This window comes from Setaria viridis, chromosome 4 (genome assembly GCF_005286985.2).
Source record: "Setaria viridis chromosome 4, Setaria_viridis_v4.0, whole genome shotgun sequence".
Taxonomy (NCBI): Eukaryota; Viridiplantae; Streptophyta; class Magnoliopsida; order Poales; family Poaceae; genus Setaria; species Setaria viridis.
The window spans coordinates 26,748,917-26,821,005 of NC_048266.2; the positions used below are offsets into that span (position 1 = coordinate 26,748,917).

The window sequence follows — 72,089 nt, forward strand, 5'->3', positions numbered from 1 at the left end:
GCACCACATCATTCTATAGCTTTGATAGCTTGGATGGATCGATTGCCTTCTGCGCAATCGCATTGAGAAACGCGCAAAGCTTTACGTGTGGCAACCGGATATTTTCTGGTAGAACACCCCTCAGTGCAACCGGAAGCAACTGGGTCATTAACATGTGGCAGTCATGAGCCTTAAGATTTGTAAACTTCTTTTGTTTCATATTTATTATTCCCTTTATATTCGAGGAGTACCTAGACGGGACCTTCATACTATTCAAGCATTCAAACATGCTATCCTTCTCTTCCGTGCTGAGAGTGTAACTAGCTGGACGTAAGTAGTGCTGTCCGTTATCTCTCTTTTCCGAATGTAGGTCATCTCATTGCCCCATAGCTTTCAGATCCTATCGTGCTTCCAATGTATCTTTTGAGGTCCCATAAACACCCATGAAGCCTAGCACGTTCACGCAAAGATTCTTCATCAGGTGCATCACGTCTATTGCGTTGTGAACCTCTAGAATTTTCCAATAAGGTAGCTCCTAAAATATTGACTTTTTCTTCCACATGAGTGCACGTCCGTTATCGTCGTTCGAAAAAGGTTGGCTACGATGATCCTTTCCAAAGACTACATTTACATCCTTTATCATCTCGAAGACACGCTTTCCATTACGGTGTGCAGGTTTTTACGATGGTCTAGCGCCCCTTTGAAATGCATCCCGCTCTTTCTCAGCTGGTGGTGAGCAAGGAGAAATCGACGATGACCCATATAGACGGCCTTCTTACAGTACTTCAAATACATGATGTCTATGTCGTCTAAACAGTGGGTGTAGGCCCGATATCCCCTATTTGTCTATCCCAAAAGATTACTCAGTGCAGGCCAATCATTGATGGTTACGAACAACAATGCTCGTAGATTAAAGATCTCTTGTTTATCCTCATCCACACACGTACACCTTCTTCCTTCCAAAGCTGTAAAAGTTCATCAACCAACGGTCTTAGATACACGTCAATGTTGTTGCCGGGTTGTTTTGGGTCTTGGATAAGCGCTGGCATCATAATGAACTTCCGCTTCATGCACAGCCAAGGAGGAAGGTTGAACATACATAGGGTCACAAGACAAGTACTATGGCCAGTACTCAACTCACCGAATGGATTGAATCCATCAGTACTTAAACCAAACCTTATGTTCCTTACTTCACTTTCAAAGTCGGGAATGCTCTATCAATTGATCTCCACTGGGCCCCATCTGCGGGGTGTCTCAGCATCTCATCTTCCATACGTTCTTCTTTGTGCCATCGCATCAACTTAGCATTCGTCTTGTTCCCGAACAAGCGCTTCAAGCATGGTATTATAGGAAAATACCACATCACCTTCGCGGGAACTCTCTTCTTGGGAGACTGCACCTCGACATCACCAGGATCATCTTGCCTAATCTTATACCACAGTGCTTCGCAGACGGGACAAGCATCCATTTTCTCGTATTCGTCACAACGATAGAGGATACAGTCATTAGGGCATACGTGTATCTTCTGAACCTCCAATCCGAGAGGGCAAATAATTTGTTTAGCTTCATATGTTGTGGACGGTAATTCATTATTCTCGGAAAGAATCTTCTTGACAATGTTCAACATCCCATGAAATGCCTTATCGGACACACCATTTTTTACCTTCCATTGCACAAATTCTAGTATCGTACCTAGTTTTTTATGGCTCTGCTGGCAATCTGGGTACAACAATTTTTGGTGATCATCTATCATGCGCTGCAACTTTGCTGCTTCCTTCTCAGTTTCGCAATCTGTGTGTGCATCTCGTAGCACCTGACCAAGGTCATCAGTAGGGCCATTTTCTGCAAACTCATCTTCATCAGCCTCGCCCATTATAATATCTGCAAAAGCTTGGCCTGCAACCTAGTTAGGAATGTTTTCATCATCCTCCTCCACTTCGTCATCTTCCATTACAACCCCTCTTTCACCGTGCTTGGTCCAAACCAAATAGTTAGGCACGAAACCATATCTAAATAAGTGGCTGTGAATAGTCACCCAGGAATCCTTTGAATAGTCCTTCTTGTTATTGCATTGGAATCATAGACAACATAAGAATCCATTCTCTGGCTTGTTTGCTTTGGCTACTTCGAGAAAATAATGCAAGCCATCAATAAACACCTTGCTCCGTCTGTCTGCATTATACATCCATTGCCGGTCCATCTGCATCATATTACGCATGAAAATGGATTACACTTGAAAACGGATTATGCGTGAAAATGGATTACACTGAGAATTGATTACGCATGAAAATGGATTACACTTGAAAATGGATTACGCGTGAAAATGGATTACACTTGAAAATTGATTACACATGAAAATGGATTCATGATTGAAAGCATGTCAAACATTGTAGTGCAAATAATGCTGAAAGTTTAGATATAGATACAAATACATATATTTAAATTAAATATCAACATGATACACTACGTCAAGCCATCCACTGGTTATTATCTAGGAGGACTTTAAGCATCCTTGGACGGTGAAGACGAAGGTTCCGTTGACCCAACCTCATCCTGTGGTTTATTTGTGCCACCTGAAATGGTAGTACCAAGTGAACATGAAACACACGGGACTGACGGTGGAGCATAACGACCAACAAAAGGAGGTTCCTGACCCGCCGCAACAACTTCTTCATGACGTTTCTATAAATAACGAAGCATTGCTTTCTCCAATGTGCTCATTTTCTTCGGCTTATCCTAAGGGCCAACTATGATTTTCCCCTTGCCGGAAGAGGAACGACGATCGCCCCCACCATCGCCACTTCCTCCAGTAGCAGAAGCCATCTATGTACAAAAATTCTTACCTTAGCACTGCAAAACTTGTTGAACTTGAAGATCGTGATCATCTCGGCGAGCATGTTCTCAACTGGGCGGCACCGTACTTCGTCATGGAAGAGCTTCGATTCTACGAGAAAGGGGACACAGTCTTCCACAATGTTGTTGCTGCTCTTTCTCGTAAAATCGAAGCTCCTCCTTGACGTCCGTTGCTGCTCCACGGAGAACATGCTTACCAAGATGAACACGGTATGCCTGCAGAACTTGTTGAACTTGAAGACCATGATCATCTAGCGAGCATGTTCTTAACTGGGCGGCACCGTACTTCGTCATGGAAGACGTTCGATTCTACGAAAAAGGGGACACGGTCTTCCACAATGTCCGTATCCACTCTTTCTCGTAGAATCGGACCTCCTCCTTGACATAAGTTGCTGCTCGGCGGAGAACATTCTCGCCGAGATGAACATAGTATGCAAGTTCAACAAGTATGGATTTGAAAAACCATATTGAATTTGACAAGATAAACCGTCTAGACAAGAGTAGCATCATTCTTAAACCACGGTAAAGATACATACTATATATGACACATCAATCATCACATTCTAGCTCAAAATACCTCTCCATTTTCTACTTCACATTCTAGCAAATAAATTATCCATCTCCAAAGCATAAATCAAAGCGTAACACGAGGATGAAGTAGCAAACCTTCACAACACTTTGGATGAGTGAAATTCCCACGAAAATGAGGGAAAAAATTCGGGCAGCACCTCCCTTGCTTCGGCACCACCGGAGAGTAGGTGAAGCTCAACTCTCTATCTTTGTGGTGGATTGGCTCGGGCTGGAGGAGGAAGAAAGGCATCTGTCTTGGTATATAATGGGGGATGAGTTTTTATCCTGGTTAAAAACTCCAACCGAGACAAAAAGGAACACCTTTTGTCCCAGTTGGAAATTCCAACCGGGACTAAACTTTTTGTCCCCGTTGGTAACACCAACCGGGACAAAAAGGTTGGACCCTCCAACCGGGACAAAAGGGTCACACCACCGACACCCCGGAACTAGCCGTTACAACCGGGACTAAAGGGGGGCCTTTAGTCCCTGTTGAAAATACCAACCGGGAGTAAATCTCCCCTTCATTCTTGCCTACCGTGGCACACCCCCTTTTCTCCCGGGCCTACTTTAAACCGGGACAAAAGGGGGCGCATCGAAAGTCAGTTCTCTACTAGTGAAGTCTAGTATCGGTTTATTTATCAAGGTAGTTTTTTTATTCGTATAAATTCATATAAAAATTTGTATCAAGTTTGTGGTTAAAAGTTAGTGATGTAGAACTCAATTTTACCTAATGTTTGGTGGCAAACATATTTTCAAGGTAGAAGTCTAATTATTTCTGTTTTAAATATTAATATTTGTTAAGATTCTAAAGTTTCATGGCATATGTTTGGGACTCCACAGCTAATCCTAATGGGAGTTTCATTTTGTTACTTCCAAGAGTAATAGTTATTTAGAATGCTTTGAATTGATCAATGAAACAACCTCACTCAATATTGCATAGTGTCATTTCTTTGTTTCATAAGCCTTCCATAACATTTCATGTGCAACGCACTGGAATACCGGAGTTGGGGGATAGTAGGATGAAATGAAACTTTTGCCCCCAATGCTGGGGGAACAATTTTTAAAGTTTTGGAAAGAATGTGGATTCAGTTTATCTAGACAAGACCTCTCATCTCTCTTCATAACTTCAGTGCAGTGTAATTAGATTTTCTTATATAACACATCATTCAATTAAACCACCGACTATGACTTAGAGCGGCAATAGGTTTACTGTCTATATATACTATGACATGTAAACACTTTTAGTGTTCATGGCAAAGCCATCTCTTCACAAATTAGACGGCCTCGAAACAAGATAAGATGGCTAGCATAGTGTATGCATGATGTTTTATTTACAGCACTCCACTAATTGTCTTAGTTGTGTATATGTAATCATAAATTATTAAAGAGCTATTGAGAAACAATTTAATAAAACATCATTGTATGATCTGTCTATATTGTCGGCTAAGTTTGGCATGGCAAAAACGTATAGAAGGTTGGTGTCTAACCGTTATACATGCCCATAGATACCCTTGCAGCCTGGATAGTCGGCATATCTTTCCGACAATTTTATGCGCACCAGCAGGACGGGGACGGCTGCCCATGTTTGTGGAGCCATATGGACCACGAAGCATGTTACTGCCGCACTCGACCAAAATAAAAGTGCCCGTAGGGCAACCATGCAACGGAATTGAACAGGAGCCAAACATTGCCTAATGGTTTGAAATTGACCAGACGGCCGGAACGATGATCTAACTAGCCTTCCAGAGATGGCGACGGTGTAGCCGAAAGATTTGGCCAAATCTTGCGACCGGCACGAGGGGATTAATGTCCCTGCATTGCGAGAGGTGGATCGTCGATGGACGATGGCCCGCGCTGTGCATCCATCCATGATCCATGCATGCATGCGTGCGTGTGGACAGGACGGCCATGGAAAGGATCCGAACCAGCAGGGAAAAGCAAAACCCAAATAAAGCTCTAAGAGAGAGGGGTCGTCGAACGTAGGAAGGGAGATCTAGAGAGAGAGAAACGTAGACGGTGACGTTCATATGCGTTGTCTGCTGCTGCCTTTGTCGACGACTCGACGTCCTGACGCAGTCCTTCGTCTTATCCATTGTACCGGCCGGCCCTCCTGCTTTCCCTGCATGGGGTCGTCATCGTTCGGGCGTGCACATGTCGTCGGGAGTTCTTGCTCCTTTTGGGCCTTTTACTATCGATCTTCCGGTGCACAGGGCTGCAAATCTCGGTGGGGTATACATTATGAAAACGAAATTTTAACCGCTGGATCAAAAGCCTTAAATAGCTCAGCTGCTTAAAGCGTAAAAATAAAAAATCTTTTTAATTTGAGTAGAAACAAGACGCGGCAGCACATATGCGGACAACCGCATTCACACACACAAACTCACACACCGTGAGGCTTGTTTGACAGCTTATTAGCTTATAATAACTAATCTTGCATGTAGATTATTGTTATATTCTGGGATCTGTTTGTTTTAGCTTGCATATTATTTATGACGATTGTTTAACCATATTTACATCTTGCAAGGCCCATTATCTCTACCGACTCCTGCTGCATAAACTCCCTCCATCCCAAATTACTATTCGTTTTGACTTTTCTAGATACACACCTTTCGACATGCACTTACATATAAGTATATATATATATAGTAAAAGTGATGTATCTAGAAAACCTAAAATGAATAGTAATTTTGGACGGAGGTAGTATATACTAGTGGTAATGAGATGAGTCCCATTGATATGTGCATCGTATGCAATTCCATCAGAACTTAACCAACGTACCATTGTTCCGTGATTTTTGTTGAGGATCGAAGCCTCTAGTAGTGTACGTATCTCCCTCTCTACAGTGTCATGTCAAGTAATAATTTCTTTAAAGCAGATGATATAACAAACTCGCCAAATTAAAATAAGTTCTGGATTCTTCTAATAAGGTCCCCCATTTGCTGACGTTGCAATGTAATTAGCAGGGAATATGCCTAGAGCTTTAATTTACAGGACCATGTGCTTCGGGGATACCATCCTGAATATCCGGATGGCTTGTTTTTGTGTTGAGTATCCTTCTCAGATCAACACATATATAGTACTTGTCTTTTGCAGTATACAATGAAGATAACTCATGGATTGATATTGTTCGATTGAAGTTAACCGTCATCTTCTAGTAGTACAACTCACAATGTAAACCATATTGTAGTAATATTCATATCCACACATATTCATAATTGTAATATTTGGCGACACATCATACTAGTATTATCAAACAAACCATATCGTAGCACTAATACTATGAACCTTAAGTTACAGATCAGACTAAATTTGTTTTACATTCTCATTGCAAATCATGATATAGTTCATACGGTCCAACAACTTCCTCGAAACTTGGAGGTCTCGAATTTGATCCCCCCCACACTCATGAGTTATATTAAGTTTAGATTTTAGAGTCGGGAAGGACAATGGGCACTACACATTTGATTAGAAAAATATCTGATGCTTATTGTTCTTTCCACCTCTAAGTTTGGCATGTTTCGCAATAATATTTTATTTTTAGCTTATAAATTCATTTTTAAGTTAAAATTGTATTCTTTACATTGCTAATTATCCCCTAATAATGAAATGTGCACTGACAATCAAATTGTATTGTCTTCAGACTTTCATCACATAGCAAATATAATGGTATCTCAGATGATATAGACCTCCCTACGAAGGCCCCTAAAGACTTAGGTCCTGACTCCTGAGTTCGAAACCCTTGGCACGCAACTGCAGATGCAGCATTTTCCAGTTTTAGCTACATGCTGTAGTTAATTAAGTGGTGTACCATGCAGGTGGTATTGTCTGACTATGGGGTCCCTGGAATACCTAAAATGGTTTTAAATTTTTAGCTAATTTCTGAAGCTTTTCACGTGCGAAGCTATGAAATATCCCTTATCTGTGACAACTCATGGTTGCAAAACTTTGACAAAGTGGTACTTACAAACACTGGGAGATAAATCACCATGTAGTATAGTAGTAGTAAGTGCCTACTCCCTCCATTCTCTTATGATAGTCTTATTTTCAAAAATCAAATTTTCACAAATAATCATCCTATTTGCTATTGATGTGGGCCATGACAATAAATTGCATAAACAACGAGGAGCAGGGTTCATAATTTTGCTAAAATTTTACGAATTTCGGTAATTTCGGTTGTGACTGAAAGAAAATTCTAAAATTCACTATTACACTTATGCATATACTTTATTATAAATATAGTACTCTAGACTCATATTTTCTATTGTTTGTATTGCATATTCTTCAACCCAATAGTTGTATAACCATAAATCATACTAATCATTTGTTTAGATCCAAAAAAGTTCAAAAATCTTACAATTTGGTGAAGACTCTAAAAAAATTCCAGTGATTCCAACGGTAGCAAAAAAAACCCAAGAACGAAATTGTAAACCCTGACAAGGAGTTATCGCAGCAAACACTGGAGGACAAATGAGAAGAACTTTGTTTTCATTAATCAGATGATAAGTAGGGTTGTTTTTCTTAGTCATTGTACTAAGATGAAATAACCCTATCAAAAGAGAATGGAGGGAGTATTTCACAAGATCACTAATACTTGCGCCTTTCTTCCCACGGAACTATAACTTTTTTCCTCTCAAACTGTATCCATCAAGACCCACGTGCCATTTCAAGAGACAGAAACAGAACCTAACTTGCCATTTCAAGTGGATCCACATCATGTAATGAAAGATTATATATGGCTTCCCGAGCCTTCTCCAACAGAAGCAGCCATCCTTATCATCACATATTACATTATCTTCACTCAAAATTTCAATTTAGATGTCAAAAGGCTTTTCAATAAAAGTGATGTCAAATCGCTTGGACAAGGCTTGCAAGCCATGCCATCTATCTATGCTTCAGTGGTAAAAGCAAGGTTGGGAACACGTCCACTCCGAATGGCATGAGATCGAGGGTATAGCCTGCAAAGCTCCTAGGCTGTTTGGATGCAAATATTACAAGGATGTGAATTAAACGGTGGAGAATGGTTTCCATAGGAAAGAAAATGGTCGCCTTGTGATAAAATAGCATTTATACTAATATAGGCCAATTTCCAACCCTGTGTGTGTAATGTCAGCTCAAGCTTTTGACTTGATTAATCTACAGGATGATAGATTTATACAAATAAGATATTGCACATAGGATCTTTCGATCGGCATATTCGAGGTGAGCTCGATCGAGCTGGCAGATCTTATTAGCTCTCTTATATCTTGCTTGGCTTAAGGCTTAAGAGATGTTGCCTTTATGAACCAACCGTACATCTAAATACCCTGCTATCGTGGGCACCTCGTGCACATAGTTGTCCTAAACATTTTAATACGGAAAGAAGCTATGCCCTAAAGAATCTAATCAGCAAAATACCTCCTAATTAAACATCTCTGCTAGCATCTATGAATGATGAATCTTTACGTATTCGCAAGATGCGATGCACATGTCAACTGCACCATGATCATCAGTTGCAAAGCTGAGTCCTTTGTGCCACAAAGCGATCGATTAAATAAGTATCAGAAACAAATCACAGAATTAAACAAGTATACATGTATAGCAAGAACACAAGACAGAAAGGAGGACATGATCATCAGGAACGTGGTCATACACTAACCAGGAGGTGCAGAAGCTTTTAAGTTTAATTTATCACTGTGTTGCAAAAAGGTTTTGGAATAAACTGTTCATAACAACTTATTATGTACGTACTGCTGCATTAGTTGAATTCCATATGCCAAAATCAGGTGTTCTCTTCTCAGGGTTAAGAACCATTGATGCAGCTTGTTGCATTGAGCTGCTGCTCACCCTTGATTATATTAGAGCCGACCAGCAGAAAGCTAAACTTGGTACCACTATCAGTGCAATCTCAATACACAGCAGCTGGTACCTGGCAGGGGTCGGTGGTACTTTTAAAGCTAGCGAACCCCAATTGTCTGATTTAATTTTAATGTAAAGCACATTCTGAAATTCCTCCAGGTTTCGTTTTTTTCATACGTTTCACGAATTTCATTCCTAAGTTCAAAATAATAATCCTCAATTTCATTTGATCTAATTGAATAAGGGTGGTCATATCTGCGAAAGATATTTATTGAAGTTGCTAACCCCATATCTGCTTTTGATAAGTGCACCATTTTGCCCATACTTGTCCCCTAAGTATCTCTGGACCTCTTTCAAACAAATCAGATGCTATCAAGTAAAGATTGAAACATGATGCATCATCTGTTTTCCTTTAGGTGTTAAAAAACCGCACGCAGCAGTCAATTTTAGGTGCCATCCTAGTCAGCTTATCATCTAATGATGATCATGAAATCTACACAGTCCATTAGAGATTCACAAATTAAAGTCGGCAGAGGCACGCAGCTAGCTGGACAGCGATGTAGATGTCTCGGTCGACCTTCTACTCACAGTTGCAGGTAAGGACATGGAGGATGATGCCATTCTTGCTTATACTCACTAATCATAAAAGCGCACTAATACTTGCTTTGGATAGATATCAACTGATCGATCACTTTGTTTTCTATATCTATCAAAAGATCGACAATAGTAGTGCAATCTTGCTCATTTGGCAAAAGAGATGATGCAATTCGGCAGCGAAAGTCCTCGTCTCCTGCCGATGTCACCACCATAATTTTCTTATATATTTTTCAACACTCGTGTTCCTGAAGATCGAGTAAACTAATAATCTTAGTTACTTTTGCAAGATCTTACACATAGTTCTGGACTGTTTGCTCCACTTGTGACGAAATTCCTAGAAATTTCTTCAGTCATCGCCATGCATGAACATAGAACAGTGAGAACACTTTAGAAGCCTATCGATCTTATCTCTTAAAATGAAACAAAAAGCAATAGGTCGTTGAAAAAAATGTGAAACGTTGACAAATGGATCTCTGCAGAAAACTATTGCAAAGTGGAAGCATAAAGTAAAGCGATAGATCGGAGAGGCTTCTACTGCAATTTTGATTAATTAAATGAAAGAAAAGAGCTGAACATAAGAATATTTTACTAACTAAATGTGTCTCGTGTAATTTATCACATATATAATTCCAATAATAATGCATGTTCTAATTAATGCTTGTTATGCCATTTTTATCCATATAGCGTAATTCCAAATACACCCGTGTGCCTCCATCCTCCCTGCCCCTCTTGCCGCACACCCTCCTCTTACATCTATCCACCCTCCCTGGTGACCACATGTCTCTTGTGATACTTGACCGGCAGTCCATGTATACTTCCCTCGATTACAACCTCCAAAATCCACCTCCCACCAACTAGCACAATGAAATAAGAGTTCTCCTAGTTCCCACATGCCATATGCTCCTATCCGAAGGAAGTTTGGGGATATTGACAAAGTATATATAGTAGAATTAGCCAAATTAGAATTCCACCAAGACCAGGATAAGAATCAAAATATCGTATTCTTTTAGACGCGGAAATCCAGATTATAAAAAGGGATATACTACTAAAAAATAATTATCTACCAAGAAAGAATATCCTCCCAAAATCGAGAAAGATTTCCTATATCCCTTTCCGGGTGCCTGCATCTAGGCTAGGGAAGCATGCAACCATGAAACCATGTCGAACAAGAGACCCCCTCCCATGAGGCCATGACTATCAGCGGATCAAGAGTATGTCAAGCATAGAACAAAGTGAGGCAAAAGCGATAGTAGCACATCCCAAGCTCCCACCGAGTAGTTCTAGGCTAGAAACGTCCATATGTTAGTATTTGTGAGATAGTATAATTGAGACAGATCCACACAGATTGAAGGGCTATTTATCTCTAGGGGTCTTACTAACATGTATGAATCCTTAATTTGTCCCGCATACCGCTTATTTACGATAGTCAGTAGTTAGTTATAGGTTATCTTATCTATGTCTTCCCTCTTGCGAGAGTATTGTCAGTTATTAACCAGCGACAGGATTAGATATCCCTGCTTTGCTTTGAGGGCTCAAATTTTGTACAGTACAACATTTTAAAGAAAATTTAACATTTCTATGATTAATCGAAATAAATAATGGTATTAAGTGGTGTATCCTTGTGTAGTGGATGTATTAATTGACCAGATAATATGTATGAATGTAGCATTTGTTACAAAATATAACTATATCATCTTTAGTTATTATAACTATTACATGCTACATGTGCACATCTTTTTTGGTACGGAGCCTTGCAATTTCGACTTATCTAGTACTTTTTTTTCGTCCGAGGGCTATTTAGATTTTATTAGAGAAATTTATAAATTACATAAGCATACCCAATAACCACAACTGGTAGCTACTATTGTATATAACAGCAATAAAACTAAATCTGGCCTTTGCCCAGAGCACCTTGGAAAATTGACCAGACAAAAATGATAAACCAAATTAAAATATTCCAAGAAGCAGTTGTCCCCACAAAAAGGCAGCGTAGTACATTGCACTTGTGTGCAAAGGCAAAGCTAGACTAAAGTGCCCTTTGGGCCTTAGCATATGAATGCCACTCGTTTCCACACATTTTCCCTGTGGCTGAGTGGACAAAACCTTGAATGACGGCAAATTCACAGGGTCATTCAGGAAACTGCTGCTGATGCTGAGCCAGCGGCTACAGATTAGTGCTGAGGAGAAAATTAAAATAAGAATTGAGGAGAAGATAACCCTGATCTACAAATAATGGCTTTTCTGACTACGTGGTCTAGTCCAATTCCAACGACAAAAAGGTGCACAATTGAGCCTTTGGTTAGTACGTAGGTGCTTCCTGTCTTGCTATTAAGTCTAAAAAAGCAGAAGCTAGGATGTGCAGCCGGGTCAAAGTTTTCTTCAGTAATCACATCCTGGAATGCTCCTGGTAATTGAAAACTAACTAACCACCAAGCACCAACATAAGCACGTAAGCTCTGTATATGCACATGTGCCTGCCACTAACCAGGGTGAACGACCCTCTGGTCATAAAAAAAGGAAGGTCCTACTAACCCACCACAATTTTTGTAGCGCCAGCCGCCCGGTCGAAATTCCGACCCAACAATATCACAATGCATAATGGTACAAATGATATTCCCTGCTACGGACATTGAAATAATTTTTATCAGAATCCTTCAAGAATCCAACTGATCTAATGACTCCGACGCAATCGAGTTGTATTTGTACTTTGAGAAGAGTGGGTAAAGAACAATGCATGAATCCTGAATCCATGTGCTTTTGCCAACATAAAGCTCTGATGTTACGAATTTGATGAACCAACTGGTCCATGAATGTGAGCGCGCGTGTGTAGGCAGTTAGGACAAAACAGGGCGTTATTCTAAAGACCGGGAAGGGGCTCAAAGAGTAAAGGGAACCGATAGCATCAGCTGATCAGTGAGCTTAGAGTGTAGCCGCAGATGCGGAGCACATCTGCACCGTGAGTATACAATAATCCAGGCAAAGCAGGCTAAGGAACCGAGCTGCCTGGCTAGGTATAGCAGAGGAACATGTAGCCAGCACACTTTCATGTCGATGTGCTGGTGATGCAAAGGGCTTAGTCGGCGCAACTTTCATGGTTAAAAAGTGGACAAGAAGTTGGGACCAGGGGAAAAATGAAAAAAAGAAAGGAAATTGGAGAACAAACTAGAGTGCTCCCGCAGAGGAGGAATATCAGTTTGGGTGTCGTCATTTTTTTTTTATGGAAACGGCAGGGGAGGCCCCTACCCGTATTATATATATATATATATATATATATATATATATATATGTATATGTATGAAAAGGATATGTACATTTTGTAAGGCTTCAAGCCTCGAAGGAAAAGAGAGGAATTCTATAGTAGACTACTCAACCAATTGTTTATCTTCTCCTTGATCGCTGGCTTTACCCTAAGGGTGACCATCCTAAGATCCTCCATGAAGCTAGTTCTCCATCTAGCAAAAGATAAAACCCCACTATTGAAAATAATACTATTACGATGGCACCAAATCGACCAGGCAGCCACCATCACAATTTCTCTGAAAATGACTAAACCAAAAAGCTCTCTAGTTTGAACCACCATATTCAGAGTTTGAAGATTTAGGTCCCAGTTGATGCCCAAGTAAATCCAGCAAGCTTGACTGAAACGGCATGAGAAGAACAAATGAGGCTATTAGCAAGCTTAGCTTAGTGGAGATTCCTCTGAAATCAAAACGCTTTACATGGTCAAATAAACAACAAGTGCCTCTGTTAGAAAGGTTAGACTGGTTTTTCACATCTAACTCTTGGGTTCTTAACCATCCAAACACTTTGGCCTACCCCTTGGTGATGGAAACTTTAGATCACTCCCCTTGTGTAATTAGTATCGCTTCTACTATTCCGAAGAGCAAGCTCTTTAGATTCGAGAACTATTGGCTTGAACATGATCAGTTCATGAATATAGTTTCACATGGCTGGTCGGTCCCCATACAGGCAACTGATAGAGCAAAAATTATTACTCAGAAGTTCAAGAATCTCAGAAGAGTGCTACGGGCTTGGCAGTCTCAACTCTCAAATCTAAAGTCCCTGCTATCCAATGTGAAGTTGTCACTCTCATTCATGGAACTAATTGAGGAATATAGAGATTTGTCTCTTATGGAGTGGAATTTCAAGGTCCTGTTACAGGAACAGTTGCAAACATTACTCAAGCAGCAAAATATCTATTGGAAACAACGAGGATCAATCAAATGGATCAAGTTTGGTGATGAGTCAACGAAATTCTTTCATGCAAATGCTACCATCAAGCATGGTAAAAGCTATATTCGATCACTAGCAGACTTAACAGGGACACCAAAATATAATCATTTGGAAAAAGAAGCAATTCTCTGGGATGCATACAAGGAACGTTTGGGTACTTCTGAATACAATGCTATGGTCTTTGATCTACAGCTTCTTTTGCACCAAGGGGAAGATCTGTCTTGCCTGGAGGAACCTTTTTCTCATGCAGAGATTGATTCTGTTATCAACCTTATGCCGAATGATAAGGCGCCAGGTCCAGATGGTTTTAATACAAACTTCATAAAGAGGTGCTGGTCGATCATCAAGCAGGATTTCTATGATCTTTGTGATGCTTTCTACTCTGGCACAGTGTCCCTACGGAGTATAAATGGATCTCTGATAACTTTGATACCTAAAGTGGAAGGGGCAGCTCATGTATCGGACTATAGACCTATATACCTTTTGAACACCTCTATGAAGCTTCTGACCAAGTTGTTGGCTAATAGATTGCAATCTGTGATCACATCTAGTGTGCATGTGAACCAGTATGGTTTCATCAGGACTAGAACGATACAAGACTGTCTTGCGTGGGCATTTGAATACCTTCACTTATGCCATAAATCAAGAAAGGAGATAGTCATCCTCAAGCTTGATTTTGAAAAAGCATTTGATAAGATCGAGCACCAGGCCATGTTAGCAATCATGAAGCATAAAGGTTTTGGAGATAGATGGATTCATTGGATGGAACAAATCTTTGCCTCTGGTACTTCATCAGTTCTTTTGAATGGTGTCCCTGGGAAAAGGTTTGAATGCAAAAGAGGAGTCCGGCAAGGAGACCCCCTTTCACCCCTTCTTTTTGTCCTAGGGGCTGACTTACTACAAACTATTGTAAATTGCTCCAAAGATCAAGGCCACCTCACATTACCAATACCTCTGACATACAGCTCGGATTTCCCTATTTTGCAATATGCTGATGATACCCTAATAATCATGGAGGGATGTCCTAATCAACTGTTACATTTGAAGCAGCTACTTCACAATTTTGCTCTGTCCACTGGACTAAAGGTCAACTTCTGTAAATCAATGATGGTACCCATTAATATCACAGATGAAAGATTGCAATTTCTATCACAGACTTTTGGATGTGCTATTGGTACTCTCCCATTTACCTATTTAGGACTTCCACTTGGCCTTACCAAGCCAAAAATTGAGGATTTCTTGCCTATGGTCACAAGATGTGAACGGAGATTGGTATCCACATCAACATTTCTGTCAGACACAGGGAGGCTTCAACTGACAAACTCAATTTTCACAGCCATGCCTATGTTTCATATGTGCACTTTCCAGCTACCCAAGACAGTATATAAACAAGTGGACAAATATAGAAAATGTTGCCTCTGGAGAAAGTCTGATGTAAATAATAGGCAACCTCCAAAGGCTGCCTGGGACCTTGTTTGTCTCCCAAAGAAAGAGGGTGGCCTTGGGGTGTTAAATCTTAGGACCCAGAATGAAGCCCTTCTTCTTAAGTACCTTCACAAGTTCCTGAATAAATCAGATATACCATGGGTACACCTAATTTGGGAGAAATATTATGCTTCTGGCAGGTTACCAGGACAAGTCCGAAAAGGATCATTTTGGTGGAAGGATGTTGTGAAACTCTTGGACAAATTCAAAAAAGCATCTGTAACTGTGCATAGTGGTCAAACCTGTCTTCTCTGGCATGATTTGTGGAATAATAAGATCCCAGCACAAGAGTATCCCCACTTATTCTCATTCACTACAAAGGTTGATATATCTGTTAGGAAAGCTTATCAACTGCCTAACTTGCACCAACTTTTTAATTTGCCTCTATCATCTCAAGCTCTGGATCAGCTTCTTCAATTAGGAACAGATCTGAATGGAATCCAATTTAACGAAGATCATGATTGTTGGACATATATTTGGGGCAATTCTCACTTTTCATCATCAAAAGCATATCATGTTCTGTCTAGCCATCGTCATGTGCATCCGGTTTTTGGATGGCTTTGGAAGTCTCGCTGTCAAAGTAAACATAAGTTCTTCTTCTGGCTCCTTCTTAATGACCGCCTAAGTACCCGAAATGTGCTCCGAAGAAAACACATGGTTCTGCCCTCCTATTCTTGTATCTTGTGTTCACAGGATAGTGAGGAAACCTTGTTCCACCTTTTACTGCAATGTCCCTTTGCTCAAGAGTGCTGGATCAATATCAGTCTTTTTGCTAACCTGGATGAGGAGCCTTACACAATTCTTACAAGCTTCAAAGCTCAGTTACAAGTCCCTTTTTTTATGGAAATCATTGTGCTCATGAGTTGGTGTATTTGGATGGCAAGAAATGATTGGATTTTCAGGAGTATCACTCCCTCCATCCAGGATGCAATGAGGAGGTTTCGGATTGTTTTTACTCAAGTTGTTCTACGAGTAAAAGAGGCTTGGAAACAACCCATGTTTGAATGGCTAGAGCACTCATTGTAATTTTGCTGATTTTCTTTCTCTCCTTCTTTGTTTCCTGATTTGTATATGTACTTTTCTTGCTTTCTTTAATATATATATATCAAGCAGGGGATAATCATCCCCTCCTGTTTCATAAAAAAAAACAGTTATATGAATCCATATGCATGTGCTTCCTCCTGAGGAGAGTTCTTGTGTTGAGCCGATCTCTAAGCAACAACCAGAAGAAGAATTTGTGCTTTGGCAGAGCTCTAGATTTCCACATCCATTTGAAGAGGGGGGAAGCAGGTAAGGTACCAGATAGGTATTTGTATGCTTGTTTCCAAGTGAATAAAGTGGAGTTCCATATATATGTCCACTCATCTTTGGAGATCTCATCTTCCAGAAGAGGGAGGAGAAGACCTTGAAGTTCATCCAATTGATCCATTGCTAGTTGAGATAGAGGCAGTTAGAAATTCTATCCTGCATCATTGTTGCAGAATTTTAACACTGAAATATTTTTCTTCTTGGTATAAGAAAATAACTATGGAAATCTCCATTTGAGTACCCCGTGATCCCACAGATCGCTCCAAAATAGGATAGTGTCACCCTTAATAGCCTTGCAGCTTGCAATCATAAAGAAATCCTGTGATAATGACATAATATCTCTCCACCAGAAAGAACCAACATGTTTCCTAGCATTAGGAGGTGTACCATTTCTATAAAGGCACTACCAGGTGAGATGCACCCATGGTAAGTCAGCCTTATTGTAGAATTTATGCAGAAATTTCAGCAATAGAGCTGAATTTTGGGTTCTAAGATTGATTATACCAAGGCTCCCCTCTTCCTTGCTTCTACAGGCATACTTCCAGGAAACTAGGCATCCTCCTTTTTTTTTGTCAAATATCCACCATTCCAGAGACAATGTTTCCTATATTTGTCAATTTGATCAAGAATCTCAATTGCAATCTTGAGTGAGCAGAGGTAGAAAGTTGGCATTAAGGAATAAACTGAGTTTACATGAACAAGTCTACCAGCATAAGAAAACATTTTGGATATCCCCATAAGGTGTTTCTCCATTCCTGAGGATGGGCATGAACTCAGACACTGATGGTCTTGTGAGACCAAGAGGCAAGCCTAGATTAGGTGAAGGGCATACTGCCCACCTGATAGTCAAAAGTGTTTGCAAGATCAATTATTTTACTATCATCAACATTAATTGGCAGATTTGTCATAATTGACTATGAGTCTAGTCAAAGAAGCAAAATATCAAGAATTGCTTTCAGCTCTGTCAATTGATTGCCATCGGCTAGCAGAATTAGTAATGTATCATCAGCATATTGTACCACAAGGTAATCACCACCAAAATCAGGCCCAAGACGGTGATCAAGAATATGTCTCTGAGCTGCATCATTGATGACTGACTGAAGGAGATCAGCTGCCAAAACAAAATTTAAAGGTGAAAGGGGATCACCTTTTCTAACACCACGCTTGCATTTAAATGGTTTTCTAGGTACTCCATTGAGTAGTACTGAAGAAGAGCCTGAGTTTAGAATACATCTCATCCACTCCACCCATTTGTTTGAGAAACCTTTATGATGAACGACCTGCAGAATCACTTCATGTTCCACTTTGTCAAAGGCTTTTTCAAAGTCAAGCTTTAGAATAACAATTTCCCTCTTTGATTTATGACAGATGTGTAGGAACTGAAATGCACATGCAAGCAATCCTGTATAGTTCTACCCTTAATAAAGCCATACTTTTTGATGTATCACTTTCAAAATGATTTTTTGTAACATATTTGCTAGAAGTTTGGTGAGGAACTTGATGGAGCAATTAAGGAGGGAAATTGGCATGTAATCATTAACGGTCATTGGACTATCCTTTTTAGGAATGAGAGCAATGAGAGAATTTTTTATGCTAGTAATGTCCAAATTTCCAGATTCAAAGTCCCTATAGAGCCTTAGAAAATCATCTTTGATGATGTTCCAGCATTTTTTATGAAGAACTTATTGAAACCGTCAGGTCCAGGGGCATGATGACCAGGCATCTCCTTGAGGACTGATGCTATTTCCTCCATGGTAATGGAATGTCCAGATCATCCATAAGCACATGTTGTAACAATGAGTTGAGGTCATATTGGATACTAAGTACCCAACCTATCTTTGAAGGCTGTCCACAGTGCACCAGCCTTTTGATCATGGTCAACCATACAAGTGCCATCCTGAAGAATTATACTGGGGATGTGATTTCTTCTCTAAGAGTGAGTGGCCATAGCCTGAAAAACTCATGTATTCTCATCACCAAACTTTACACATCTAGCAGTATTCCTTTGTTTCCAATATATCCTTTTGGCCTCCAAAAGCTTGCACAGATGATTTTTGACTAACAATCTGAAGGACCTTTCAGCATAGGACAAGAACCTCTGCTCCTCAAGTCCATCCAACATGGCAAGGACAAAGTTACAGTTGTTTATAAGCTTGCCTAATTTGGAAAGTTCTCTGCTCCATTCTTTTGAGTCCATTTCTAACTTGCTTGAATTTACCATTCAGAGTCTTTGCAGCATTAACATGATATGTTGAGGTATTCCAGTGCAAATCCACAATATCATAGAAACCACTAAAGTCCATCCAGTAATTCTCAAACTTGAAAAGATTAGATTTTGGGATGGAGGTGCCAATCTTTATAACAAAAGGGCAATGATCTGAGATTGGTTTACCAAGAGTTTGCAATGTGGTATTGGGATATGATAAAGTCCAGGAGCATGAAGTGAAAATCCAGTCTAGTTTTTCAAGAAGGGGTCATCTTGCATGTTACTCCATGTGAGTATGTCCAACGGGTCAAGATGCTGGATCAAGTCATTAAAGAGAAGCATATTATTGATGTTTGCACCTGGTTTGTTCCTATTCTGTGGTGATCTTATTAGGTTAAAATCTCCAGGTAGGATCCAATCATCAAAGGATGATGTATCAATATTATATACCTAGTTTATGAAGGCACCTTTTTCAGTAGCATGAGAGGGCCCGTAAATGTCTGTAAGATGCAAAACCTTCCCTGAAAAATTACAGACGAACTTCATGGTTACTGAGAAAGAGTTCTTCTTGACAAGAGTACAAGAGAAAGAACTCGAATTCCATATGACCACAAGTCCACCAGAGGCCCCAATAGATGGAAAGAACTCAAAAAGATTTAGGTGCCTGGGGCAAAATTTTCGGATATAAGATGCATCAAAGACATCTCTCTTGGTTTCCTGAAGGCATACAATCAAGGCAGCACTTTCAGAAATCTTATCACGTTTAGCCTGGGAATTGATCCCCCTAACATTCCAGACCAAGATAATAATTGCACGTTTGCTATTCATTGATCACCAAAGGCAGAGAGGAACAATAGTTCAGATCACAAAACAGAGCAAAATCATTGACAGGGAGAACAGGGACATTATAGAGAAGCATAGTGTAGAATTCAAACCAACTTGATTAAAATGCATCAAAGGGCAATATACTAAGACTATTCTTGAATAAAGTTTTAACCCAACTACTGACCGGATGGTAAAGGGGACCATTAGGCAAAAGATGCACAGCACCACACTACCCGCACACGTCATCGCCGCCGCATCCTAGATCCCGCAGCTGCGCCCACCATCGCCGCCACATCCCAAATCTTGGGCAGAGAGGAGCTCAGCTTGGGCCGCCGCTACCCCTCGAGCGCCACTGCCGCAGACCCGTCGGGTGCGGCTGCCACGGGTCCCTGCACCGCTGCCTAGAGTGGCTCCCCGCCGTGGTTCCGCGCACGCTGGAGCAAAGCTGCGCCGCGCCACATGCCGTTGCTGTCAAAGCCTCATCGGGTCCCCGCCGAGATAGATCTGGAGCTGCTGCCGCCGCCACCGCTGCACAAGTTGCCCTGCTGCCCTTCACCCCGTGGCCGCCATTCACCCCGCCACCACTGCCGCCGCAAGCGAGGGTCTGTGGGTGTGGGTGAGGAGCGAGCGGAGGGGCGAGGGGAGGGGAGGCAGAGGGAGGTGGAGGGGCAAGCGAAGGGGAGGTGGAGGGAAGGGGAAAGAAGATAGAGAGGAGAGGGGGAGTCAGCATCCGGGTGAGGCGGAGAGAGATGAGAGAGAGGCAGAGGGGAGGTGGAGAGGTCACGGACGCAAGGGAGCTGCACTTAACTATTTTGGATTATTTTTTAACTCCTCTTGTACCTCCGCCAGATGGTGTTAAAAACTGGCTGTGATAGTATCACCGACGGTTTTTAACACCACCTGACGGTGATACGCCGTTTTTTAAGTAAAACTGATGAAAAAAACTCTATTCTGGTTACCAACCGCCGGTTTGATTTAAACTGGCTGTGATAGCCCGCAGTAATAGGGTGTTCTATAGTAGTGGTTATCGATTTTATTTGAACGTCATAATTTAAATATATAGTAGTGTCCTTCTATTTTCTAATAAAATATTGTCTGCCCATGACACGTAAAATAACCACAACTTTACATATAAATTTCTGGGATGTTGCTCGAAAACTCTTATAACCGTTCCGGCATTCTCTTTCGGCCGGTGGGCTTCGGCATAAAAAAAAATAACATTGAAGATTCCCTCAGGAATTGAAGTCACCAACAGAACCTCCTGCAAATGATAGCTCCGACCTCGGCATCCCAGGCGGGTGCTTTCACACACGTCCCAGTCGGTGAACTTGTTCCGCACGGGCATCCGCCATTTTCCTTGCTCCAAAGGGCTACCCACATATAAGCACGGCAACGGAACGGAGGCGGCAGAGGCAACCCAGTTAAGCAACCCAACACAATCCCCAGTGCAAAGCCTCCAACTCCAACAAGCTCAGCTCCCATACCGGCAACGCCCTCACCCACGTAAAGAAAAGAATTATCGCCCAATTAGCTTAACCCAAAGCCCTCACCAACCTGCCAACCTAGCTGAATTTCCAGAAGCCTTCCTCTGGCACTTTGCGCATCTATAAATACCAGGCATCCTCCTACCGTCCTCCCTCCCCCTTCCCTCCTCTGCTCACTCGATCACACCTAGCTTCCTTCATCTCACAACAATGGCATTCACATTGTTGTCGAGATCGCCAAGGCTTGTGATCTGCGCCCTCCTCTGCATCTTTCTCTTCTCAGGTACTGTGCACATTCTTCTGTGTTGTTTTGGCATCCTGATGCTGCGACTCCGAAACGGTGGCCGCGAAGCAAAAACAGCTAGCATTGTCTGCCTAGTGCCTGCAATGCATATAGGTTATATAAATAATATATATGCATATATACGCAGAGAAGATAGGCTTAATTTGTTATGTATGTTCGATTGGAATGCGTGCAGAGGTCGGCGTGCCGCGGCGGGCGTCGGCGCTGGGCATCAACTACGGGCAGGTGGGGAACAACCTGCCGTCTCCGCCGCACGTGGTGCAGCTTCTCACATCGCTGCGCATCGGCAAGGTCCGCATCTACGACGTGAACCCGCAGGTGCTGTCGGCGTTCGCGGGCACGGGGATCGAGCTCATCGTCACCGTCCCCGACGACCTGGTCCCGGGCATGGCCGCGAGCGCGTCCCAGGCGCTGCAGTGGGTGACCGCGGGCGTGCGGCCCTACTTCCCGGCGACGCGCGTGACGGGCATCGCCGTGGGCAACGAGGTGTTCACGGGCGACGACGAGCAGCTCAAGGCCAGCCTCGTGCCCGCCATGCGCAACCTGCACGCGGCGCTGGCGCAGCTGGGCATGGACACGTACGTGCGCGTGTCCACGGCCAACTCCCTCGCCGTGCTCGCCACCTCGTACCCGCCGTCGCAGGGGGTCTTCACGCAGGACGCCGCCCCCTACATGGCCCAGCTGCTGCGCTTCCTCGCCGACACCAGCACCCCCTTCTGGATTAATGCTTACCCCTACTTTGCCTACAAGGATGACCCGACAAAGTACGCGCACTTCTTCTCTTCCTTCCATCTGCTTTCCCCTTTCTCTTCTGGATAAGTTCACTTCAACTCGATCAATGCAAATTTGACCTCACTTCCATCATTTGAAATACATTATTTCTGCGAGCTAGAAACATTTCATTCGCCACGCACATACTGACATGGCAATGCATGCAGGGTGTCCCTGGACTACGCGCTGTCGAACCCGTACCACGTCGGCGCGGTGGACCCCTACACGCACCTGCAGTACACGAGCATGCTGTACGCGCAGGTGGATGCGGTGACCTTCGCGGCGGCGCGGCTGGGCTACGGCAACGTCCCCGTGCACGTGTCGGAGACGGGTTGGCCGTCCAAGGGCGACGCCAACGAGGCCGGCGCCACCGTGGAGAACGCCCGCCAGTACAACCGCAACCTGCTTATGAGGCAGGTCAGCGGCGAGGGGACGCCGCTGCGACCCAAGCTCCGCCTCGAGGTCTACCTCTTCGCGCTCTTCAACGAGGACATGAAGCCCGGGCCCACGTCGGAGAGGAATTACGGGTTGTACCAGCCGGACATGAGCATGGTCTACAACGTCGGCCTCAACCAGCTGTCGACCACGTCGGCGGCGTCGCTCTCCCTCGCCACGTCGCCGGCCACCAGGACCGTGAGTACTATAACTACTTCACAAGTGCTTCCTTCTAGTAGCAGTTCTATATGTTCTGATTGCAATGCAATGAAAATCTAGAATCAAAATTCAGAATTCTAACTCCAGGTTAACAATTCTACATGAAACGACTATGAATGAATGAAAGGAGTGCTAAACGATAGCAATATTTTAGCTTGGAGCTAGCTAGCATGTTAAAATTGCAGATTGTAAAGACGATGTTATCAAAATTGCAGATTGTATATCAGATTATTAGGCGTCTTCAAGAAAGATAACAAATTATAGGATCTTAAACATAAAAGTCGACGTAAAAATAGAAATTCTGCTGACAAGACGCGCGTACGACCTTGGCATATGCATCGCGTGTTTTTGTGCATAGCACCAGTCAATGTTTGCATGAAAGCTAAGCTTTTCTCAGAAATGTGGTACAAGACAACAGGGTCAATTCCTTTTCAGCCAGATCACTCACAGTGATGTTTCCTTTAAAGATTATAACCATCCCCCCCACCGAAAGACGTCACCCAAGAGACCACATGGGTGCAATACACATGTGGAGCACCGTTGGACCAAGATGGAATTGTTTTCTGCAACATCAGAGCCCCAATACAATCCAAAGTGGTCCATCGCCAATATATGCACGGTGCATATCACTTAAAGTCCCTATCAACACAACACAAAATGAACCACTTGATCGATCCTTTTCATACGCATCCAAGATGCAACTTTGCAACCAAAGAAAGAAACAAGCTAGCCAGAGAGAGCACGCAGCCTAGAGGTAGTGTCTTAGGCAGCAGTTTATCATTGACCTTGCCGCACAGTTATTCCTTGCCCCTGTTTTCACTCAAAGTGCATGATGCATGGTATCAAAACCTACAAGGACCATCAACAGATTGCTCCATCATACAAAGAAAGGGCACAAAAGTAGCATAGCTTATAATTAAAGATACCATATCCAGTGACAGGGAAAAAATTGGCCTTTTACACATGGTCGAGTTCACACCATATCTTCTTGGAACTTAGGGGAGGAGGAATTGAAATGTTACCTAGCTTGCACGAGTCAAATTTGTAAGGCCTTATGTTCTATTAAAAATGTGATCATGGAGAAGCTAGCAAAGATTTCTAAATATTCCTTGCGCACACAAGAACAATCCCGTAGTGTGTGCTTTCCGCACGGTTTAGTATCTTGAGGGGCAAACTTTCATGATTGAGCAATCGGCGTTAGGTGTCAATGGGATTCTTCCGGCGAAAGACATGCTGTAGTGGAGCAAAATGATGGTTGATAATCAACTATATAGGAAATCACCGAAAGTAGCGATAATATTTTACCCCAACGTAGATACGAGGCATTATTCTTCATTGATAGATTTAGCCCACTGGAGTTTGATGATAGAAATGCTTCTCTGTAGATTCCAGTAATTAAAGAGAAACAATGAAATGCTTGCAGTATTTACAAAAAAAAAGATTTAGATGGAATCTCTGTAACAATATACTGTTTGTTTTTGAATAACAAGCTACATATCTAACATTGTGTCCTTTATTTTTCACGCAGGATGTTAGGAAGGACTTTGGCAGCCTGTGTCTCGTCACATCTCTGGCCATCCTGCTTATCACCCAAGCTTTGCTATTGTGATAGCAAAAGCACCCAATAGCGGCCGACTGCAAGGCCAGCAAAATGGCCTTGCTTTTGTGGACCAAAAGCCTCCAAGACCAAAGGGGAGATGCACCATTCCAAGGTATGGCCCCCTGCTGCCATGATCTTATGACCTTGCATGATACAACCTTGCATTGCCCTTGCCCAACCTCCTTTAATCTGCAGCTTTATATCGCCCCAACCATGAAGCAAGAAAGGCCTCTTTCTTGCACCTTTTCACATGCCATACCCATGGGACACCCAAAAACATATCACAAAGAAAAGGGCCTCCTATGTTGTAAGATCACACAATAGGACAACCGATCTAAACAACTTTATTTGTGGCACACTTGCATTGCAATATTGCATACAGCTACTTAACTACAAGGGCTCCTCTTTTGCCATTGCGCAGAGGAAAAGCTAGGAGGGGCGATGTGGAAGGCACTATCTTGAGGACACGGCAACAGCGTGTAAATACGAGGCGAGACACGGCACCACGGCGACGCCATTTTCGGGCGCAGCAACTTTATTCTTTGGTTTCTTACAGAGGAGAAGGAACGAGAAATCAGAAGATTTAATGTGATGAAGGGACGGCGATGGAGGGAAAGGGTGGTCTGAGTCTCTTTCAGAGGGTGGCTTTATTCTCTTTGCCTTGCCCAACTGCGGGTTAGGCCTTTGCTGATGCGAATTTATGTGTACATATCATTGATTCATTTATTTATTGGTAACTCCAAAATAGTTGATCATTCTTACCTGGGTGATCGGTGGAGATTAGGGCTATGTTGTCTGTGATGTAAATAAATGAAAACTTAAGACATGCGTTGCCCTTACAGTAATCAGTTAAAATTATAATGAAATTATTCTTTCTATGGACGAATAAAGTGTCGTTCAGATGCAAGTTTTTCTCAAGTTCAGTTATAGTTTCTTCAGGCTGAATACAAGTGGAGCACTGATCAGATTAGATGTCTAAAAACCACGTAACCTTAGCCTTGAGGAGATATACTTAAATACTCAGGTGTATAGAAGAGTGTTTTTTTAGCAAATCCGACCTACATCCACACGCTGAATATATACAGTCAAGGGTTCCAAAGAGTTCTAGACTCTAATCATTTCTCTGAGAAGCTTAAAAACCTCGGAAATGAGAAGCTTAAAAACACAAGAAAACAAAAGAAAGGAAACTCTAAAATAAAGGAAGATAATTAAAAGGAGCTCCATTCTTCTTCTTCGTTCATGCTTCAACCTTGCATTGTTTTATGCAACACCAATCCGGCCATCACATCTTTTGTCTGCTTAGAAACTTGATGTCAGACTTGTCGTGCTGGAATACCGACTTTTTTTTTATTTTGGCCCTTTTTGTGAAAAAAATCACAAATAGGTCCCTAGCGAAACCAATTTCAAAAATGGACCCTTAGCTTGGCGCCAGGATGGCTGGCGCCAAGCTATAACGTCTTGGCGCCAGCCTCCATGGCGCCAAGATCCCCGCACCGCACCTCCGACGTGGCGCCTGGTCTCTGACGTGGCGCCAAGGCTTGGCGCCAAGATCTATGGTGCCAAGGCTTGGCGCCACCGTCGTTGGTGCCAAGGCCTGGCGCCGTAGATCTTCGCGCCGAGCCTTGGCGCCAGCAACGGTGGCGCCAAGCCTTTTAACTACGGCGCCACCCTTCCGTTACGCGGTCCTTTCTTTCTTCCTCCGTTCCACGAGTTAGTCGCGCTGCCGCCGCCGTCCGCTCGCCCGCCCCCGCCCCCGCCCCCGACCGGCTCCGGCGCCCGCCGCCGCCCGCGAGGAGGCCGCCCCCGACCGGCCGGCGCCCGAGCCCGCCCCCGACCGGCCGGCCGCCGTCCCGCCCGCCCCCATCCCCAGCCGGCTCCGGCACCCTCTACCTCCCGCGAGGAGAGGAGGCCGGCCGGCGCCCGAGCCCACCCCCGCTGTTGTGCCCCTCCGGCCGGGCCCCTGCGCCAGCCCCGCCAGGAAGGCGCCCGCCCCCGGTCGGAGGCTGCCCGCGGCCTCCCCCGCCCCCGATGTTGTGCGCCCTCCCTGCCCGGCGCCTGACCTCCGAATGTGTGAAGGACTCAGGCAGAATCTAACTAGAATTTAGATTGTTAGGTAGAATTTAGATAGGTAGATAAAATTGGTAGATGAAAATAGTTAGATAGATAAATTAGAATTAGATTGTTAGGTAGAATTTAGATAGGTAGATAGAATTGGTAGATGAAATAGTTAGATACATAAATTAGAATAGTTAGGTAGGATTGTTAGATATGAAAACTAATTTATTTTGGTAACTTATTTTTATTTTTATGAATTGCAATGATAGAAGGAATAAAGAATGCTTGTGACACTATTTAACTAGATGGATGTCCAATTTTGTTTACGTAGTTAGATGTATAGTTAGTTACATAGTAAACTAGTTATTATGATATTTAGTTAAGTAGTTGCATATATTAGGTGACATAGTTAGCTAGTTTTATGATATAGTTAGCTAGGTGTATGATATAGTTAGCTAGTTGTATGATATAGTTAGTTAGTTGTATTTAGTAGTTAGTAGTCAATTGATACTATCTCATTTCATACTAGAGATCTTGTACTTAGAATGCTTCATTTATTATGGACCAAATGAATTGTGAATCGTTATATTGATGTACTAGATGGAGAACGTAGTGAGCATATATCATGGAGGCACCGTGGAAAGGGATGAATATGGATGTGTTAAGTTTGTTGCCATGCAGTGTGAGGTTGTGATATTTGATGAGAAACCCTCGTTTAGTGAGTTGCTTTCAAGGGCTCGGGAGGAGCTACATTGTCATGGAGATGATGAAATCACAGTTGAGGGCATACTTCACCTAGGTTCCCCTCTCAACATTCAAAGGAAGATGGTCTCAATTCGGTGTGCAGGCTAGTGGGAAAAATATGTGAGAACGGTTATGAATGGTCATTCCCCAAGTGTTGAAGTGTTGTTCGTCGGGTGGGAGTTGATCCAAATCCTCGTCGGTTTTCCCGACCAATGGGTCAACGGGCACACTTCGATCCTCCCGTCCCAGAACCTGTTATGGACATAGATGTTGCACCTACTATTCCCGATGCTAAATCTGCCCCCAATGAAGTAGTTGGACATGGTTTTCGGATTGTTGATGATGTGGCGGACTCTCCTAATGAGTTCCTTTTCACTCAGAATGATCTGAGTAAGTGTCTTACCAGTTTCTATTGTTGGAAGCTAACCCCATTCGTTCTATCAATTTCTTCTTGACTCATATTTGTACTTAATATCGCAGGAGATATTCCAGAAAATGTGGATGTGCCTCTAGTTGTTGCGCAAGTGCAATGTGGAGATGGATTGCGTGGCTCCAATAGTGTTGAAATTTTCAATGATGAAGATGCATACGAGATGGGAGTGGATCTTGATTCTGATGATGATCGTTCTATTGGAGAGATGACAGAGAGTGATATTGAGATGTTTAGGCATATCTTCCCTGGACGTCGTGATCCGATAGTTCACGAGTTTAGCGATCTTACTCTTTCTAATCAGGCGTTTGCAGAAGGACGTGATGATGAGCTCCTAGAAGCTCCTGAAGCTAGTCCTAGTATGGTTATTGAGGATGGAAGGGTATTTAAGGACCTTCCCACATTGAAGAGGTGGTTGCAAGCTTTTGCGGTGATACGGAAGAGACCTTACAAAGTGTTGCATTCACATGCGGAGCACCGTTACACAGTTGTGTGTGACAAGGAACAGTGCCCGGGGAGGGTTTGTGCAAGGAAGCAAAATATCACCGGGAAGTGGAAGATCACAAAAGTTGTCGGTCCACACAATTGTGCTGACCATGAGCTTACAGTGAGACATCCGCAGCTAACATCTACCCTAATTGCGAAGCGGTTGATGGGAATATTGAAGGAACAACCCAACATGAAAGTGAGAACAATTATCAGAATTATTGAGTAGATTTATGGAGGTTATGTCATAACTTATGGTAAAGCTTGGAGGGCTAAGCAGCGAGCGTGGAAGATGATATATGGGGATTGGGAGTCTGGTACGAGCAGCTGCCAGTGCTTTTTAATGCAATAAAAGCGGTGAATCTAGACATGCATTATGAGTACATCCCAAAACCAAATGCTTGGAAGGATGGGAGGCAGATATTCGGGCGTGCGTTCTGGTGCTTCCCTCAGTGTGTGGAAGCCTTTAGGCACTGTCATCCTATTTTCTCTATTGATGTTACGTTTTTGATTGGCAAATACAGGGGCACACTTCTTATAGCCATATCTTGTGACGCGAACAACATGTTGGTTCCTTTGGCATTTGTATTGGTTGAGAGGGAGAACAACGATAGTTGGGGATGGTTCTTAAGACTAGTCCGGATACATGTGGTTGGGCCTGGCTGGGAGGTTGGCGTCATATTCGACAGGCATCAGGGCATACTTCATGCTGTGTAAGAGCAGATACAGGGGTATCCACCTTTGCATCATCGTTGGTGCACTCGGCACCTTGCGAAGAATCTTCTTCGGAAGGATGGTGTGAAGGATAATTTTGATCTGTTTCAAGTTGCTGCTCGTCAGCTTGAGGACTATTACTTCCAGCGCAAATTGGAGCAGATCAGGACCGCAACAAATGCAGAAGGTAGACAATGGCTCACTGGTTTGATGAGAGATTTGGATAAGTGGACTAGATCTCACGACGCCGGTGGTTGGAGGTACGAGTTTCAGTGCTGTAACATGGCTGAGTCATTTAATAAGTTGCTATTAGGGATACGTGGTATGCCTGTGAACGCAATCGTTGAATTCACCTTCTACAGACTTGTTGCGTGGTTCAATGATAGACACGCCAAAGCAGAAGCGTTGCAGAGTGCTGGGGAGAGATGGGCTGAAAAACTAAAGAGACACCTCAGCATCGCAAATGAAAGGGCTTCCACACATGAGGTGCAATGTTTTGATCTCGGCACAGGGACTTATCAGGTCGAGCATAGGGGTGGGACAACGTCCGACGGTGAGATCTGAGAGTTGAGGATACATGTGGTAGTCCTCCGAGATTTCAAGTGCACTTGTGGTAGGCCAAGGCAGTACCACTTCGTATGTTCTTATTTGGTGGTAGCAGCTAGGCATCGCAATTTTGATATCGAGAGCATGATACCTCATGAGTTCAGTGTAGACACGCTTGTGCGGACATGGAGCCCCCGCTTCGTGCCTTTCCGGGATCCTAGAGAGTGGCCTCCATATGATGGGCCAAAATACGTTGCGGATCCAACTTACCGTTGGAACAAACGTGGAACAAGGAAGCGGACGAGGCATAACATGACTATGGATCAGGTATCTGGAAGAACGAGGCGTGGTAGAGCAACCTCATTTCTTACTGACCCAGAACAGAACGAGTGCGGCAAGTGCGGTAGATTGGGTCATAATTCACGCACTTACCGTTGGCAGATTAGTGAGGTGCGACTAGTAGCTCTTTTCGTTACTTCATATGTATTTTATTCATTCAAATAGTTATGTTTCATTGTAAAAGTACATTTTGGTTGTACATGTTTAACTTTATGTTTCATTGTTAACTAATTTTATTTGTTTTTGACTTTTTCTAGGATGGCGCACTTCCACCTACTAGACCAGGCATACGACCAGACTCACTGAGGTTGTCTCATAGCGGAAGGGCGGGTAATAATCTACAGTTGATGATCTAATTTTTTTAAGCGTCCACGTCTTGTTTCTCAAGAAACGTCTGACTATGTTTGTTTGCATGCAGGTCCTTCCGCTCCTTCGTTCTAGAGCCCATGATGGGTTTTTGGCGCTGCAGTACGATGACCGCTACACTCCGTTGCTAGAGATGGCAGGACTAGATATCATCTCCTTTCAGGTTCATCGTGGCCTCCCCAAGTTCAACTCAGCGGCTATAACTGCGTTGGTTGACAGGTACTATCTTCCTTCTATTGCCTCCGTTCATGTTCAATTTATTAGGTCCTTACATGTTGACAAGTAATATTTCTGCAAAATGTAGGTGGCGGCCTGAGACTCACAGCTTTTGACCTTCCGTTCGGAGAGATGACAGTGACCCTAGAGGACTGTCAGAAGATGCTGGGGCTGTCGATTCGTGGCCACGTAGTGACTGGGTCGTGCGTCTCAGAGGGTTGGAGAGCACGAGTGGCAGCCTTCCTTGGGCGAGAGGTCGAGGATCAGGGGACTCGCACATCTGGAGTGCTAATCTCCTGGCTGCGGGAACACTTCGAACACTGCCCCTAGGACGCGGATGCGAAGACAGTTGGACACTACTGCAGGGCGTGGATCCTGCACCTATTTTCCTGCGTTCTTTTCCCAGACGCTACAGGTGACACTGCGTCTTGGATGTGGATCCACTGCCTCACTAACTGGCAGGTGGCGGGTCAGTACAGTTGGGTGTCAGCTGTGCTGTGTTTCCTATACCAGCAGCTGTGCGAGGCGTGCCGTCGGACTTCGAGCTCCGCATCAGTTGGTGGGTGCATGTACCTATTGCAGTTATGGATGTGGGCCCATCTTCCAGTTGGTCGTCCCGAGATTATGGGTCGTCGACTGTGGTTCCCAGGGGAGCCGCCGAGACGGCAGCCGACATGGGCATATCTCTGGGATCAGGTTAAGGTTGGAGGTACGAGGTTGGAGCGCGCGTACCTTGATTACATCAACGAGATAGACGTGCTCACGGCTCATAGTGTAAGTCAATTGTTTTTTCACATTCTTTGTACTCCTTTACTATAAGAACTAATATCATGTGTGCGGCCGACGACGATCTTTACAGGATGAAGTGCCCTCTCATATGTTTCTATGCTGTCGAGTACCACCTGCCTGATCGAGTAGCACGTCAGTTTGGAATCAGGCAGATTTGGCCAACCCCTGCGACCTCGACTAGTGTGGAGTTACACAAGTAAGTATTTTCCTATTTGATTTATTTCCATTACCATTAACTTAATTTTGCCTAGTAGTAAGACCTAACGTGACGTGCAGCGTGGATCGTAAGAAGAAAATGAAGATCTCTGAGTGGCACGCATTCCACCAGGCTTACATTGAGGAATGGGAGCATTTCGAGGACAACGTGGACGAGAACGCCGAGCCGCACACAAACAGTGAGTATAGGCAATACCAGACTTGGTACCAAGGTGCGACGCGTCACAGGCTGAGGGTACAATGGACGCAAGATGACTACGCTGACATCCAATCGTCCGACGATGAAAACACGGTGTACGATCAGAGTACTCGTGCTAGAAGGCAGGTGGAGACAGGACCAATCCTGAATAGGATGGTAAGACAAACTTTTCTATGTTATATGTTAAGTTACTTAGTGATTTAATTAGTTCGATAAGGACTTAGTGACTTACTGACTTAATCATTAAGTCATGTAGTGACTTAGTGTGTAAGTAAGTTAATGACTAAGTCATGTAGTGACTTAGTGTGTAAGTAAGTTAATGACTTAATCATTTATTGCTTTAGTGACTACTAATTTCTGAAAATTTGTTGTAGGACCGTACGCTCCAAAGCTCGGTTAGAGATATTGAGCATTTCCATCCTAGAGTTACGGACCCCGAGACGCAAAGTTTTCTAGCAGTAAGACTCAAATTGTTCTTTCAAATACTTTATTAATACGTTACATTCTTTCGTTTAACTAGTTTTTTCACAACAGCGACTGTCTAGTCGGCTTCGCCGTGCGGCTACTCGTTGTGGTTGCAGGACTGCCACAACGAGAGACGTGCACGTTCCATCCCCACGGGAAGGTGACGTTGGTACGTCTAGGCAAGGCACCTCAGCGTCGGAAGCAATTGCATCCGAGGATGAGGACGACGACGACGACCAGAGGCCCGACGAGCTTAGCCCGTCTCAGCTCCACGAGGCTCCCTTGACTCAGCCCACACAGGTTGTAGGCACTAGACTACGTCGTCCACGTTCTCCTTACACTCCAGGCACCGATGCCCTTGGTCACAAGGGTAGGGGTAAGACTAGGAGGCAGTGATGGTTCTTATTGCGAACTGTGTTATATGGACTATTTGTATATATGGACTTTCATTCTGAACTATTGTGGATTTTATTATGAATGTGTCATATGCTTCTGTCATATGCTTGTATGTTTGTATTTATGTTCACTATTCATCTCGTAATTTTGTATAGATTGCATCAAAAAGTAGGGGAAATTCTGCTGAAATTTCGCTAACAAGTACCCTTTTTATTTTCAACGGAAATTTAACTAGAGTACAACTTCGAAGTGCAATACATTGCAAAATAAACATAGGTCGTCTACCACTTGCACGTCCATACTTAAAGTGCATCATTACATGACAACATAATAAAAGTCTCACAGTAGAAAATATAGTTCATAAATAAACCATAGAATTAGAAACTAATTATGACTACTGAGTGCAACGAGGCCACCTTCCCTACCTCAAGGCATCGGGATTCTCCTCAACCGCTGCTTTCGCTCGGCGTGCACGCTCAAGCTTCTTCTCCCTCTCCTCCCTGTTTGCAGCAACACGCCTCCTTTCCTCCTCTTCCTTGTGCTCCTTTTCCGCAACCTCCTCTCTGAGCCTCTTCTCGTACACCTCCTTCCTCTCTGCATTCCAGCGCATCATATACTCCAAAAACTCCTTGTCTTCAGGATTGATCTCAGTGTCGATCCACTGCTCAAAATCACATAGCGGTGGAGGGGTCTACAACAAATGCAATTGTTATAAAACAAAAAAATTATGGTCAATAATTATAAGACAGCAACAATTCCTTACCAACATGTTAATGCGGCGCTGACGAAGTGTAGGTTCAAACGCAAAGTTGGAACACATCCAATACCTCTGCCTATACGTGGCATGTTCATCGGACTTGGCTACCTTGCAAGGATCGCCGCAAAAGCACATAGGCACTGGAACACCACTAGGCAGAGGCAACGAATCGAAGGCATTTCCGATCAGCTTGGTACCATAACTACAATTTAGTTTATTTCGTTGTAAGAACCAAACGCACTTAACAATAAACCTACAATTAAGATTTTTTCATTTGATCCACAACAATGAGCATATAACATAACTACGTGCGCAAGGGTTACCTTAGTTTCTTAGCTTTTTCACGCCTCGGCATCCTACATTTGCATGAAACCCTAAGTTCAAAAATGCAACAAATATATAGCGAATCGATGTGAAAAAAAGGTACGAGGGAGAGAGGATACCTTGCTCTTCAAGATCCACGGATCAAACAAAAGTTTCCTAAGCTAGAATGTCGATTCGTAGTATAGGGCGAAGTAGGGAGAGTAAAAACCCGAGAGAGTGAAGAAGAATGAGGAGGAACTCTTGGGCAGGAAGAAGGGCCGGTTATTTATGTAAGGAGGCTTGGCGCCAGCAACGGTGGTGCCAAGCCTTGGCGTCACGTCAGAGGCCAGGCGCGCGCCATGGAGGATGGCGCCAAGACGTTATAGCTTGGCGCCAGCCATCCTAGCACCAAGCTAAGGGTCCATTTTTGGAATTGGTTTCGCCTGGGGCCTATTTGTGAAATTTTTTCGCAAAAAGGGCCAAAATAAAAAAAGTCGGTGCTGGAATACTTGTGTTCTATCGCTTGCGCAATAGACTGGACTAGGTAATGAAAGCCGGGCCAAAGGACCTCCAAGGTGACACCTCCAAGGAGGACACCACGTTGAAGACGCTGTCGCCACCCATCCAGCAAGTCGGAGTAAGGTTTTCATCCAGAAGACCCCTGAACCTGGCAAAAAGCATCACAGCAAACACCTCAAGGGAGGGAAACGATACCCTACGGTGTCGTCGTTACTGACACCGACACAACACTCGGGTAGAGCTTTCGCCCGTAGCTGCTGCACGACCATATCATCACCACAGCAAAGAAGTTCGTCAACCTCCTGCCTCACAATGTGAAAAGGGTTAGCAAGGTGTTAGCCTCCCAACCCCTCCCACTGGCACTGTGGGCACCTCAACACGTGTGGAACGGTTAACACACGTGGCCATTATTGCCGCCTTAGCAAAGCCACGTAGGCCACCGCTGCGCGCCGCCGCGCAGCCATGCAACGTGACCACCACACAGGGGTAGTCCTGGAGCCCATCGCACTCGCAGCCACCGCACCTCCACAAGCCACCAAGCGATCGCGCCCGCGCCAAGTAGGGGCCATCGACGTAGACCGCCCACCCGCCTCATGCGCGACGCATCAAACGCACCGACGCCCCCCGCCCACTCCACCAGGAACTGCGAGCAACCACCAGAGACGCTCCAGGCGGGACCGGATCTGCCACCCCGAGGCCAGCCCTCCAACCACTGCCGCCATGGAACCTCACTCAAGATGGGGGAAGATACGGGGCAAAGGAAGGGAGCCCTGCCGCCGCCTTTCTCGCGCCCGCATGGACTTCCGATGGCGCGCTCGAGCAGTGACGCCCGCATGGACTTCCGACGGTGCGCTCCAGTAGTGGTGAGGGCACAGGAAAGAGGAGGGGAGGGTGTGTCCGGCGGCTGGGTTTCCACCCAAGCCGCCAGGTAGTGCGACGCGGGAGTCCGCAACACTCTTCCCCTGCTCCGTCTCTCTCTATAGACGAGTGTTAACCCGCGGAATTGATATGTGCTCAAGAATTCTCCAAGAAATGGCCGACAAAAAGAACCTCAAGCCCGATATGGGCCCCAAACAACCACAATATTGGCCTATATTAGCACATATATATTACCTATGTTTCAAGGGATGAAAAATAGCAAAGGCTTAGGCCTAGAAAGCCGAAAGGCGGTACAATATAATCACCACAATTTAGGTTCCTATAAGCCTCACTGCGGCCATGACAGCGGGCCAATACCGTTTCCAGCAGATCAGAACCACATAAAGCTAACCAAGTATACAATGTTAAATTGTTAATCATACCGAACACCCAGCTCCTACATCTAATGAATATATATCAGAATGATTGGCTCCTCAGTCCTCACTGATACATCCAGTTCACTGTGGACAGACTTGGAAGTAAACAGACCAAATAGCAAAACTATTCCCATACAAGGTGATATATTTTATTGATCAGGAATCCTCTATGCAATGTTTGCCCCCACTTTTATTGCATACTATGATTACAAGGTGGCATGTTATTGTAGCTAAAAAGGGCCTTAAAGTACATTCCACAGAACATAGGATGCCTCATATTCACAGAAAAAGTCCATACTCCAGGAACCTAAAACATACCAACTGAAGTCACTGAACTCATATGAAAACCAAGGTTTTGGCGAGCTCAAGGGCCCTCTCCCGGCCAAAGAGTTTCTCCACTATGGCAAGCGAGAATTCCATAGAGGTGCCTGGACCTTGGCTTGTGATTAAGTTGCCATCAACTACAACTCTGTTCTTGCATTCACTTTGGTCTGCAAGTTTGTTCCACATAGCAGGATAGGATGTAGCCTTCTTTCCCTGGCACAATCAGGAAGTGTCAAGTCCTGAAAATATTTCTCCACGTTTTATCTGCTAGGACAATAGGGTTTGTGTGTCTCTCGTACTATACCTTTAGGAGGCCATGCGGTTCAAGTGCAACTGCAGGAGAGGCACATATAGCACCATACAATTTGTTTGCCTCGGCTTGCTTCTTGATCAGACCCATCAGTTTATCAGATTTTGCATAAGCTTCAGCACCACCCAAACCACCCTATCAAAATTATTTGAGTGTCAGAAAACTTGAGAGTTATAAACTGCTTGTTCAAGGAAAATCAATCTGTCCAGACTTACAGGTAGAAGAATGAGATAATATTGCTGCTTAAGAGCATCATCCAATAGCACATCAGCAACCATTTTCACTTTCCGAGATGCAGCAACCTCCAACTTGTCTTCCAACGAGGCAACCACAACATTTGCTTTCGCCCTCCGCAGAATGTCAATGATCATAGTTGCCTCCATCTCCTCTGTCCCATTAGCAATTGGTACAAGAATCTGTGTAGGCAATCACCAAAAAAAAAAACTTAAACTGTTAAATGCAGCACAATGTATTCAAACTTGCTTTTTATTGCAACAGCAAAGTAAAAGCAGACAAGCAACACAGTTAAGTTTATGCTATACATCTTCTGCAGAGCAAAGACTACAAGCTCTAATCACAAAATTCCTATCACTGTGGAAAATGTGATGAAACTTATAGATATTTGATCTTATTGCATTTCTTTATTTCTAGATTCGTCCGATGAATGAAACACAAAAATATTCATAAATCAACAGATAAATTGTATTTATGTTTGCTATATTCTGGACAAATATAATGTAACAAACGAATGGCCAAAGTTGCAGTTCAGAGACAGCAGAAAGTGAAAACCATATGAATTAAAGAGTTTGTGATTGTATAGAGCACAAAAAGGAAAGCATACTGCAAAACCACACTGGAAACCAGTTCCAATCCCAGTTGCATACCCTCCTACAAGTTAAATAGTCAAAAGACCCAAGATCTATTATCCCGTGACACTTAAGCATAGATGTGTCGCTGCCATGATGCTACAAGCTAGATGTGTTGCTGCCAACATGCACCGGATTATCTACATTGGCACAGAACTTGTACATAGTAGGTAGAGACTATTACTGAGGCTGGGACTACCGAATAGAAAGTAGAAACCCACCTGGATTGAACCGCCGCTACTTATGACTAGTCTTCTTCCCTATGTAAGGCCCCACTTACCAGCAAAACCCTTCCCTCTACACCGTGACATCATGCTAATTCAGAGAAGTGGTGTAATTAACTCCACTAAGGTGTGAGTTTGCAATGGGGTTAGAAATATGGGGTGGTTAGTAATATGAGTTGCAATGATACAAGACAGTATGTCACCTTCCACTTAGAAAAAACATGCATGGGGATCATAGTAATTTACAGCACTTCAATTGCTGGAACTGGAAGTGGCCACTATGATATAATTTTTTTCAGGGCTACTATGAATAATCTTGTCAATCAGAGGCAGGATTTTTTTCAGGTTGCTGGTTACCTCCCAAGCTGGAAAGCCTCCCTGATGAATAGAGCAGGCCGCCTGATTATGACTAGGGTGGTTCTAACGGCTTCTGTGATACATCATCTATTGGCCATTGACCTGCCCAGATGGGTTATCAGAGCTATTGACAAAAAACGGCGTGGTTTCCTTTGGAAAGGACAGGAACAGGCAAATGGAGGAAATTGTTTGGTCTCATGGGAAAAGGTGCAGCGCCCTTTGGAGTATGGAGGTCTGGGCATACACAACATTGAATCCTTTGGCTGGGCCTTGCGGATTAGATGGCTTTGGGCACAAAAAACAGATCATTCTCGTCCTTGGGATGGTCTTCATATCCAGGTGCCCCAAAAGGCTCAAGCCTTGTTTAACATGGCAGTGGTCTCTGTAGTTGGAAATGGGGAGACAATCCTCTTCTGGAAAGATAGATGGTTGGAAGGAAAAACTCTGGCTGAAATTGCTCCTAATCTGTTTCAGACTATTCCTAAGAGAGTTGTCAAAACTAGAACAGTGGCATAGGCCCTCTCCAACAGGCGCTGGGTTTCAGATATTAGAGGAGGCCTCTCAGTGGAGGTCCTGATGGAGTACCTGCTACTTTGGGACCAGTTAGTTAGATAGTGTCCATTTACATCAGGATACCCCGGACCAACACCTCTGGAAGCTGACCCAATCTGGAATCTACACCAGCAAGTCTGCATATGAAGCCTTTTTCATTGGCTCAATAAAGTTTATCCCATGGAAAAGAATCTGGAGAAGTTGGGCCCCCTTACGCTGCAAGTTCTTTGTTTGGCTGGCCATTAAACAGAGGTTATGGACTGCTGACTGGCTGGCCAGTAGGGGCCTGCAGCACCCCCCGGCATGCCTGTTCTGTGACCAAGCGCAGGAAAAAGCCCCCCACTTGCTGTTATCCTGTGTTTTTACCAGACAAATATGGTCTTTGGTCTTCTCACATCTGAATCTGGTAGTTGATGTGCCGGTAAACTCTTCTAGCTTCTCAGCTTGGTGGGGCAAAGTCATTAGAGCTGCTCCTAATCAGTGGCGAAAGGGTTTAAATTCGCTCATCATTTTGGTGGCATGGGAGATTTGGAAACATAGAAATTCATGTGTTTGAAGGCGTTCTCCCTAACTCCCAGGTGCTCCTGCAGGCTATAACAAATGAAAGCACCCTGTGGTGCTTGGCTGGAGCTTCTAAGCTCAAACAGTTGCTTGCTAGGTCGCTTGTAGCAGTAACTTAGGCTTGGTGCTTTCTGGTCCTGTTTTCCTGTTTTGGGTGGAGTGTGGTGTGTGTAGTGTTTTGTGAGTGTTGGGGTGTGTTTGGTACTTAGTCTGGGGGCTCTCCCCCTCTCTATGTACTTTCTTTTCTCTCTTAATGAAATGACATGCAGCTCTCCTGCATAGTTCCAGAAAAAAAAAACTATGAATAATCTTTAATAATGCCCAAAATCATGAATACATAATCACTGGGTACTTCAATTTAACCCCTCTAAAATCCCTTGCTTCCCCTCCATATCGTAAATCCCAGAAAGGATCACAAAATCTGTGACAAATTTTCTTGAAGGAAAAACAAGTTACAACTTAATTCATATTTACTCATACTACATGAATGAAACCTAGTGACCAAGCTTAATTAAGAAAGACAATGATTTGTTTGCACTGTTGCATATATACTACCCTACCATCATACTCTGGTAACTGAAGAACTTTGTTTTCTCCAGATTCAGTACAACACCACCCTTTGGTGGTCAAGAAACTTTTTCCTCTCATACTGTGCAGGCATGAGCTGCTGTACCACATGACGCAAGTCACTAAGTCCTAAAAAAAAAACTGTTGAGACCCAAAAAAATACAGACTACTTAGGCTAATCCCAGTGGGAGTTTCATAGAGGTTTCATGCACATTAAATACGGTGGCACATCAGCATATGTGATGACATGGCAAGGTAATTATGAAGTGAGAGAGGGAAGGAGTTTCATCAGGATGAAAACTGTTTCCAAGACTATGAAACCTGTTGAAACTTACATTGGGGGCTATATTAGTTATCTGGTTTCACCAGGAAAGAGGAATCGCATAACTGTACATGGCATGAAACACAAGCAAATGAATGCTAAATCAAAGAAATAGGTCATCAGTACATGCTCACATTAGGTGTTTCACCAACATTCCAGCTAATTGAATTCAGCTCTTTCATAGAGAACTCCACACCATGCTGAGGGCGCATAACCTGAAAGGAGGTAATCACTTAATCGAACAGCAACCAACAGCATCAACAATAGACAAAAAGAAAAATGAAAGTGAATAAAAATGCAGGGAAGTCAAAAACAAACACAACACCACCAAGAACAAAACCTTTTAGTCCCAATTGGGATAGGCTATCATAAATGTTAAGGATGTAATAGATAGGGTACGAGAGTCCTTTTCAGATTCCTATTTTCCCTCTCATGTACTCCTAGATATTGCCCCCATGAAGCCATTATTCAATACAAGTGCTATACATAAAAATAACAAACACAAAACCATAGCATTTTACTAAAACCTCTCTAGAACTAGAAACCAGTTTCAGCTAGCATGTCGATTGCAAAGTTTAAGTCAAGGTAAGTTCCCTGTTCTCAAAACGGCAACAAATTTCCATGGAATTTTTACCCAGTTTAGCATAGAACTATCGGTATGGAGAATTTTCAGAGGGCTTGTGCAAGATGGCGTATACATGGTCTTAATGCTCTTACTATGGAGGCATTGGCATGCAAAGGAATGCAGGATGATACTGATCAAGGTACTAAACGTTTGATATTAGAAATTGATTTTCTGGTGTTGACTGGTCTGTCGGGAAACCTGGAGGGCCAACATTCTGAAGTGTCTCCTGTTCTCAAGAATATGAATGAGCTTAACAGGAGGTATACAGATTTTAATTTCCTTTTTACTAGTCAATCTTGTAATAGTGTGGCATATAAGTGTGCAAAGCAGGTCTCTTGTAATATGATGTTGGGTGAGTGACTGAATGAAGCACTCTCATCAGTACGTGATGAATGGACAACGAATGTAATCCTGCTGCTGTCAATTAATGGAAACTCCTTCGTTCTCAAAAAACTAATGTAGAGAATTTTATGTTGCATCATGACCCATCCCATGATATCAGACAAAACTAGCCACTGCCTGGTTGCTTGGCCAAAAGTCACCTGGCCACCTGAGTTGGGAGGTCTTGGTATTTCTAGCCTGGAACAGTTGGGATGGGACCTCAGAATGAGGTGGCTCTGACTGCAAAAAACAGAACCAGATAAACCATGGGCAACCTTCCCCATCCAAGTTCATTGCTTGGTCAAGGAATTGTTCTCTGTGCAGTCTCTTCAGAAGTTGGGAATGGAAAAAAAATACTTATTTTTGGACTGATAGATGGCTGCATGATCAGGAATTAGACCATTTGGTACCACACCTATATGGTTCAATATCTAGCAGTGCAAGGAAAAGAACAGTTCATGAGGCTCTCACTGATTTGAGATGGGTTTCTGATATTAGAGGGGCACTCTCTGTAGCTGTCCTAACTGAATATCTTGGTTTATGGGATCTTTCAGGTGTGGTGTTGCAGCCAGAAATTGAGGATCTACACCTATGGAAATTCTCGGCCTCAGGAAAGTATTCAAGAAAAGTCTGCTTATGAAACTTTATTCATTGGGGCAACTCACTTCAGACCTTGGGAAAGGATTTGGAAAAGTTGGGCTCCTTGCATGTGCAAATTCTTCATGTGGCTGGTTGCACATAATAGATGCTGGACAGCTGATTGACCTAAGAGGAGGCTGCCACATCCTGAGCGCTGTCCCCTTTGTGACCAAGCCAAGGAAACGATCAAACATTTGCTTGTCTCATGCTTCACCCGACAAGTTTGGTTCTGGTTGCTGCAGAAAGTAGGCTTGCATATTCTAACACCACAGCCTGAAGAAACCTCCTTTGATGATTTGTGGCAAAGCGTAAGCAAGAGAGTAGCTGGTCAGGTCAAAAGGGGGCTAAATTCCATCATCATTCTAGAGGCTTGGTCAGTTTCGAACCATCGCAATCGTTGTGTGTTTGATGGGGTTCCACCTGATCTGAATGGAGTTCAAACTGTGCTAAGAGAGGAGTTGCATATGTGGAGTATGGCCAGGGCTCGAGGAATTTCTCATCTCCTCTCCCTAGTACCCTTCCAAGATTAGTTGGTGCTTTTGGTCTAGGTCAGGTCAGGTTTCATTAGTTAAAAGGTGATTGTATCTGTGAGAGTACGGGATCTGTACAGGTTCCCTAAACCTGTAGGTTACTCTGGGTTTCTAAACCTTTTTTCTTCTTAATATATTGATACGCAGCTCTCCTACGTGTTCGAGAAAAAAATATCAGATAAAACTAACAAGTGTGAGTTACATGAAAATCCATGAAAGATGATTCATCCTGAATATTTCAATGAGACAAGATAAGACAAATCTTTTTTCTACAAATTCAGCAAGATATTAAACCAGGTGGTAAACAGGATGCTCCAACTCTATGTGAACTAGAAGTACAAAACAACTAGGCAGTATTATGATTCTAAAAGCAAACAAGTGAAATAATTCTTGTAAGGAAACAATTATAGCACTGAAAAATGCCTAATAGAGCACACGATTAATATGTGAATTTTCAGCAATGTAAAGAACTAAAGACTATGCAATGGACGATAACGAATTCCTAACAAATACAAGCAATGTTGAAAGCAATTCCTACCATCGGCCCAGCAACTTCTTCGGCCTTTTCCTTCCCATATAGTTGCTCAACCAAAACAACAGAATATTCCATGGCCGTTCCTGGCCCACGGCTGGTCACACACTTCCCATCAATCTGCACCCTTGATTCCACAGCATGCACCTCTGAAGGAAGTTTATCCATGAATGAAGGATAACATGTTGCCTGTCGCAAAAGTTAAAATAAGCTTTAACCAAATAGAAGGTGTTGACACTATGTATCACGACACTGAGAAAAGGATGAAAATGTTACCTTTAAGCCATTGAGCAAACCCCAAGTTCCTAGAGCCATGGCTGGTGCAGCACATATTGCAGCATAAAGCTTGCCCTTCTCTACTTGTTTTTTGACCATATTCTCCAAAAGTTTGCAGTCTCTAAAAGTGGAAGACCCAGGCATCCCTCCCTGCAGACAGCCCAAATAGCCCCAAAAATCAATACTATAGTGTTTGGATGAGAGGGCTCTACGAAGGATTTCATTTATCTTACGGGTTTGGACCCAAATATCCCCTGTACAAGCAAGAATTTAATTGGAAAAGTACCATGAATTTCAACAGCTTTAATTGCATGAAGAGAGATATATATGATATAAAATTATAAATGTCGAGCATGATGCCAGGCATGTACAACCATAGTTTTATAGGTACTGTGCATGAAGATTGATGAGAAATGATAGGAGACAGAACATGTTCTGTTTAAAACCAAATATACATTGTGCTAGAGATGGTATTTTCATTAAACATCAGATAAGGTATGGATCTTTTTTAAATTGAATATAAATCATAGGTAAACTAGATCAACTCCTACAGTAAAATAAGATGCGACAATGAATAGATAAATCTTCTTAGCAAGATTGACTGTATCTCTCCCTATCCTCTCAGATAAGGATAAGACTTCTATATGTATATTAGAATATGGTATTCATCAGATCTACTCATCTTTTTGCATTCAGATGATGCAGATCCTGGAAACAATCTTCACCATTTCCATCTTAGGAGATCTGTTTCACTACTTCCACTTTTCTCTTCTAGTTTAGCCTAGCAAACTTGTCACATATTTCATCCACAGGTACATGACCATTAGATTTGGCAATAAATCAAGGTATTCTCAGGCTGATCATTTTTAGCGTAGAGCACAAGTGACCTATATAACAAATAACATAACCAAGGACAACAGACTGTTCTCCCAATAAATATTCACAGGAGACCAACAGTAGACAATCAGGTTCAATACACGCACTTAAAGGAGGTAGTAAATAATGAAGAATTCCTCTTTTAGCTACGAGGGCAGGAAGAAGAACAGAATTCAAGTTTGTTCATGTTTAATTTTAATTAATACATTTAGTGAAGATAAGGATACGATGAATTCATTTACAGCCAAGATTTTAACCCTCTACTACTTTCTATCAAGAACAAACACTACTTGCCGGTATCTAATTTTGCTCTGTTACAGCTGAGTCCAATTCGTTACAGCTAAGTCAAATTATGCTCTGTTCAGGTGTTGTTCTGAATATACACACATGATCCCACAACCTACTCGGTTCAATTTTCTTATTGAGTTGAAGGGAGTTGATTTCCATCTCCAAAAAAAAGGGAAAATGTCCCAACCCAGCACAACCGCCTCCAATTCAGTTCCGTTTTGCAAAGAAAAAAAGCAAGAGAGTAACCTCAACTAGGACGGGGAAGGCAAAAGGTGACTCACGGGGAGGGAGATGAGGTCGAATTCGGCGTCGGCGATGTCGGTGAGGAGCGCGTCGGCGGCGAGCTTGACGCCCCACGCCGCCGCGACGGTGGCGGACCCCGGCTCGACGGAGGCGACGGTGACGTCGGCTCCCGCGCGCCGGAGCACGTCGATGGTGATGACCGCCTCCATCGGCTCCGTCCCGTTCGCGACAGGAACCAGCACCTGCGAGCCATCCGACCGTTCCCCACGCCGCACCAGTCAGGACGCATCGCGGGGCAAAGAAGTAAAGGGGGGACTGAGAGAGAGTGCGGGAGCTTGCCTTCTTGGGGGCGGGGGCCGACGCCATGGCTTGGGGAGACGAGGACGCGAGCGCGCGGGTTAGGGTTTGGAGACGGCGGGCGAGGGGAGGTGGGGAGAGGTGGGAGCCGGAGGAGGGGGCGCGTGGGGTTTTGGAGAGGGGGAGGGCGGAGGCGAGTGGCCGCGTGGCCATTTCCTTCGGGCTTTGCTTCCTTATTCCTCGCTTTCGCGGTGGTGTTCCAGTCTTCCAGAAGCGCGGACACCGTGGGGAGCTTCCGGTGGATGGGAGTGGCGTTCGGGTTCGGCTGTCACGTGTGACCGTGTGGACAAGCGACCGCGAAGGGTCAGGACAGGATGAGCCGTGCAACTAATTTGTGCAGCGTGGCGCTGCAGTCGATCTGGATCGTTCGTTTGGGAATTGGGGACCGGGAGGATGGATGGCCAGAGAGAAGTTCAGGTGCAGGAGCACCTGTAGGTGTTCCCGTGCTCCCAAAATCAAAAACAGCCAAAAAAAAAGTACATCAAAAATTTAAAAAATATGTATGCTAAGGATCCATGTGCATGTGAAATTTGGATAGTGTTTGGTTCGCGCTAAGGTAACGTAAACGCAAAGGGAATCAGATTACAGTGTATTTAGTGGTGGAATAGGTGATTACCCTCTTTGTTTGGTTGCACTCTGGTAACGTAATCAGATTACGGTATGGGTGTTGTATCTGATTACAGTGGGGGAGGAGGGGTAACAAGCTTATATATATATTATTTAGGTAAAGGATTAGATTACAGTGTAAATTGATTACAAACCGCCGCAACCAAACATATGTAATGGAATTCGTTACCTTCAGTAATCAGATTACGTTACATTTGTGCCAACCAAACACCACCTTGGTGTTTAACAAAAGTTTTTGCAAGGAGAAAAAAAAAGAGAAATCGACCCTATGAATAGTGTTTGTTGTACGATCTCTTTATACCCGCAACCTGTTACTATTGACAAGCTGATTTCACTTTTTTTCTAATCCTTGCAACTCAAATTTTGCACGATGGTAGACAATTGCTTGTTCTTTCCATTCATATTTTTGTTGTATTTTTTTATGTGCATCTACTGATGTTTTTTTTTCAATGGGAGCACGGGAGCACGGAACCGTTGGTAATACAGGAAGTGTTCTATAGATGTCCAACCATGATCCTCTAGGTCGCAAGGATTTAATTCGCTACACTTTCCATTCCAAATTACCAGTAATTTTGACTTTCTAAGGTTTCTGGTTTTTACTATTCATCTATATATACATTATATCACGATACATAGAAAAAACTATATTTGCAGTCACTTTTGCTCTCACTTGGTGAAAGTTTGTGAGTAAAAAAAGTGTTGATACAGTGTTACGCTATTTTCTCTGGTATCTATAAGCGTGCAATCAACATGTTTTAGTTTGACCACTAATATTTCTTTGGATATCTTAAATTGACTTTTGGAAATGGTACGATTAGATTTGTCTTCAGTAATGGTTTGTTGTACTTTGTATATGTTCTAGTATACACGTTTGTTGTACTTTGTATATGTTTGATACTATTAATTCATGGTTTATCTCAATATTTATATCATGAAAATTATTTGAAGACTGAGAGAGTATGAGTTTGGGAGTGGGTGGCAAAGATGGCATTGCAACAATAAAGGAATCAATAGAGATGGATATGGATGTCTGGAAATCCAAATTATCTGTATCCGTAAAAAATGCTAATATCGATATCCGTATTTGTATCTAATTTCAATATAGATTTTCAATATAGATGTCAAATGGATGTGTCCGAATCTGATTTTTATCGATCCAATTCCTAATTCTTATTTGAAAAAAGTGTAGAATATCCAATATTATCCATATCCTTGAAGAATAAAGTACCACATAAAATCATCTAAAACTTATTTCTATGACTAACCACTAATGATAAATGGTGTTAATTTTAATATTACTAATAAATTAATGATGTACACCATTTAAACTATTCAAAAGGTATCCATATGACAAATGACTAATTATGTTAATATAATATTACAATGATATATAATGATAAAGTTTATTTAATTTTATTATGGCTAATGATATTAATTTAATTACATTATTGTATTTATTTTATTGAATAAATTATATTCATACGTATTAATATACTTTTTTCTTATTAAATGTTTTATATATTTATGAAATATTATATTTATTTTGATGTATTTACTTATTGAAATATTTATTAATAAATATGTTATTTTCAGTAAGCTATCTATTGTGTACTACTCATAATTTACTCCCCACTTGTAGCATGAGTTTTTATTTATTATAAAACTATTGATAAAGAAAATTAATACATGTTTTGGCACTATGTTCCAAATCAAGTAAGTATCCGAATGCAAATTGGAACTATTCATTTTGTATTCGCATCATATCCAAATTCGAATTAAAATATGGTAAATAGTGCTACCCGAATTAAATTCCATGCATATTCGATCCGAATCCATCCATAGGATTCGGTGGGCGGATGAATTATGATATTGTCTAATGCATGGTATTAATGAGAAAGAAGATTAGTGTCTGTGAGGTTGGCTGAAAATGGACATGGAGCCCAAAGCCTATGGCGGCAACCATGGTTGGAAAAAAATTCTCAACAGGGACTTACAGTCCAAAAGGTCCGAAGAAGCTTGGAGTTGTCAATTCACTAATTAACTCAAAGTGACCAAAAGCCAAAGACAAGAAAACACAAAGTCACTTGATGAGAGGAAAACCCATGAATGGCAAAGAGAGGAAAGGTCATGGTCCCCAAAGACATTTGTAGTGACTTCACACAACTGAGACACCAAGTGAGCATCCAACATACCGATTGGAAATGATATGATCAACAAGCTGTAACAGCCCTAGTAATTAGGAGGCTAAAACAAATAATCATCAAAGTGATTAAGGAATAAATTAGAGCTAACTTTAAGTTGCTAAGAGTTAAGATCCAAAAACACCTCAAATTTTGCCAAGTCTTAAAACTCCTTCCTGCTGATAATCTCTTGTGAGGCAAAAAGTAAAAACAAATTTTATGAAAGAACTTAAATTTTGGCCAATATACAAGTGGTAGCCCTCTTCAAATGGAACCCTTCCACTCATAGTACTTCCTCTGATTTTGAGCAGAGAGTGTTCCAAAATCGAGTAGATGATCGGTCAAATTTCAAATCCAATTCAACAACACCTTTGAGCGACATCCCGCCAAGTTCCCCCATCCAAATTCCAAATCCACCGAGTTTCCCATATGTTGGCCTTTATGAAATTTATAGCACATACCTTGTTCTCACACTTTCACCTTTGGACATATAACCGCGTAGTTCAAACTTGATGAGAAAACACAGATTAAACACGACACCTTCGCCACGACATGCATGACAAGCATCTTTGTGCATTAGTGAGCATCAAGAATATCATTGTGCATATTTGAGCATCATGAACATCCTTTTGCGCATCATTGAACCTCATGAGCATCATTTGTGCACATTGGAGCATTTTAACCATGCATGTTTAACTGCCTAGAAGTTGATTGTTTATTGTTGAAAAACCAAATTTGTGAAGCAACCCTAACTTCTTTTATACAACTATGCCTCCTATTATTTTACTTAAATACTGGATACACTCTAGTGATTTTAAATATTTTTACCAAATTTTTCAGAGATGTTTTCTTGTGCCAAAAATTCATTTAAATTTTAATTTTAGCTGTTTTGTTTTGCAATTGTGTACAAACCATAACAGCTTTTGAGTTGATTCTTGTGGCAATGTATTCTTCGTGATTTTATCTTTCCAATGAGTATTTTTGGTGAATTTTTGGACACCTGTAGCTAGGTCGTTTAAGGGAGCAAATTTGAATCGTTCTATTTTGTCGCGAGCCCGCTTGTCAGAACGTCATCTCCTTCCTCCAGCACTAGAACGCCAGATGGCTGGCACGCAGCCCCAAGATCGCCGGATTGGGTAGCTCCCTAGCACCTGCAGGGCTCCTTCTAGCCCGATTGGTTGCCCAAGCATCTCCCACGTGATCCCCCTCCCTCCCATGCCTCCCCTCGCTCGCGGTTGGGCAGGCGCCTATGCGCCCGCCATGGTCACCACATGGCCAGCGGCCACCGGCAGCTCCCTCATCGCTAATGGGTGACCAACGATGCTGTGGCATCCTTATCATCTCGCCTGACCTTATCTCCTCGTGCCTGGCCCTTTAAAGCAGCCCCTCCTTCAAGCCATTGCCCCCCAAAACAGAAGCTTTTCCTTCATTAGTGCCTCCCGAGCTCCTTCGACCGCCAGCTCGATTCCTCCATGCTCTGTCCATCTCCCTTCAATACCTCTCACCTAGAGCTTCTCCACTCCCTCATCTACGCCCTCCACCACTCCTCGTCGCCCGCCATCCACCCTACCGGCCGGAATCCGAGTTTTCCCCCAAGTTACAGAAACTTTCAACCGGCGGCTCAACCCCAACGTGGCGTCCCTCCTCCCGGCCTCCCTCATCCTCAACCAAGCGCACAAATGGGACCTAGGTAAGCCACTGATCATGGTGCTCATGTTTGTTTTCCGCATTCATTAACTTTCCACGCTCATTCCTACCCATGTCGTCGACGTTCCCCACTGCCTCCTGGAGCCATCTGTGTCACCGGTTCCTCCCCACCTACGCCGCTCCAAGGAGGGCCCCTGGCCTTGGGGCACAGCCCTACCCTCCCCGTGCCACACCATCTTTTCCCCCTATCACCACCGGCCGTGCGCCATGCCTACCGTGCCTCTCTGTTGCCTGTGTGTGTGAGTACGGAGGTAGAAGAAAGCTTGGACCTGATTGCTTGGTGGAATAGAAGTTTAGGTGGTTATCCATAAAGGGTTGGTTTTATGTTTGAGGTGGGTTTGTTTCCAGGGGCTAGATAGCAAAACGTGGAGGGTAGAATGTTAAGGAAAGAGCAAATCCGTGAGGGAAAACTTCTTTCTAGGTAGTAGCTTGCAAATAGTCTCGGACTTTTTTTGAAAATGGCTAATTTTAAAATGTTGACAACTTTGAAAATGCATAGAAACTAGTAGAAAAATGCTAAAAATGTGATTCTTGTTGCGTTGGATTCCTTGTGAAGCCTAGTTTATTTTAGAGCTGAGTATGTGCATGTTGCTATTTGATATCTTGTGCTATGATTTATTTGGTGTGAGAGCCATTAGATGCATTATAAATCACCTAGTGCTCTAAAAATGGTGAAACCACTTTTGTTAGTTCACTTGTACATGCATGTTCAAGATCTGAAAGTTGTGCTACTGGATTAGATGGTTTTCATGATATTGTTGATTTAAAATGCTTATTGCTATGTTGATATTGCTAATTGCATGTTGAATAGGGGAAAGTTATAAAATGATGAAACCACCTCTAATAGCCTTTGTGTTACATCTAGAATCTAGGGAAAATGATGTGGGTACCTTTATTTGTGTTACATCTAGAATCTAGGAAAATGATGTGGGTACCATTATGGTTGATTTACATGCCTTTTTAGATTTAATATGTTAAATGGTAGTTTAACTTGTTTAAGCTATATCTACACATTAAAAATCGATTTTGAAATGAATCCACCTCACATAGTTTTGTTTTGCTATCTCCTGCTAGTGAGATTTATTTCATGTTTATTTTTTTTCAACCTATAAACCATGTTGTTGTTTGGTTCCTAATTTCTTGCATCAAATATCTTCTCAAGTTTCATGCATTCATGAGCATTTGCACTCATCAGCATCCTCTCTAATGCATACACACATTTCATTCCTTTAGAGAGCAAATTGTCGGAGAACGTAAACCTTGAGCCAAGGCCGACATAAAAATCAAGCTTGAACCCAAAAAGAATTAAGGCCAACCACTTAGCTTATAGTCGCTTACTGTTTAAAATGAAAGCGTAACCATGTGTCACTATGGGTTTCTTTTAAGTTATCTTAGCACTTTAGTAGAACCTATGTTTAACTGTGATGACCTTCCTAGCCTTGATGCCATACCTCGTCACTCGAGTAGTGTGAGTTAGTAACTTAATCTTGCAAATTCACTTAGTCCTGGTTAGTCATAAAATGACCACTGGATAAAGGAAATGGCAGCAGGATAATCAACACTTTTTCTAATAAGGTTCTTCCTTAACGTGGTTTAATAAACTTAAAATATGATAAATAGTTAAAATGCTCAATAAATGTTGGAAAATTTACATTAGCCTCTGTTAAGACTTGGGAACCTTCTGTAAAATCTATAGATTCAGATTATACCTAAAACCTGAGTTAAAAATAGATCCTTACAATCTGCCATAGGGTACTGTTTGAATTTTAATAATTTTTTGTAGAAGTCCAATGAGTCCCAAATTTTTACAGTAACTCACTGATGACTTTAAGAAGCCTCTTAAAAATTTTCAGCCCCAGATCACACTTTATGCAACCAGAAACACTTTTGAAGTTAAAGCTAGTTAAATGGAATAAAAACCAATATTAAATAAGAAGGGTAAGATAAGTAATGCTAATTTAAGTTGTTTAATAATTCATAAATAGGATAACTTTCCCAATGAATGCCAAGCAACACTAAAATGACACCATCTTTCTTTTTATAGTTTCTAAGTTATTCAAATCTTAAATGTATACACAATCACCATCCAAGTAAAGCACGAGTTTTAATCACGTCACGCCTTGCTTTGCAAGAAAAGACATAGTTATAAACTTGTCTAGATAAGTGTGTCTAAAAGGAAAAAAATTTTATAAACTTGTCTAAGTAAATGTGATCCCAAAATACACCTTATGCTTGTACAATAATTAACGAGATAAAACCTACACATAAAACATTAAATTGATATCTTGCATTTGCATTTTGTGTAGAGCTAACCTTGCTGACGGAACGTACGAGCTTGGCCCGGAACACGAAGCAGGAGGGTGTCTGCTGAGCTAGACATAATCAAGATAAATCAAGACTCAAGCCGAGTTCGAAAGAGCCCAAGGTTAAGTTAGGGCAAGAAGGCAAGCCCCAAAGCATAACCCATCTTTCTAAATTATGCAATATCTATGTTCTTATATTTGTGCATTAAGTTCATAGGAGTTGATTGAAAACTTGTTGCATGATGTTGGGTACCTATGGTTGAATACTAGCATGATAGGCCGAGTAGCTACTATGCTAAATAGGACTCAGTAAAAGTCGAGTGATTTCCTATCACTTGTGAGTTATAGGAGTTGCTTGTTTACTTATACTACAACCATAAGGATGACGGACGGGACCAGGAATGGTTCCAATGTGGTGGTTTTTATCCCTTCTGTTTAGTGATGAACTTGCTAAGGCCGAAAAGTGTCGGTGATTGCAGTCAAGTGTTTGAAAGTACTAATCTCATACCTAGTATGGGATGGGGAAGCCTAGTACCTGATCGAAGCGGGACGTGGGCGTACCTCCCCACTGTCTCTGGAACTTGGTTCCCCTGCTGCAGCATGTGGGTACAAGTGCAGTCATGGTACGGCGTTGTTCCGGGACCGTGGGACATTGTATCCAAGCGAAGTGGGCCCAGCCATGTGCTTGGGGATTGATGGGGACAGATGACAAGTGAAGCGAACCCGTCGTGGTACGCGGATATCGTGGGGTTAGATTCACCTTGCAAGGCTTAAAAACTCAATTCGAATCATTTGCCTCTCACAGTTTGGGACTGCTTGACTACTATGCTGCACTGAGTAACAAGTGAAACAGAGTATGATTATTTAATGATGATGATACTTGGAATAAAATGTTTGCTCAACTTGCTTACTTAGAACAAGTTGCTTACCTAGAAAGATTGATCTACTAGAATCTGCTGGTAAAATTTGAAAGTAAGGACCTACTTAGATGCTTTTGGGCAAAAACAAACCTCCAGCCAAAAAGCCTTGCATGTCTAGAAGTCGGTGGAGTAGTTACCACCTGACGGGTAAGCCTTGTTGAGTATTAGTATACTCAGCCTTGCTTGTGGCTTATTTTTTAGGTGTGGTTGCTGGTGTTGACTTGTGTGGGACCCGTCCTCGGTCGGTGAGGATCGTGGTGTTTGATATCATGGCAGGCTTCACCATGGTATTGTGTCTCGACGTTAGACTTACCGTTGTTTTTCCGCTGCTTTTGAACTCTGAAAACTTTACTTTATGCTTTTGAAATCCTGAGTTGTAATAAATGAAGATGGGACCTATAATAATTTATCTGGATTGTTGTAATCTCTGGACTCGTTTTCGTGCGAGTATGCTTTGTTTTGATCCGAGACAAGTGGTTTTATCGGGTGAAACCCGACGGAATGCCATTTTAACTTGATTCAAGTGTCTACTCGCATATGAAGCAACGTTGAGTACACTTTAGCCGGGTTAATCTAGGTGGTTCCACCACACAAGATAATAGAAATAGTAAAAAAATAAACACGCATCAGCCCACAACATTAGGAAAAAATGGTCAACATGCAAAGTGTTTTGCAATGATGCCCCTTAATTCTATCTCCCTTTTTATGCTATGCAATGCAAATACTTCTCACCCCTAAAAAAGTGCAAGCTTTTGTAATTAGGGATGGCAATAATTCTACCCACGAGCATGGGTACCTGCGGGTTTCGTACCCGATGGGTGAGGGTATGGGTACGAATTCTTACCCGTGGGGGAGGGTATGGGCATGAATTCTCGCCCGCGGGTAGGACGTGGGTACATAACATTACCCGCGGACATCTATAGGGTACACGAAATACAAGTATTATGACTTCGTGAACTCACATCTTTGAATGTTTATGTCTCATTTTCATATGATTGTATGAACTATAATAATTAATATGCAAGATTGGATTAACTTCAAAATATTAGAGATTTTACTTTATAGTATCATTAATTGTTGTACTTGCTCAAGAGGAAATATGGAAATACTTATTGGAAATTTAATGGAATTTATCTTCCATGAGAAATCCAAGTATAAAATAGATATGAAGTGAAGACAACACAATAGAAAATAAAGTGTTTAGTTCTCCTATTTTTACTATTTACATTAACTTTGTGTGGGTGGTAGAATTGAATTATACTTGTTTTTATACTTAGGATGATATAAATTTTATGCTATCATGACTAAAACCGGTGGGTACGGGCACGGGTACGAAATCTTACCCACTAGGCTTCGAAGGTACGGCCGTATGAGTACAACTTGGAGTTTCGGGCATTCTCACGGGCAGGCATTTGCTCTACCCGCACCTTGCCCGACCCGTTGCCATCCCTATTTTTGCATACTTTCAAGCTCCTTGTGAAAAAGCTTTGTGCATGCATGCCATTAAATGAGATAAAGCTTATCAAACTTCCAAAAATATATAGAAAATCAGTGCATATGTTGGATATTTCAAAGCAAACAATGACGAGAATCACAATAGCTCAAAGGTGAATAAACAATCAAGATGGTACAACACAAGGATGCAAGTGAGTGATGGAGCAAGCAAGTTTGATCATTTTATTTTTTAATCAAATTCATGTCACCTAGTGCTCAACCACAAGATTGTAAGTAACGCGAGAATCATGTAAAGAAAGCACCAAGCGCTATATCAAGCTTACATAAAGAAATTCCCATTCAAACAATGAGCAACTAAAAACACTCATATAAAGTTTCAAGTTTTGACTTGATCAAATGGATTAACCAACATTTCAAAGCATATTTTCACCATTTGTACTTGCCTTTCTTTCCTTAGGTTAACTAGTGTCCAACCAAGTCCTTACTTCATTGACACAAAAAAAAATTTATATTGGATTCATGAAAAGAACGTGTCTTTTTGTCCAAAGCACAAATTTCTTTTCAAAAGGGTCCAGTCAACTAAGTCAAGTTGTGCTTTTGTGGCACAAAGGAAGCAAAGTTCTTCCATGGGTCAATTGTGATATGAACATTTGTATTAACAAATATTGAGGGTCACGATGCATGGCATTGAAATACAATGGCCAGGTGAAAATTTGTCTTAAAGAAGCTTGTAAACCTCAATCAAATGTGGCTACTATAGTGGTGACATCATTTTTCAAGTTGCACATATGGTACAACACAAGCTCATTCGAAAAGCATGTTCATTTTCATCATAGATTTTGTGACACAGCATCAGCAACAATAATTAAAGGCTTGCATAAATTGCTACTAGATTACTTCACATTGCATCTATCCATCACATAAAAGTTCAAGGTGTCAGTGTTTAGATCGGTAACCTACCGAGGGGTATCGTGAGGTAGTAGATTGTTCAGAGGGGTTTCGCTGAGCTTAGAAGCTCGAAGATGAACAAGAGACACGATTTAGATAGGTACGGGCCGTTGAATAGCATCCTACCCTACATAAAGTTTGGTGTATTGCCTTGCATTGGGATTGATTGATAATTTGCAAGGGTCCCTGCCTCGCCTTATACATCTAGGGTAGGGTTACAAGTTAGTTGTATACATGAATCTTTGTTGATTTTTTTTAATTAAGATAGGAAAAGTCCTAATCTAGTTACAAATGAGTACTTTCCATATATCTGGTTAGTTCCTTTCCTTGCATGGTCAACTACATCGTCATGTATCATAGTCTCCATCCCGAGTACACGGGCTATCCTATCTCCTTTCTGGAGTAGTCCATGCCACGTCACTAGGCCCATGGATCTTGGTTCGTCACAAGGCATAGAATTAAAGGATATTGAAGGACCTTTGATGTCGCCAAGAGGGGGTGAATAGGCGGTTTTGAATTTTACAAAAAAAAAACTTGTAGCAGAATTACAGAAACTTCGGACATTTTCTAGATTCTCCACAACTTGTGAAGATTCCATAGAAATCTATGGAGTATATAGAGAAAATAGAATTTCACAATATGCCTATGCCCAACGCAACCAAAAGTAGATCAACAAAATTACCATACACCGTTGAATTGTTTCCAAACTATTTCACTACCTACTTGTAGCTCAAACCTTCTCAAGAGATAGATTAAGATGAATCCTAGAAATTAGTGAAATCAACAAATCAAGCGCAAAATACACAAGGATTTGTTTACCAAAGTTCGGATTCCTTCACTGAGGATTCCTACGTCTTCGTTGGGTGCTTCCAATGAAGCCGGATCACTCTCAACCCTTCCCCCACTTCGCTTCTTTCACTCAATATTTCAGTCCCTCAAACCAAATCTCTTCTCACCTATAATCTCTTGCAAACCTAGAGATAGGAGGGCTCAACACTGCTATGGAGATGTGTTTTTAGTGGAGGAACTCAGTAGCCACAAATGGGAGTGGGTGAGGGGTATAAATACCCATTCCCCAAAAACTAGCCGTTGGGTTGTTAATTTCTGGAATCTCCAGAAAAACCTCTGGAAACTCTGGAACCCTAAAACTAGCTGTTAGGTTCAAAAATGTCCCAAAATTATGGAGATTTCCCTTCTCTCGAAAATCTATGAAAACTCCACAAAATTCTCTGGAATCTTCACAACTTACAAATTCTCTATGAAATTCTCTGGAATTTCCACAGGTCTAGTGGATAGCACAAGTCACCTAAGGTCCCGTTTGGATATCTGTATTGAAGCTTGGAATTGAGAATTGGAATTGGATATGGCGAATACCACTGTTTGCTTGCATGTGGAATTGGAAATTGGTAATAGGGAGCCAATACCGTGTAATCCAACCAGACCTAAAATAACTCTTCATCAAAATTTAGCCTTCCCCCTTCGCATTGGGACTAATCGGCTCTATCTTCTCCTCCTGTCCTCCGTCGCCTAGACTCTGCCATGGAGCAATGCCTCTGCCGGAACACCGACCCCGACCTCCATCGTCGGAACTCCGCCGCCCTCACAGATCCGCAGCCCGCAGCCCCTTCCTCTCCTTCCTCATTGTTGTGGCCTCCTCCTCCACTTCCTCTCCGTAGCACCCTTCTCCTCCTCTTCCTTTCCGACACGACCTCCTCCTCCTCTTCCTCACGGACGTTGCCCCTCCTGCTCTTCCTCGCGGCCGGCGCCTACTCCTCATCTTCCTCACCATCGTGGCCTCCTCCTCTTCCTCGCGGACGGCGCCCCTCCTCTTCCTCGTGGCCAACGTCCCTCCTCCTCTTCCTCATGGCCGGCGCTGCATCCTCTTCTTCCTCTTGGCCGGAGTCCCATCCCCCTCTTCCTCATAGACGGTGCTCCCTCCTCCTCTTCCATGTGGCCGGTGCCCCCTCTTCCTCATGGACAACAGGAGTTTGGAGCGAGGAGAGCCACACTGTGACATGAGGGAGGATGTGGGACCACAGGCAGGCACCGGTGTCCAACATCGTTGTTGAAGGACGAGCAGCGTGACAAGCTTGTTGGCCGGTGAAGACGGAGTTGTCCAGCACAGTAGATGACCAAATTTCAATTCCATTCTTTGTACATCCAAACATGTATTGAATTAGACTGCTCCCTAGGATTCCAAAAGGCAATGAATGGTCATCCAAACAACAGAATATGAATGAAGGCTAATTTCAATATCGTTGCTAATTTGGTATTGAACCCAATTCAATTCCAGGACCTCCAATATCTACATCCAAACGAAGCCTAAGAGAAAAGGTCATAAATTTTTACTCCGGACTCTGAATTCGATGATCTTGGACTATATGGAAAGCTTATACTATAGAGTGCCTACTATTGATGTGTTCACTCAACTACATATATAAGAACATAGGCAAAAGGAAAAAATAATTTGAATCAATGGCATTTAGTCATCAGTCCTCGCTCTTCAAGCTCTTCGATGACAAGATATAGCATTGTATACATACACCTACAAATAAATAATAAACTATCATTAATTTTCATTTAAAAACAAATCAAAACAAAATGATAAATGATATCAATCGTTGTAAGGACCCAGATGGGGCACTAGGTAGGTATCTCTTATTGTTATGAGAATTGGAACTCATTATAAACTTTCAAGTTAATCCTATCATTTACAATTTTGTTGGCTCCTAATTTGTCTCAAATCTAAGCAACTTATGTTGTAGAATCCTATCTAGATAGAACTCTATAGCTCATAATTTGTAGCCACTTCGGTTAAAAATTAACATCACCAAATTATGATTTACCTTGTACTTGATTTATCAAGAAATATTAAATGGACATAATGATGAAATAAAGTCCATCGCACGTAGGAGTGTCCTGGTAGGAACAATGAGTACAACATGGAATCAAGTGGCATAATAAGACGAGCTAGTCCTAGTATATGTGACTCAGTAGGAAATCAAACACTAGGATTAGGGTAAGTTCATCTTCCTCTCTCTACTCAGTCATTTCAGCTATTTCAAAGTTTGCAGGGCTAGTTACAAAGTCTAGTAGTCTTAAATAATAATGATATATGGACATAAATTTGGGGAAAATGGTCATTTTTCATCTACTAATGGTTCTAAAGAAACATAGAGAAATCCACCAGTGTATAAATGTCTTTGGAAAAAACATTGGTGAGTGCTTTGGCCTTAACCCATATGTGCATGTGCTCATTTTGAAATTACAGCAAAGACAAAGTTTATTCTTTAAATGCATGATTAGCTATATAGCTTTTGCAATTCACATGTTTTCTATCAATTTTTCATGTAACAGTTTTTTCCAAACTAATTGATAATATCAATAAAAGGTGACCCTCCCTCTTTCTCCAAAAAATAACCTAAAGACTAGGAGGCTGCATTGTGTAAGCTTATCGAGGCTCTTGGCAAGGAAATCAATCACAACATATGTGAATTATGTCTTTTTTTCTTCATGGAACAACTCATTTGGGCCAGATGCCACACTATCACCTAGGGCTATTGTTTTGAACTACATGTATGATGACCGTTGTTACTGATATTCAGCCAAAGAAGGCTAAAAAAAAAGTTTCAAACTATCAGTCATGATCCTCTAGTTTTAGTAGTGCAATTGGTTGCAGCATGAACAAGGGTGGATTTATGAGCACCTAGGACTCACATGCTAGCATTGGCCATATCACATATCCATTCTTATATTCTATAAAAAGGTTATATAAACATATTACAATCTGTTCATCAAGAAACACTTAGGGCCCCTCTGGAAACCCCAAACTCGAGCGGGATCCCGGCCTTTTCCTCAGGTTGGAGGCCCACGCGACAATCCGACCATGGGCCAGTCAACTGTGCCTTTTGGAAGCCCATCCACCGGGGGAGCTCGACCCAAACCCTTCCTTTTCCACAGGCCGGCTCCTCTCCACCTCAGGGTTCGGGCGGTGTTTCCCGAGCGCTCGCGTCGCCTCCCCATCGCGCTGCCTCCGTCCAGGCACCGCCATCCCTCCGCATCCAAGCGCCACCCCTCCGCGTCCAAGCGCTGCCCCTTCGCCTTCCCTGGCCACCAGGCGGCGCCACCGCCGCGGCTGCTCCGTCTCCCTGTCCAGGCGCCATCTCTCCACCTCCGATTTGTGACGATGCCTCCACCTCGACCACCACCTCTGCATCCACCAAGGTAGCGCCATACATCTTCCTCCTCAGCCCGTGAGTTCTCCTCTTCTCCTATTTACTAGGGCTTGTACTCCTCTTGCTGATTTGAATTCTTTGAGATCTTGGTAACTTCAAAGCTACCAAACCCAAGATCCAACTCTTGTTCGTCTCTTCACTTGACATTCTTGGCCTAAGTAAGCCTCTCCGTGTATCTAGTATGCTAGTAGTGCAGTTTGTACTTGTGTGAAATGTCTCTTTACTAATTGATTGAAGTATTATGTCGTAATCGTGTGATCCATGGCGCCTCATGGGTTCAGTTCAGTGTGGTCACTTGAATTGCGAGTTCAGTGTTGTCCCTTGAATTTCTATTTTATATGCTCTCTTGAGGCCAGTCTTGTGTTGGCTAGTATGATTCTCAAATGTACAACAAGATTGTAAAACTTGAGCATTAGTGGTTGTCATAGAAATAAATCATAAGGGGCAGGTTCATAGCAGTACAATACAGTTCGTGTGGCATGTTCTGAAGGATCCTCGCTAGCTAGTAGTTGTGTAGAGTGCCCCTGTCAGTGCTGACTTGCCTGGGTCAGGATGATATGTTCATAAGCTTTCTGTTTGCTATCATAATAAGGCTGGCTCCCTAGATAATTTTTGGAAACTTTACTGTTCCATTTTTTAGGGTGGTTATTCTGAACCTATGATCATTTGAAATGCATGTCAAACTCTATAAGCCTGTCATTTTTCATAGTTCCATTCATGATTATATTATTTCTACATGGACTCAAGTCATGGACTGTATTGTTTCTACCAGATTTTGAAATGTAGTAGCTAAATAAGGATTTTTTTATGAACAGGATCTGCTAAGTTCTACCATAAGAACAAGCCATACCTAGAGTCACGTTACTACTGTGGTGACACCACCATCACGACTTGAGGTACAACTACAAATTCAATCAACCATTAATGATAGGTCATTTAGTATATCTCTGAAGACAATTTATGTGATGATCTGTTGCCTGGTTATGTTTGTTATTTTCCTCTACGATTTCATCATGGATTTCTGAGTAACTAAACATGTATTTTAAGCTTTGCTCCTATAACTATAAATTTGAATACTCTTTTCTCTTTCCTAAAAAAGAATCTCTTTAGGATTATATTCTAGTGTTCCGTGGAAGCTGATGTTTAGTTGTTTGGTGAAACAATTATACAATGTATCAGAAAATCTATCATAACCTGTTCTGTGACAAATTTGGATATGCCTTCATGGCTAACCTGTAGAATATAATTTCAAAGTCCTATTTCTTTACTTTCAGGTTTTAGCTCAATATTCACGTCTGATCTACATTTGGCGTTTAGTTTTCTCTACCATTTAACTTTCTTTAGATAATTTTAATGGCTCATTTGTAGTGTGATCACTCTATTGATAATAACAAGAACTAGAAATCTGATAGATATTGGCAAAGAAACACTTCTAGGTTGCATGTGACTTTGATTTAAATTTCACTTTCATCTCATGTGACATAGTTTACTTGCCTTACCATATACATACATATAGATATGGAACCTTGGGAGAATGAAGTTAGGAGATTCATGCTAGAGCAGGAAGAAGAGGATGACGAGCTATTCCTAGTTATGGTCCCCAAGCTTCAGCAGTGTCTATATGAGGAGAAAAGGTCGGAGCACACCTCAACTCTGCTTGGTGCTGAAAAGGTCAGACAAATCTTGGAAGGCCACAAGAATTGGTGCAAAGTAGAGTTCAGGATGGAGCCTGAGATATTTAGAGTTATAGCAAATGATCTTAGAATGGAGAACTTGTTACGTGACACTCGTGGTGTTAGAGTTGAGGAGCAGCTGGGAATGTTTATGTTCATGCTCTCTCATAATGCAAGCACCGATAGGTTAAAAAAGAAATTCCAAAACAGTGGTGAGACAATTCATAGGAAAATAATAGAGTTCTTCGATATAATTCGAGCACTGACTCATAGATTCTTGAAACTCCCAAATGTGAACCATACACATGTGAAGATTGTATCAGACCCTTGCTTTATGCGTTTCTTCCAGAACTGCATTGGGGCCATTGATGGCACTCATGTTCCTATCACCATTGCACAAGAAAGAGCTGCTCCCTATAAAAATAGGAAAGGAACCTTGTCACAAAACGTGATGCGTGCATGTGACTTTGATTTAAATTTTACTTTCATCTGATGTGGTTGGGAAGGATCTGCATCTTATGCAGGGTTCCTACAGTCTGCACGTGCGAAGGGTTTTCATGTGCCTGTGGGGAAGTTCTACCTTGTAGATGGTGGATACACAAATACTTCCTCATTCGTTACTCCATACCGAGGAGTTAGGTATCACCTTAGTGAGTTTAGGAGATACGGAAATCAGTATGCAAATAACAAAGAATTGTTCAACCATCGGCATGCACAGCTACGCAATCATATTGAAAGGGCCTTTGGCGTGCTAAAAATGCGGTTTCCAATCCTGAAAGTTGGGACATTTCATCCAATAGAGAATCAAATTAAAATTCCAGCGGCAGCTACAGTATTTCACAATCTCATTAGAGGGCTAAATGGGGATGAAGGGTGCCTGGATCACCAACCAAATATTGTCAACCCATTTGATTATGTTGAGTTGCTAGAGGGGGATAAGAACTACCCAAATGAACTGCAATCAAATGAAGGAAGCACCTTACGAGACCAAATTGCCCTTCAGATGTGGGCTGCCCGTAATAATTAGGTGAAGCATAAATATTTTTATGACAACCTGTATTATTTTTTTGCTTCATTGCTTATTTCTGTATTGTTTTCATGACAGATTTTATCTAATCTTGTTTATTTCTTGTAGCCATGTCAACAGAAAGGGCTACATGGAGCTACATATATGAGAAGGGACTTTTGGATATTCTGAAAGAGTTTGTCAACATCCCAATATTTAAGGGACAGAATGGGTGGACATCAGAAGGTTGGAGTAATATCACAAACAAATTCAATGATATGTTTCCAACGGTACATTTCACGAAGCACCAAGAGCAAGAAAAGGAGAGACAGTTAAAAGGAAACTTTAAGATAATAAAAGAAGCGAGGAAAAGTGGTGTTGGATGGAACGACACTTTGGGTATGATCATTGCAGAACCAAAAGGTTGGGAAAAGTTGATTAAGGTTAGATCTCTAAAATGGAGAATCAACTTTATATAACAACCCTTTATATAATAGTTAACCTTTATACAAACCATCTAATCATATATTTTTGTTGTATTCAATAGGATAACCACAAAGTTGCCAAGTTCCGCAAGAAGTCATTTCCTTTATATAATAGCTTGGAATTATTGTATGAAGGTAATGCTTTCATTGTCGTAAAATTAGAACTGATTTTTTTTCTAAATGTCCTCTAATAAAGTAGTGATTAAGCTGTTAGTCTAATCATACGAAGGTAATGCTTTCATCTAATCATATGCTTTCAGTCTGTCAGTTAGCTTAGGCTGATTTGGTCAAGTTTGTTAGACTGTTAGAATTGAGTTAAGGCCTTACAATTCTAATGTTGTAGTTGCCAAGGTCAAGACTGTGATAAATAATATCGAGTCAAAACTAACTTTGTTGTTTTCCAAGTTAAGTGTTCAGAACAAATAATATCATATAAGATCATGTTGCTTATTAGGTAATGCACAACTGTTTTCTGAATTTAATTATAACCTGGTAATGCTAACCTGGTGAAGTTGCCATCCTATAAGATCATGTTCCTAGTTTCAACTCTCGCTATTGTAGATGCTAAGATCTTAGTATTGTTACCCTAATTTTTTGTTTAATAGGAAGTGTGGCCACAGGGGATTTAAATTTTACATCAATTGAACCCACTCCACAAAGAACTGAATCCACTCCACAAAGAGCTGAACCCACTCCACAAAGAGCTGAACCCACTCCACAAAGAAGTGAGCTGCGAGCTGAACCCACTCCACAAAGAAGTATCTCAGAGCAAAGCAATCATAGCATGACTTCTATAGATAGAAATCCACTCAGTTTTGATCTTGGTGGTGTAGAAAGCATAGAAGTTCAATCTGCTCCAGCCAGTCATAATTCAGTGGACCAAGATGTTACAGGTGGAAAGAAATGCAAACAAAGTTAGATGACAGCAAAACTTGGGGATTTAACTTTAGAAAGGATCAAATTGAAAAAACTCTAGAAAAGTTAGAAGAGAAAAAGAGACATGAAGAAGACTACTCAATCGATAAATGTATTGATATTGTGGATGCCATGGAAGGGCTATCTGATCAACAAAAGGCTGATGCAAATGAAGTTTTCCAAAGTGAAACAAACAGAAAAATATTGGTGGGTACCAAAAACCCAAGTGTCCGGCTGATTTGGTTGAAGAAAAAGATTGCTCGAGTATGTTCCCTTTCTCAATTTTGTACCTTTGCTCAAGTGTCAGTTGAATCCTCTATTTGCATATATAAAACATAAAATTTTATCCCCCTGCTGGTGTCATTGATTTTACATTTTTTTTGTGCTGTAGCTTTCTAACTCCAATGCTGTAGCTTTCTAAATCCAATGTTGAAGAGAACCAAGAGGCACAAAGAGAATAGTTGGGGGAAGGTCATTGGCTTCGTTTACTAGAAAAACTTACGTTACGTGTCGATAACCTATGTTACATACCTTGCTATGTACCTTGTTACGTGTCAGATCGCGCTGGCCGCAAAGGGATTTTTTATACTCAATTGCTATGTACCAGTTTTGCACGTACCTTGCTACGCAAAGGGATTTTGTACTGTTTGGCGTGTTGGTTGTAGCAACAACGAGCGATCGGGTTTGTTGGAAAATGCATTGCTATGCTGCTAAATTTCACCAGTGACAGGTAACACGCGTGTTATTCAGCAGCTGCAATGGCAGGATTTTTTATACCAAGGAGCGACCGGGACAGAACTTCCAAATAGTGACGAGGGAGAGGGGTTAGAAAAACCATATGGTGGAAGGGATTTGAAAATCAAGAAAAATTCTTGGAGAGGCATTGCTTTCATGGCCTAATCAACCCTATGCTTCCAAAGGAGCCCTTAGATTTTTCTCTTTTCTCTTTGTTTAGACAAGTGGCATAGATCTATGGAACTCAGCTGAAATTATTATTTAGTTTATATGTGACACATTGTGCACAGAAGATGATCATGGTGACACTTCACTGCATGAATAAATCACAATATCATTGTTGTTTCTACAGGCAATGACAACACATATCCTATATCATTGTGCAAAGTATGGTAGATAATATCCAAACATTGCTTACAGCAAAATTAAACATACAACACTTACCAACAGATTTTATAGTTTTCAACACATTTCATCGCATATACCTCCTTGAAAAATCGTGTGCTCTGGTTGATAAGAGGTAGGAGTACGTCTGGAGTAGATTAAAATACATTAGTTGTCCTCGATTGTACGCTTCTAATCCACTCCACCAAGCACTTTGAGATCCACGCTCGACAGTTTTCTCACGGAGAAATTCCACGCTGGACGTTAGCTCCACACGCAGCCGTTCATGTGGCTCGTCCGGATTAGCGGGGCCGTCGTCAACCCCGGTCCACTCCCTTCTCCCTCACTTGACCGGAGGTCCAAATTGCACCTACAAAGATTCAACAATTCCTAAACTGCTAGCTCAGTAACTTGAGTTACACTCCAAGCAGATCTGTCCTACGCAACGATCGATCGAAGAGAATGCGTGTGCGCGCGCAGCAGCAGCCTCGGAAAACACCAGCAACCTGAGCCATGCTTTGGAGCCAAGCGATCGATCCATGCTACTGCTCCCTATATATGGCGCAGCCCAGCGCCGTCGTCTCGAGATACCGATCGGCGATCGTCATCCATGGCGCCGGAACGACGACGCTGTCTCCCGGTGCTAATGACCATCGCCCTTGCCGCGGCTGCTCTGCCTGGAGTGAGCTCCTCCGGCTGCGACCTGTTCCAGGGGAGGTGGGTGGCGGACAAGTCGTACCCACTGTACGACGCGTCGACCTGCCCGTTCGTGCCGGACGTCTTCGACTGCCGCCGCAACGGCCGCCCCGACGACGCCTACCTCAAGTTCCGGTGGAACCCCGCCAACTGCCGGCTGCCCAGGTATACAAGTGCTCGCTGTCGCTGCTGATCAATGTAAAACCAAACCAAAACCAATGCCGGACAACGCAGCTCACTCTAGCCATGTCTCTCGTAGGTTTGACGGCGCGGATTTCCTGAGGAGGTGGCGCGGGAAGACGGTGATGTTCGTGGGGGACTCGCTGAGCATGAACCAGTGGGTGTCGCTCGCCTGCATGCTCCACGCCGCCGCGCCGGCGCCCGTCCGCGCCACCCTGACCGCCGGCGAGCCCGTCTCCACCGTGCGCTTCGAGGACTACGACCTGCTGCTGGTGCTGTACCACACCACGTTCCTGGTGGACGTGGTGCGGGAGGACGGCGTCGGCCGGGTGCTCAAGCTCGACTCCATGCGCAACGCCTCCGCCTGGCTCGGCGCGCACCTGCTCGTCTTCAACACATGGCACTGGTGGACCTACAGAGGCGCCAGCCAAGTGTAACTGTCGCTAACCATGGCTGCTGATCGAAAATTTGCTTCTTCTTCCTTCTTTAGACGATTGTTGTTGTAATAATAAGAAGCCAATGCCTTGCTCCGGTGGCGTGCAGGTGGGACTTCGTGCAGGACGGGAATAACACGTTCAAGGACATGGACCGGCTCACGGCGTTCTCCAAGGGCCTCTCCACATGGGCGCGCTGGGTCGACGCCAACATTGACGCGTCCAAGACCAAGGTCATCTACCAGGGCATCTCCCCCAGCCACTACCTGTGAGTTTACCCCTTTCACCCTAGCTCGTAGATGCTCTGTTCTGCTCCCTTTCGATCGAAACGTTGCAATGACAGTTACTCTCTGTGTGCTCTTGCGCATGTACGAATGGGAATAACAATGAAGGTCGAAGAAGCAGGAGGGTGAAGCGGGCGCGGCGGCGACGGTGCCGGCGGCAACGGGAGGCGGCAACTGCCTGAAGCAGACGCGGCCGCTGCAGGAGGCCACGGCTGCCGCCGGCGGGGGCACGAGCGAGACCCCGGAGCAGGCCGTGGTGCGGGGCGTGATCGGCGGCATGAGGTCGCCGGTGGCGCTGCTGGACATCACCGCGCTCTCGCAGCTCAGGATCGACGCGCACCCGTCCGTGTACGCCGGGCCCGGGAGGGACGGCATGGACTGCACGCACTGGTGCATCGCGGGGCTCCCCGACGCCTGGAACCACATCATGTACGCCATGCTCCTGCAGCAGCAGGGGTGAACCAACAAACTACGCCTGGCTTATTCTTTCTCTAGCTGCGCACACGAGTTGCTAGGTAGACGCGCTCGATGGTGAACTAATTCCTGATTTATTTGTGAACCTTTCGGCATTTATTTAGGTGTTGCTAGTCTCTCTCGAAGAACCGAAGAACATTGTGTGTCATTTATCTAGCTAGGGTGGTGAGAGTGTAACCTGACACTGCAAATGGCAGTGTGGTGATGATAGCTTGATGGACTGTTCCGTGTCAGAGTTAAGCTCTTTTACTATACACAATACTACTATTTAGTGGTATATAGTATAGAGAAGATCTAACCATCTTAACAGGCAATTTAATCATAATTATCGGGCTGTCTATTCTACAACCGAGTGTTCTAAAAAAATCAGCAGACGTTTTTTTGATCCGTACGATCAAGATCGGACAGCTCTGTCTACTTCTTCAACCTCCGGTCATTTTTCTTTCATCTATTTGCAGCCCTGCTCGTTACTGCTCCCATGGCCACCGGACCTCACCAGCCTATCCTCGCCCCCGCCCCGCCTATCTTCCTCGTCTTCGGCAGCTCCTTGCTGCCGGATCTGCCGCCGCCACATGCCGCCAAACTAACCTGGCTCTGTCGGGCTCTCACTATGATGCCCCCGCCCCACCCTGGCCCTAGTGGCAGATCCAGCCCATGAGATTAGGAGGGGCTCTCTCTTCTTCTCCTTCCTTCCCTCCCTTACCTTCTTCTTCATTCTTCCTAAAAAAATTAAGAAGGGGCTAAGCAGAGCTCCATTGTCCGAGCGGTGGTAGGGGGCTTGAGCCCCGCCCGCCCCACCGCTAGATTTGCCCCTACCTGGCCCAACCGCCTTCCTCCGCTGCCTAGCCAGTGGTGTTGGTGTTTAGACCCAACAACCTACCAAGGGGGGTGCCCGAGGTAGTGTTTCGGTTATTGGGGCTTGTCGAGATTAGGAACTTGAAGGTAAACGCAGACACACAATTTAGACAGGTTCAGGCTGCTAGATTGCATAATACTCTACGTCCTATGTGTTGGTTGAATTGAATTGCTTTGGAAGGGGTCCCTGCCTCACCTTATATTGTCGGGGGCAGGGTTACAGGTCGGTTGGTTACAAGAATACTAGTCAAATGCGACTAGAGGAGTTCTACTCTTATTACAACGAGTACTTTCCTGATCCTTGACTAGTTTTTATCTTTCCATGTAGACTACGCCGTCCTGCACCATGGTCTCCTTGTCAGATGCGTCTCGGTATCCAGCCCCATATTTAGGAGTATCCAACCATCTGGTGGGCCTATAGATGTATGTACGAAAAGCCCATGAGTACTTTTTAGTCAAATGCAACAGTTCCGGGTACTCTTGTAGACTTCACCGACTAGTTTTTGGTGCTCTTCGAGTACTTCATCTGGTTGAATCTTCAAAGGTACCCAAAAACTGCCATGCGGCTAGAATGTGCTCAAGCCTCATATAACTCAGCCTCATATCCTTCAATGTTGAATTTTATATGGAAGTGCAACGAAAGTCATACTCCATATGGAGTAGCCCCCAAGCCTTAGGTTGAATCGAAGAATCAGACTGAGGGTCAATCTGTAATTTGCATCACTTTCCCCTTAAAATCCGGAGAAAAAATATTTTGTCAATGGACACATGGCACACAGCCCCCGAGCCTTTAGCTGACTAGTTTGGTGGGTATAAGGGTCAACCTTTGATCAACGTGACCATCTCTGAGAAGAGATCTTATCTCCTCCTGAAATAAAGATAGCTGCCAATTAGGTATCCGAAATTCTGGGGATCCTTGAAATCGAAGTCCCTTCATTTGCACCGTTGTTACCGTGGCACTGTGATAAATAACGGATGAAGTTATTCCTTCCATGTTACTCTTGCCATTTGCCTTTCCAACTTCTACACTTTAGCCCTAGCGCTGTCGCTACTGTTTGATCTCCGAACACTAGTGCCGCCATCCCCCCACCAAGCAGCCCCCGAGCATATGCGACAAAAAAAGCTCGTGACATCAAGGATGGGTAGGAAAGTTGCTGCATCCAAATCAGATGAAGGCAAGAAGAAGAAAACATCTGACAAGAAGAAAGCCTCAATTGTCGACGCCCAAGTATGGGAAAACCAATCAGACCACGCCGCTAAATCCCATGTATGCCTGGAAGCGGTCAACTCCGAAGGAGGAGGATATCAAGGCGCTCGTAGCCGCCAATTTACTCCACGATCAGGACTTCATCAACTGGCGATCTGCATATGGCAACACTTGCCCTTTGGAGACCTATCCCGATGAGATGGTAATATTTGCTCACTTTATTGAGTGGGGTCTCGTATGGCCAACTTCTGATTTATTCCGAGGCTTGCTGGATTTCTATAAGTTGGAGTTGGTTCATCTAAACCCCAATGGAATCTTCCACATTGCAATCTTCGTACATTTTTGTGACGCTATTCTGGGAATCAGACCACACTTTCAATTATTTCGGAAGTTTTTTCGTGTGAAGCCACAACCCTCAAAAGATCATACTGTCTTGGTTGGAGGCGCCGGGATCCAGATGTGAGAGACAGCGAGCGGCCAGTATCTGGATTACGAGTTGAAAGAGTCCAATACCGGGTGGAAGGAGAAGTGGTGCTACATTTGCAACCATGATCCGAAACTACCCAAACTGATAGGGCATCGCCCCTTATGCAACACCCGCTGGCTTGATGAACCAAAACATGAAGATTGCCTCCAACTACCCAAGCTGATGAGTAGAATAGCGCAGTTGAAACAAGAGGGCCTTACTAGAATCGAAGTGGCGTTCAGCTTTATGAAGCGATGCATCCAGCCCCTGCAGCAGAGGTGCCACTATGGCTATCAATACACCGGCCTGGACGATCCCTCCGGATTCTCTCCGGAAGAGATTAGCACTGATGAAGTCATGGCGAGGATCAAACGGATGTTCAAAAATGTGAGCGAGATCCCTACTATTGTGTGGGAATTCAATGCCGGCAACCCGTCAAAGCCTGTAAGTACCCATGGCCGTAGCCCCTGAGTACTTATTTGACGTTGTTGGGTTTGCTAACTTGTCTTCTTTGCAGGAAGATGTTAATTTGTGTTTGTCTGCTCCTCCTCCTCCTGAATCCAAAGGATCCTGTGAAGTTGCTCCTCGCGTGTTTACGTGAGAAGTCATGGTAGGCGATGACCAGGAGGAGGAGGTAGTCGAGTCCTCCAGCGACACTAGTTTTGACGCCGCAGATGAAGTCAAGGCTTAGCCATCTGCTAAGGCTGGGTCTTCCTCCGGAGCAAGGGAACTCTCGGTTGCTGATGAGCTTGAAGCTACGATTCCTCCACCACCGAAGAAGAAGTGATCCGTTATTGTGAAACGGGTCGTGAATAAGTTTGTACCCGCGAAAGATGTGCCTCCCATGATAATTACTTATGAGGAGGGACAAGATCCTAAGTATCGTGTACTCCCGAAAGGTGTTTCTAGTATCACCACCGTGTCTACTCATGATAACACTGGTGGTTTGTAGGTACTCGGAGAGGTGACTGAAGCAGAGAAGGCAACTGCTATGGCTGCTCAAAGCAAGACGCCAATCACCGAGGAGCTGATTGAAATTGAGGATGATCCAGAGCTTTAGAATGTAGTTCAGGATGATCAACAGGTGATAAACCTCAATGTCGTAGAGACAACTCAAGCAGCAGAGGGGAAGCTTAAGGCTAGCCAAGATCCTCTTGTGGATGTGCAGGCCCCGCTGAAAGCGCTATCTCTATCTGTCAAGCCATTGCGATTGTTTGCTGAACCCATGTTGAAGTTGAGGAGATTGTCAAAGTAATCTTTTATCTCCTTTCGAGTACTTATTGCAACTTTTTGTTGCTAACATTTTGTCTTGTGTAGGAAATCCTCTCATCTGGACCTTGGAGGACCTGGCTCTAGGCCCATGACCAATGGTGGTAGCCTCTCAGTCCAAGAGGTGCCCCGGCCCAAGAAAGTCCACAGCCGGAAAATCAACCCACGATCACAAGTAGTCCAGGTGCTGTGTCTTTTGTAGCAGCGTTGATGTAGAAAGTAATATCTTCATTGACTGATGTTTGTGGTGCCAGGCCCTAAGCAACAAGTACCCGAGCAGACGGTGGCTACCGTGGACATGACGGGCTACTTCTGCAGCCTCCGTGCAGCCGATTGGGGGTGAAACAGCAACTACCTCTAGCACCATGGCAGCAGATGTAGCCCCCGATCTAGAGATAGAAGTCGGGGTGGCGATAATCCACAGGACCATGGTCATCAATTCATCTTCTGAACCTGGGATGTCTACTAGTCTTGCCATGGTTCCTCATACAAGCGTGTATGTCGATATTGGCAAAGCTAGCAGGATCACTCTGGAGGACATCCAGTTGATCGATGATCCATTGCTTGTCGGTGTTTGGACTCGGCAACCTACCGAGGGGGGTGCCCGAGGTAGTGTTTTATATGTGAGGCTCGCCGAGATCAGGAACTCGAAGGTGAACTCGAACACACGGTTTAGACAGATTCAGGTTGCTTATATCGCGTAATACCCTAGGTCCTGTGTGTGTTTATTGTGTTGTATTGATTGAACTTGTTTGGAAGGGGTCCTTGCTCATTGTAGTTGTGTAGAATTGTTATTACAAGCCGCGATAAGGCAATAATAAGTAGTCAAATTACGACAAAAATATGACTGCTTTATTGAATTGTAAATCTACAACTAGGGTTGATGGTTGATTTACATGAATATGCAAATCTAAATTAGCAATAAAATCAACAGAGTTGCTTGATGTTTGACGAGTTGTCGATGTCTTCACCAGAGGGGTGTTGTAATCAATATGATCCAGGTCCAGTGACCTTGGAGATGGTAAGAGGCCCCTCCCATGGTGAGTTGAGCTTGGGCAGCCCTTTGGTGTCCTGGATACAGCGAAGGAACATGTCGCCTATGTTGAACGATTGTTCTTTGATGTTTCAATCATGGTAGTGGTGAAGGCCTTCGAGGTATCTTGTGGACTGGACGAGCACTACGCAGCGAGCTTCTTCGAGGCTGTTAATGTCTAGATGCCTTGTTTCCTCTACTGCGTCTTCCTTGTACTGCTCGACTGTTGAAGATTTCCACATGACGTCGACAGGTAGGACAGCTTCGGATCTGTAGACCAGGAAGTAGGGTGATTACCCTATAGGCTTGCACGGCTGGGTACGGAGCTCCCAGAGGACATTGGGTAGTTCTTTGAGCCACTTGCCTCCTTTCATGTTTCCGATATTGTGCAGCCTTTTCTTGAGGGCTTCCAGTACCATCCCATTGGCACGCTCAACCTGACCATTGGCCCAAGGATGAGCAATAGAGACATACCGGACATCGATCCCACTGTTCTCGTAGTATTTCCAGAACCCATGGTTGTTGAATTTTGAACCTAGATCTATGATTATGCAATTGGGGAAGCCATAGCGATGAACAAGCTAGTCGAGGAAGTTGAGTACTCTTTCTGCTATGGGGCAGGTAATTGGCTTCACCTCGATGCACTTGGTAAACTTGTCAATGGCCACCAGAACTCGGTTGCATCCTCCAAGCGTGGTGGGTAGTGAGCCAATCATGTCTAGCCTCCAGCACGTGAAATGCCAAGAGGGTGGTATGGTGATCAGCTTGTAGGTAGGGACGTGCTGCTACTTGGCAAAGAATTGACACCCTTGGCATCGGCAGACTACTTCCTCAGTGTCAACGAGAGATGTAGGCCAATAAAACTCTGATTTGAAAGCTTTACCCATGATTGTGCGTGAGGACGTGTGGTTGCCGCAAATGCCTTTGTGGATCTCCTCCAGTATGTCCTTGCCATCTTGTCGTGAGACGCACTTCATGAGTACTCCTGACGATGCACTTCTTCTGTAAAGCTTGTCTCCAACTAGAATATAGTTCTTCCTGCGTTTTAACACTTGCTCTACCTCTGTCTTGTCTGATAGTAACTTGTGCTCTTTGATGTAGTTGATGAAAGGGACTCTCCAGTCTGCGTCGATCATCATGACCTCCCGATCTGGTATGGTAGGACCTCGATCGGTGGTTGTTGATGGTGCTGGCTCCGTTATGGATGGCTTGTGTAGCTCATGGATAAAAACCTCAGCTGGAACTTGAG

General features: G+C 43.2%; 3 protein-coding genes across 3 annotated transcripts; 2 read left to right on the forward strand and 1 right to left on the reverse strand.

Moving 5' to 3' along the window:
• The first annotated feature begins 21,287 nt into the window (after window positions 1-21,287).
• Window positions 21,288-25,545, forward strand: LOC117851474 (glucan endo-1,3-beta-glucosidase 14). The gene is made up of 5 exons (XM_034733301.2): window positions 21,288-21,658; window positions 21,855-22,443; window positions 22,618-23,083; window positions 24,633-24,816; window positions 25,126-25,545. The coding sequence occupies exons 1-4, from the start codon at window positions 21,586-21,588 to the stop codon at window positions 24,711-24,713; spliced, it is 1,209 nt and encodes a 402-aa protein (XP_034589192.1). The 5' UTR covers window positions 21,288-21,585; the 3' UTR covers window positions 24,714-24,816; window positions 25,126-25,545.
• Window positions 25,546-35,655: 10,110 nt separating this feature from the next.
• LOC117852813 (protein DJ-1 homolog A) lies at window positions 35,656-44,579 on the reverse strand. Its single transcript, XM_034735090.2, has 8 exons — window positions 44,352-44,579; window positions 44,051-44,254; window positions 42,606-42,755; window positions 42,336-42,518; window positions 39,757-39,837; window positions 36,389-36,589; window positions 36,168-36,308; window positions 35,656-36,076 (listed from the first exon to the last, which is right to left on the reverse strand). The coding sequence occupies exons 1-8, from the start codon at window positions 44,520-44,522 to the stop codon at window positions 35,876-35,878; spliced, it is 1,332 nt and encodes a 443-aa protein (XP_034590981.1). The 5' UTR covers window positions 44,523-44,579; the 3' UTR covers window positions 35,656-35,875.
• Window positions 44,580-64,539: 19,960 nt separating this feature from the next.
• LOC117853944 (protein trichome birefringence-like 37) lies at window positions 64,540-66,274 on the forward strand. Its single transcript, XM_072292946.1, is given in 4 exon segments — window positions 64,540-64,803; window positions 64,898-65,251; window positions 65,362-65,547; window positions 65,645-66,274. Coding segments are annotated over 4 exon segments (1,143 nt in total). The 5' UTR covers window positions 64,540-64,552; the 3' UTR covers window positions 65,997-66,274.
• The last annotated feature ends 5,815 nt before the right edge of the window (window positions 66,275-72,089 follow it).

Coding starts and splice junctions, on each gene's coding strand:
- LOC117851474 (XM_034733301.2), top strand. CDS start 21,586: ATGGCATTCACATTGTTGTCGAGATCGCCAAGGCTTGTGATCTGCGCC. Junction 21,659..21,854: donor CTGCATCTTTCTCTTCTCAG/GTACTGTGCACA, acceptor GAATGCGTGCAG/AGGTCGGCGTGCCGCGGCGG. Junction 22,444..22,617: donor TACAAGGATGACCCGACAAA/GTACGCGCACTT, acceptor CAATGCATGCAG/GGTGTCCCTGGACTACGCGC.
- LOC117852813 (XM_034735090.2), bottom strand. CDS start 44,522: ATGGCCACGCGGCCACTCGCCTCCGCCCTCCCCCTCTCCAAAACCCCA. Junction 39,838..42,335: donor AAGAAGTTGCTGGGCCGATG/GTAGGAATTGCT, acceptor ACCTCCTTTCAG/GTTATGCGCCCTCAGCATGG. Junction 36,590..39,756: donor ATGTTGGTGAAACACCTAAT/GTGAGCATGTAC, acceptor TTGCCTACACAG/ATTCTTGTACCAATTGCTAA.